Below are 71,394 nucleotides of genomic sequence, written 5' to 3'. Positions count from 1 at the left end.
CTGAGTGAGGACACAGTATTGATCCCCCGTCCTCCTGATCCCTGCAGGAACTTTCTGCCTTTAGGAAAGACTTCATGCTCACTGAACTAAACAGGCTTGTGGGTCTGGGGTCAGAAAGGACCTTGAGAGCAGAGTTGGACGGTGTAGTTTCTCAGGTGCTCCATTTGATGGAAGAGGAGTAGCCAGCAGCTCTGAATTTTTAGAACAAAGTTCTTCCTCATCAGCTCAGGACTGGGCAGTGGGGGTAAAAGATCTTTCCTCAGTCTGGTAGAACAGAACTAAAAGAAGTCCCACTGGCTTCTGCTTCTCCAACTCTTTGAGCCAGAGACAACCCATGAAATGCATCCTCCAGGGAATTGAATCCCTGGGCCCATTCCTTCCAGGACCCTTTGCTGGGACTGAGACACCCTATACCCTGGGTGGCTTCCAGTGTATGGGTCTATTGCTCATTCTATCATTAGTGCCTAGAAATATCTCTCTTGGGCTGAGTGACTTCCCCAAAGAGAGGTGTATCAGTCAGCTATTGCCACGATGATGCTGCAAAAACAAGCCACCCCTAAATTCACAGGTTACAAGAGCAAGCATTTGTTTTTCTTGCTTATGTGTCCATCTACAGGTTCTAGGTTTTGTTCCAAGCTTCTGTGGACTCAGATCTATTCCCCCTTTCTCCACATTCTTCTTGAAACATCAGCTAATGGGGACATGTTCTTCTCATAACAAATGGCAAGTACGCAAGAGGCCAAACCCAACTGCAAAAGCATGTTCAAAGCTTCTGCTCATATTGTGTCATGTCTGCTCACATTCCATTGGCCAAAACAAGTCACGAGGCCAAGCCCAAAGTCAATGGGACAGGAAAATATACTCTGCTCCCAGAGGGAGAGGAAAGTGATTGAATATTTGCTGAATAATCTTCCAGTCTATCACAGGGAGCTGAGGAAGGACTTCAACATATGAATTTGGGGGGAACACAATTCAACCCGTAACAACCTCTATAGTGGGAGGAGATGCAAGGTCACATGGCAAAGCATGTGGTCACAGGGAGGAGTAAAGAACTGAGGTCACTTTTGCCATCAACCACCACAAGTGGCAACCAATCTGGCTCTTTCCCTGAGCTAGAACAAGGACTGTCCAGACTGGACCACCCACTCCTGTGGCCTGGAACAAGGACCCCACGCTCCCAAGCCCGAGGTTTCCTCCTCTGTCATTGGGGCCCTTTTTTGTGAGAATCTAAAGAGATCCTGTGGTATATGTGCTTTGACGAGTAGAGGGAGCTATAAGGAGAGACTGTGGTTTTCTAAGCTAAATAGGGTGTCATTCGGGCATAAAGGCAAAAGGCAGGTATTTCCAAACATGGATGAACTTTCTTTTAAAAAAGTACCTCTGACAAAGCCCAGTCAATGTAAATACAATGAAAAAGTACAAATCTGAAATAAAAATGGGATATAACTAAAGTCACAAAAGAGAATACCGTGAATAGTTTTAGACCAGTAAATGTTTAAACCAATGTGAAAAGGTCAATTTTCTAAGAAAATATAAATTGCGAAAATTGTGTCTCCCCCCAAAAAGCAGAAATTCTTAACAGAACGTTAACCATAAAAGAAAACAGTCGTCAAAGATCTACTTACAAAAAAAAAACAAAAAAACACACTAAGTCCAGCCAGTTTTACAGGTAAATTCTTTAAATCTCCAGGAAACAGATAATTAACATTTTAAACATACTTTCCCAATGTATATAGTAAAAAGACATAAAGCTACCAAAATTGTTTTAAAAGCCCAAGAGGGAAAAGAAAAAAGCCCTGGAAAGCCCAAAGAAAAAAAATCTTAGGTCACTTATGAACATAGATGCAAAAGCCTAAATAAATATTTGCACATGAAATCCATCAACATATTAAAATAATATTTTTATTTTATTATGTTACTTATTTTATTTGATTATGTTATTTAATTTATTATATTATCATTTATCATAAATATCTCACGACCAATGTTGTAGATTGTAGATTGTATTATTGTCAAAACATTTGCTACCCTAACCTGCTGGGCGCTTTTCTGCAGGAGGATTAAATGCCTATTCATTGACATTAAGGTCTGCTACTGACTTGCTTTGAGCAATGAAACATGAATAGAAGTTTCTGAGCAAAAACTTTAAGATGGTGTAGTATCTCTTTTCCATCTACCATGAGATGCTCCATCAACCAGGGTCCTAGAATTAAGAAGACATGAAATCAATCCTCAGTGCTCATGTGACATGAGCAAGAAATAAACTTCTGTTGGAATTCAGTAAGATTTGGGGGTTGTTTGTTACCAGAGCAGAACTTAGCCAAGGCTGACTAATACAACAAGGTAAAGACTGTCCCAAAAAGACAAGGAAAACATTAGAAATTTTATCAATGTAATTAACACATTAACAGATAAAAGGAGAAAACCTCTTTGATAATCTCAATAGATGCCAAAAAAGCACTTGATACAATTCGATATTCATTCATAATAAAACACTTACAAACTAGACGCAGAAGGAAATATCTTCACCCTGATAAAAGGTGCCCACCAGAAACCTAGAGCTAATAGCATACTTATTAGAAACTTGAGAAGCACTCCCATCCAAGTCAGGAACAAGGTTATGGTCCCCATATCTCTCTGTTACTCAACATTGTACCAGGAGCTATTCTTAGTGCAGTAAGAAAAGGGGAAAAGAAACAGGTATATTAACAGTAAAGAAACATGACTATCAAAATTTGTAGGTAATATGATCTACTTAGAAAACCGACTGATAAATAACTCAAACTAATAAAAGAGTTTGTAACTTAACCAAGTGTAAGTCAATATTCAAAAAGTAGTAGCCTTCCTATTCCCCAGCAATGATCATTAGGTGACATTTCAGATCAGTAGGGAAAGTGTGGATCATCCAACCAGTTATATTGGGATAACAGCCAACAATAAGGAATAAGCATAAACCTGGATCTCCCCTCAGACCACAAGTTCACTAAATGTATAGAATAAAACTTTAAGAACTGTTAAAAAATGTAGAAAACTATCTTTATTAGTTGAGATACAAATGCATATTCTTAAATAAGTTACAAAAAGCACACATCAAAAAAGAAAAGATTAAGTTTGTTCATTTCTGAATTTAAAACTTCTATATGTCAAAAGACCCCATAAGCAAAGCAGCTGTCTGGGAGAAAACACTTGCAATTTATATCACACACAAAAAGACTATTATCCTCAATATATTTTTTAAAACCCCTACAAATCACTAAGAAAAAGACAACACAGAAATATGGGCTAAGGGAAAGAGCAGACAATCCTAAGGGGGAAAAAAGAAAACCAAATGGCTAAGAATCATAAGAAAAAATATCACTAGTTGGGAAACGCAAATTAAAACAAAAATGAGACACCCCGTTTCACCTACTTGGTGAGAAAGAAATATTGATTTTTTGTTACACTGAGTGATGGCAAAGTTGTATAAATATAGGTGCTCTCACACACTAGTGGTGGGAATGTAAACTATAAACCTCTTTTCAGGATAATCTGACAGTGTCTTACAAAACTGAAAATAACGATGCCTCATGATCCAGGACCTTCACACACATGCACACAGAAGCATTGTCTGTGGTTACTGCAGCATTGTTTATAATAATGAACAACCAGAAACAACAAAAGCCCATCTTTAGCAAAGTGGATACTTGAATGAAGTATGGTCATACAATGAAATGCTGTCTCTCAATTAAAAAGAATACACGAGATCCACAATTTAAACACTGAGAGTTCTCTTCTCGTTGTATGAACAAAAGCAGATTGAAAGAGAATACGTACAGGGCAGTTCTATTTATCTAAAAATACGTGTACACACAGAATACTATGTAATTTATATTTATATAGGATGTATGTAGAAATATTTTTTAATATTTAGGAGGACAAACACCAAACTCGTAGGGAGACAGGGAGGGATCAGAATTAAGGAAGGTGATCACAGGAAACTATAGCTTTATCTGTAAAGTCCTTTTTTTTTTTGCCAGGATATTTTTTTTTTTTTTTTTTTTTTTTTGTGAGGAGATCAGCCCTGAGCTAACATCCGCCAATCCTCCTCTTTTTTTGCTGAGGAAGACGGCCCTGGGCTAACATCTGTGCCCATCTTCCTCCACTTTATATGGGACGCCGCCACAGCATGGCTTACCAAGCAGTGCGTCGGTGCGCGCCCGGGATCCGAACCAGCGAACCCCGGGCCGCCGCAGCGGAGCGCGCGCACTTAACCGCTTGCGCCACCGGGCCGGCCCCTTTTGCCAGGATATTTTTACAACTACTTGTATCACTAAAAACTAATTTTTAAAAAAAAACTTAGAATTTTCCACCAATTATACTATTGCCTTCATCCACTTAATAAAGACTTCTTGCACCCCTATTATATACCTGGATGCCATGGGGATAAAAAGATGCAATCACTGTGAGCCACCCAAGATACCCGGTCACATTAGTAGCAGACAAGGCAAATATGATAAAGGCAGGAAAGAAGCAAAGTGAAGGGCTTTGGGAATTCAGAGGACAGAAAATTGCTTCTTGAGAGGATAGGGAGGGGTGGGTAGGGCAGTAAAATCACAAGAAAGCTTTGTTAAAGGGGGTTAGCTGGATGCTGAGTCTGAAAGCTTTGGCAACTTGAGAGAAATCCTGAGAGAAGCAAGCGAGAAATGACACCTTACTATAGGGGAACACAACTCTAAAGACAGCAGATTTCTCATCAGAAATTGTGGAGGCCAGAAGAAAGGCACAATACTGAAGTCCTAAGGAAAAGGAGTGCCAACCGGAAATCTAGATCCAGTGAAAATATCCTTCAGGAATCAATGGGATGGGAGAAGGCTAGAATGACCCACGTGGTAATGGATTAGAATTGGAGACTTCAGTAAGAACTCACACGTAATATAGATACAGATTGTTACACACAGAAATATTTGTAGACATGTATATGTACACAGGTTAGTATACACACAGCTCTGTCGGCTGAGAGGGCCTGGAAACAAGGACACTCCTGTGGCAACAAGCACAACAAGCACCCAGATCTTGGTGTCTAATACCATTCTCCATTAAAAGGAACCAGGGCTCCTTGGAGAAATGGCTGTTTCTAGAACTTGGGCGAGATATATACAAGATGAGCCTGGAGAATCTCGTAGTGCCAGAAAGTAAGGAAGTGCTCAAAAAAGAGAAAAAAAAAGAACCACATTGATGGGGGTATGTCAAAGGGACACAGGAACCAACTGAAAGAGCTCCCGATGGCCAGAGCTGGAACAATTGAACAACAAAATAAAGTAGTATTGGATAATCCAAAGTATAAAATAAATATCCATGAGTCCATTCTGCTACAAATAAATAACTGAATAAATTAATAAAGGGGGGAGCGGAGAGAAGGGACAATTCTCCTGTGCAGAAGAGTTCCAAATAAATTAATGTAGATACTCTAAAGAAAGGGAGCATAACTCCTTAAGTGTGGCTGCCCGGGGTGACTTCCTTCCAAAGAGGACAGTATGGAAAGGGGGGCAAAAGAGTAAGTTTACAGTGGAGAAACCTGACAAACACGCCCCCAGCCGCGTGATCAAGGTCAACATCAACAGTCATAAATCACGTTGACAGTGTGTAGTCTTGAGATGATGAGATGAAATGCACTTTTCCTCTGTGGTTTTCCTCCCAAAACCTATAACCCCAGTCTAGTCATGAGAAAAACATCAAATTCCAGTAGAGGGGCATCCTACAATATACCTGACTGTACTCCTCAAAACTGTTAATGTCATCAAAAACAAGGAGTGTGAGAAAATGTCACAACCAAGAGGAACCTAAGGAAATATGACAACTAAATGTAACGTGGTATCTGGATGGAATTCTGAAACAGAAAAAGGAAAAAACTAAGGAAATTTGAATAAACTATAGACTTTACTTAATAACATACCAATATTGATACATTAGCTGTCACAAATGTATCATATTAATGTAAAATGTTAATAATAGGAGAAATGGTGAGGGGGACTCTATATACTTACTTTTTCTCTAAGTCTAAAACTGTTCTAAAAAAAGTCTATTGATACAAAAAAAACTGATAGAACTGAAAGGATAAACAAATACACAATTACAGTTGGACATTTTGACACTATTTTCTCAACAACTGATAGAACTAGACAGAAAATCAGCAAGGATATAGAAGAAATTAACACCACCGGCCAACAAGATCTAATCAACATCTATAGACACTCCGCCCAGCAATAGCAGAATACACATCCTCTGCAAGCACCTTAGAGGTAGACCATATCCTGGGCCATAAAACTAACCTCAACAACTTTAAAAGAATTGAAATCATACAGTCCAGCTTCACTTGGGGAACATTTCTTATTGATTGATTTATCTAGTAAACTTATTTACGGAAGCATAATTAAATCTTTTTAGCATAAATGCTGGCACACAAAAGGAAATCACTAAAAGTCTGGTGGATGAACAAAAGAATGAATGAATGAATGAATGAACACAGAAGAAATTATCTCATCTTGGGAGCAAACAAGGCCTCTTTTTACTGTTAAGAATGAGAAATAAATGATACTTTATAATAAGTTACAATTTTATTTTATTCACTTATTCTACATTAATTTAAGGTACTTTGTGTGATTTACTGTTTGGGGTTGTTTTTTTTTTTTTCTTTTTCAATCAGTAAAGCTCACAGAGAATCCGGGACACACTGGTTCTCTGTGCAGCAAGAGGGCTGCAGCGAGAGGGCCAGCAGATGGCGCCAGAGGACGTAGTTCAGCCCATGAGGTTGTCCTTGCTTCCAGGGACCCTGGAGGTGGCGTGGCTCCTCCCCACCTCTCCTAGCCATGGTGAGAAGGGGAGCCAGCCCTTCCTGTGTCTCCCTCTGCAGCCTGAGGCTCCCCACCAACCATTAGGGTGAGGATAGTGAGGATGCAGAAACAGCAAGTGTATAAAATGCTAGTGTGAATCTTGACTGAAAGGGAAGCAAGGGAAGGTGGTAGCAAGAGGAGGTGGGTGATGGGAAAGACGCGAGCACATTGAAAGGTGGGTGGGAAGCATAGAGTAGGGCAAAGTGGAGAGGAAGGGAGGAGGCAAGGTCCCTGGTTTGGGACATGGGATGTACAAGTGGAGGGTCACACACTTTGTGTCAGGGGGAGGTCCAAACGGATGGCTATTCGCAACCCCCAGGAGGGTTGCCAGCCAGCAACGAGGGTGGGACTAGGGGTTGGCACCATTCAGCTTGGCCTTTTCATTCACTTGTTCATTCATTCTGCAAATATTTGATAACCTACTATTACACCAGGCACTATTTTGGACACCGTAACTTAAATTCTAGTGGGGGTGAGGATAGACAAATAAATATATATATAAAAACAAACACAAAAAATGACGCCAGGGAAAGAGAAGGACTACGAAGAAACAGGCAAGGGGAGGGAACAGAGGGTGCCGGGAGAGCTGTGAAAATGGGTGCTCAGGGAAGTCTTCCTGGAGGAGTAACAGCTGAGCAGAGATCTGAACGCACCGAGGGAAAGACTTGCAAGATCTGGGGCAGAGATTCCAGATAAAGGGGACAGCCAGGGCCAAGGGAAGGGGGTGGTGGCAGGAAGTGGCAGCCCGGGGACAGATCACACATGGCATTGGAAATCACCTCTTATGCTCAGTGTGATAGAAGTCATTGGAAACCAGGGAAGGGCATGACTGGATCTTATTTTAAAAGGATCACACTGCTGCTGGGTGGAGAACAGGCTAAAAGGGGCAGGCATGGAAGAAGGGACACCACGCAGGAGGCTACTGCAGCCTCCAGAGCAGAGGTAAGAGGAACAGTGGAGGAGGTACAAAGGGATCGGATCCAGGATGTGTCCTGTAGATGGAGCCAACAAGATTTGCTGATGGCACATCTGATGATCAGATACGGGCTGTGAAAGAGAAAGGAGTCGATGATGACTCAGGTGTTTGCCCTGAGCCAAATGGTGGTACCACCTACTCAAATCAAGTAGATTAGATCTGGGAAGGAGCAGATCGAGAGTTCTGCTTTGGACATGTTAAGTCTGTGGAAAGATCCTGTAGGCAGTGTGGTGGTGTTTGCTTTGCTTTGCCTTTGCTGTGTTTTCACCAGCAGGTGTGGCTCTGTGTTTTTCTCTTGGTGACCCAGACACAACTGTGGAGAAAACAGACAATTGATCCACAATTGGAATGATGTTGGATTGGCTTTAACAGAACAAATGGCAAGAGAGTTAAGGATAGGGCCAGCCCCATGGCATAGTGGTTAAGTGCCCGCGCTCCGCTGCTGGCTGCCCGGGTTCGGATCCCGAGTGCGCACTGATGCACCACTTGTCAGGCCATGCTGTGGTGGTGTCTCATATAAAGTGGAGGAACATGGGCAGGTATATCAGCCCAGGCACAGTCTTCCTCAGCAAAAAGAGGAGGATTGGCGTGGATGTTAGCTCAGGGCTGATCTTCCTCACACACACACAAAAAAAGATTAAAAAAAAAGAGAGTTAGGGATATTGGAAAGAGACCGAGTGAAATGATAATTGAAAACCCCATTCCTGGAACCAATTTTAATTAGTCAGGACCAATCACAGATGATAAAAACCTAATGCCAACCAGCTAAGCAAAAGGGGAACCAGTGGCTCATGTAGCACTGAAGTGGCTCACAAATGGGAAGGAAGAGCTATAACACATGGTCTTGGTCACGGCCTTGAACTGGGCGTGAACAGACGACTGTGTGACCCTGTGTGCCCCACATATGAGAGGGGGAAAGTGACAGATCCAAGAGAAAAAGTAGTAATGGGCCCTGCAGTGAAATGGCGGGAACACCCAATCCCACAGATCAAAATCGCTCAAACTCGGAGCTCACTGAAATAAAGTACGTCTGACATTTTGCATCCCAAACAGAGACCCAGTTTTGAACACTTCTGCAAAATCAGTGGTCAACAACCACCGCTAGGATCATGGAGACGAGAACAGCTTTACATCCATCATCTCCAGCTAAAATGCATGAAGCAGGGCTGTGACCAACCCTTTCCTTTCTTATATTAGATACCTAAGATGAGCGGAAATGCCCTGGATGCCACCTTAGGGGGGCCACAACCCCTCCTGTGTGTTGAGATTTGATTACCCTACACAAATCGGGAGCAGCCTCTACAAACAGCCCAGCCAGTCATTATGAGAACATGCCACGTCGTGGAACTCTACCATTACGTGCGGCAGACCATTCATTAGACAGGCAGCTCTCTAGAACTGAACCAGCAGCCCACCTCACTCTGTACCTCGGGCTACCCTTGGGCTCATCCCGACAGGCCCAAGTAAATGCAGGGTGACTCAAACCAGAGGTGCTTCACTCCTACATTTGTTTGTGGGTGGGCAGACGTTCTAAGCGGCCCCCATGAAGTGGAGCTAGCATACCGCTCACCTGGCCCAGCAACAACGGTGGAAAGAAACAGCACCCAACGAGGACCCCAGGCCCCTTGAAGGAACATTTCTGAGGCTTCCACAAAGTTACAACTGAACAGCTTGCTTGTAGATTCCCTGATGCCCACAGCACAAGAAACCATGCAGCCAGTTCTACGTGGAATCCAGGGCCAGGAAAGAAGTTTCCTCTCGAGTGACCTTCTATGGGTGATAGAACTGTGCAGCAGGCATTGGCGTGGGTGTTGGCCTGAGTGTGCCACATTTGCCACCCCTGATAGAGTCCTCTGGGTTTCAATCAATGTCAAGGCTGCTTCAGAAACCTGGTCACAGCAAGACACTCATGCTGGGTCCCTGCTCCATCCAGTCTCTCCTTGCTTCTGAATGGCTCTTGCTTTTCTTTATCTGCCTCGAATCTGTTTTGGGAGCTGCAATCATACATGCTGTCCACATTATGCAATTATCTGATGTAGAGGCAGCACACTGGAGGGCTGACTGCTTTGGCAAACTCTTCAGGGCCACCCCTCAGGCACCTGTTCCCACCTGTGTGTCCCCATGGCTCCCCCCACCTCCCTCCCAGGGTTGCTCCCTTCCCCTTGAGATGGCAACCTCTCCAAGCTGCATGGCCTTGCCCAACCCCACACAAGTCCTTCTGGGAACCTTGATTTCCTCGGCTGTAAAACAATCCCCACCTCCCTTATGCGGCTGCAGATGCCCAGATGAAGGACACAGGCAAGGAGTCTGCTAAACGGTGACATCCTATGTAAACACAAGGCCAGGCCTTATCACTGGGCAGCCAGAGGGGCATAAGTAGCTCCTTCCTCCCTTTATCTGCTCTCAGGATGCGTCATCTCTGCTGCAAGGAGGAAGTTCGCTGGGCCAACACAACGGTATGTTTTGGGATGGGAGGGTGGGGGGAAGGGCATCCTCAGACTCTTAAACTTCTTAAATTGAGTTATATCATACATACAGAAAAGTACATAAATCTTCAGTGTATAACCCAATGCATTTTTACCAACATATATACCCATGCAACCACCCCCCAGATCAAGATATGGAACATTTCTATAACCCAGAAAGTACCCCTTACTCCCTCCCAGGCACTACCCCATCCCTTCATTTCTAACACCATAGATTAGTTTTACAGGTTCTTGAACATCATATAAAAGAAATCAGACAGTATATAGCCTTGTGCCTGGCTTCTTTCATTCAACATGTTTTTGAGGTTAATCAACGTTGTTGCAAATGTCAGCTCATTTTATTCTATCGGTACGTAGTATTCCATTGTATGAATGTACTACAGTTTGTCCATTCTACTATTGACGGCCAGCTGGGCTGTTTCTAGTTTTTAGCTATTACGAACTATGTTGCTACTGGTACATATTTTTGGTAGGCATACACACTTATTTCCCTTGGGTGTGTACCCAGGAGTGGAAATGCTGGCGGGCACACAGCCAGCTTCAGTAGAATCTGCCACACGGTCTCCCAGTGTGGCCGTCCCCATTTCTACTCTCTCCAGCAATAGCTTCAGAATGTTTTGGGGTTTGTTTTTTGTTTTTTGGGTTTTTTTGATGGCATCAGCCTCTTCTTTTCATCGCAATAATGAGCCTGCACTGTGCAGTCAGACCTCGGTTCAAGTCTCAGCGGCACCACCGACCTGAGTGACCTTGGGTGTGTTACTTAACTCGCAGAGGTTCTGTTTCCCCCCAGGGATAAATCGCCCTCCTCAGCCTGAGTTGGCAGCCACGTCAAATCAAGAGACCAGACCATATGCTCAGCATTCACAAGTGACAATCTGTCTGGCAGGTGGTCAGCACCACAGGAATATTCTCTCCCTCCATCTTGCCCACATCTAAAGCTCCCCATCATTGCAATCACCGAATAATAGGCCTTTTCACCCTCGTGGAGTCCTTTAAAATTCCTACCTGTGATCCTGAGAATCTGCTTATTACCTTCTTCCCCCATACTTATTGTCGGGCGCTTCTGTCCATCCCACCACAGTTAGTGGCGAAAATCCAGGACGTGGGGAGGGACCATGCTGGATCAGCGCCTCCTGAGGTGAAGTTAGATGCTGCCTGCAAAGTCACTCGGGGCCAGGAAGGAGACACTCCTTGACCAAAGCAGGGTCCGAATGTACATTATCTGTATAAGTATTGTTATGGAAAGATCTCCAAGAATCATTATGTTAACTAAAACAAGCAAAATGCAGGACAGGATGAATACTTTATCATTTTTGTATACAAAGAAGAGAGAAGGGTATATATTTATATTGACATATCTAGAAATGGATACACAAGACACTAATAACATGGGGCTGTGGGGAGCACCAAGGACACAGGGGGTAGGCATGGGAGGAGATGTTTCATTGTCTCCTTTCATGGCTCTTGAGCTTGAACCACATCAATAGATCCTCTATTCAAAAAAATTTTGGGCTGACCCCGTGGCCTAGTGGTTGAGTTTGGCACACTCCACTTCAGTAGCCCAAGTTCACGGGTTTGGATCCTGGGCACAGACCTGTACCATTCGTCAGCCACGCTGTGGCAGCAATCCACATGTAAGGTAGAGGAAGATTGGCACAGATGTTAGCTCAGGGATAATCTTCCTCAGAAAAAAAAATTTTTTTTCATATATATAATTATAATTTATGTGTCAGGTGACTATGAATCTCTGACAAAATCCATGAAGATATCTGGTGGATCAACCCTGGCAAAGCAAGGATGCCTGTTAGATATGTGCATGGGGGTGGGTGTGTGTGTAGGGGTGTGTGTAGGTGGGTGCAGGTAGGCATGTGTATAGGTATGTCGACCTTGGACATCTCCATCATAACCGGAGGTGATGGGGAGAGGATGTGGAGTCATACCAAGGGCAGTGCCCTAAATTTCCAAGAAAGGGACCCAACCTAAGCTCATACAGAGTTAGACCAGGGGGGCCCACCTGGCTTTTCACAACTTCCTCCACCACCCAACCCCTCAACTCTGTAGAATTCAAACTCTATCACTAGAAATCTGGAGTAAGAAAATGACTAAATGTTTATCAAGGTTCTATGCATGTGCATAGATGTAGTTGTGTGTAGGTATAAGGGTGTGGGGTGGTGTATGTGTGTGGAGTGAGTGTATGTAGGTATGTATGTGTATGCAGGTGAGTGTATGTAAGGGATATGTATGTATGTGTGTGTGTTTACTCAGCAAAAAGAGCAGAAAAGAGTGTCCCCCAATAAGTGGTAGGTTCCTGGAACATAGCAGGTGGGTGACACTTAGGGATATTCCCCTGCCCAAAAAATGGCCAGACTATCCACTTTTCCAGAAGTCAACAGTAGCCATCCTAATGGCCAGACCCAGGGCCCCGTGGCCAGGTGACACTAATAATTAACACATCTGAGCTTAGCATGGAGCCACAACAGGTGTCCCCTCCCATGGAACTCACCTTCACTCCATGTGGCCATGTCACCCAATCAGGCTCTGAGAAGTCCAGCAAAGGGCCAGCAGGCAGACTCATGCCTGTCCTGAAGGAGCTAGGGCTGAGCAGTGAGGGGCCCTCATCCCCAAGGAGCCTTGCTGGCAGGAAGGCAAACAACCACAAACAGATTGGGGTGAGGGGATCCCCCTTCCAGTAAAGGCAGGCACTTTTCCTTCTGAGGGCACAGCCAGGCCACGGCTCCCCTCACCATCCCCTCCACTCAAAGGGAGTGTGATTTAAAAAAACACACACACACACAAGAGGCTGAGGAAAATGGAAGAGAGGAGCTGAGGAGCTTGGGAAGGGCAAGCCTCTTTTATTATCCCAAAATGCAAAGTGTTGAAGGCACTTACAATAACAAGGCGGGAGAGGAGGGGAGGCACGAGGAGGTCAGAGGTCAGAGCACAGAGGTAAATCAACAGGCCCCACCCTGGTCACCACCCGGCATGGAGAAAAAGAAAAGCTACAGGGCCAGGTCTGAAGCCAGTCAGGGTGTCTAGCTCTACAAAAGATACAAATCCACTCTACAGAGGATTAGGAAATTAGGAGCACATGGCAGCAAGGGGCAGGGCTGGCAGTCACGAGTTAGTGGTTCTTTAAGGAACACACTCGGCAGTGAGGAGGCCCTCAGGTTCCCTGCTGGAAGAGGTCTCGGTACATCTCGATGAGACGGGCAGCCTCACGCTGGCCAGAGAGCAGAGCACCGTGGGTGGTGGAGTAGTATTTGCGGTGGGTGGCCTCACCTGAGAACAGCACCTGCATGGGCTGGGTGGGGAGACAGGGAAGTGAGGGTGGAGGAGCAAGAAAGGCCAAGAGGCTACATGTCTGCCCCCAGAACCCCCCATCCATACTACAAGTCAGAGAGGAAGGAGCAGACATCTGAGATGCAGGTATTGCTGCTTCCAGAGGATGAGGAGTTGCCTATCCCACCAGGCCACGTTCCCCTGCTTCTTTCCCAAACATCCAGTCCTCAGTTCTTTCCACTCTGGGGCTTTTAGGAGTCCTAGCTCTGCAGTCTCAGAGGCTCACTGTGCCTCTTACTAGTGAACTCAGAGAAAGTGGTTTAACCTTCCTTGGCCTTGATTTTCTCATCTGCAAAATGGGTTTATACCGCCTTCTTCTTAGGGTGGTTGTAAGGATTTAGAGAAATAACCTATATAAAGCACTTAGAACCTGGAAGAACATAAGCACTCAATAAAGTTAGGTGGTAATTTAACAAACCTTTATGGAGCCCCTGTTAGGGTCCAGGGACTGTTCTGGGCACTTGGAAGATAAAAGGTGACCAGGCTGCTGCTTTGAGGAGCTTCCTTGCTGGTGGGGAAGCCAGACACGAAACCCGATTACTAAACAGTGTCAAACATGATGTGATGGGTGTTTGGGCAAGGCACTGAGAGCCCAGAAAAGAGGCCTACCATCGGGGGGGGGGGGGGGGGCGGGTCGCATAAAGCTTCCCAGAGAACAGGACCTTTGGATGGCTTCTCAAAAGATGCTGGGTAAATAAACAAGCAAAGGACATTTCAGGAAGAAGGAAAAGTGGGGGTGAAAAACACCAAAGCAGGCCTTGTTTAGGAGACAATGAGAATTTTGGTACAGCCAGGGCTCAACCTCCAGAAAGCAGGCTGTCTAGAGGGAGTCCAGGCAAAGTACAAGTGCACACATTCCAAGCTTGAGTCTGGACTTTATCCTAGTGCATCTCAACCCGAATGTTCAAAGGCACCAGCTGGGGACCTTGGTAGAATGTAGTTTTGAACTCAGCAGGTCTGGGGTGGGCTGAGTCTACATTTCCAACACGCTCCCACAGGATGCTGAGGCTGCTGGTGCACAGACCACCCACTTTGAGTAGTGAGGCAGTAACCCTCCAACAAGGAGCCTGCAGAGGTGGTTAAGCTGAAAGGGGGGCACGTCCTGTGGCAGAGGGCAAGCTGCCTACTCCCACATCCATTCTCCTCTTTCTCCTCATAACAAAGCCCTGATTTTTAACTGGGTCCATTGCCATCCAGAATAAAAATGACGTGTCCCAGCCTCTCCAGCAGCTGGTGTAGTAATGTGACTAAGTTCTGGCCAATCAGCTTCAAGTGCACTGTTGCTTAGAGACACTGATTCAGCCTCAGTGGTCCTCCTCCTTCAAGCCCAAAATGCAGACGTTAGAGCAACAGCCTCTGCAGCCGTCTTGGACCACAAGATGGCCTTGAAATTGGGAGCCAGGTGCTAATTATACCAGGTCCTGACACCTACTTCTGATTTCCTTTTGTGTGATAGAAGCAAACTTCTGTCTTAAACGTTTAAGTCAGTTATTTTTGTTTTGTTTTGCTTTTCTTTACATGCACTAGTCCTAACTGATGCAGGTGACACGAGAAGGTTTGCTTTTCAGGAGGATGGTTATGGCAGCAGTGAGGGCCTTTTCCTCTCTCCCCTTGAGCACGGCCAGGGCAGGCGCAACACACGTTGGTTCACTGAAATCTTCTTCACCAATCATACCACAGAATTGCTTTAAATATACTTCCGTTGGGGTTTTAACATTTATTGTATGTGTACATTTGGTGGGGGGACCTCAAAAGCCACTTTATAGATGCAGAAATATATACAGTCATGCATTGCTTAACAATGGAGATAGGTTATGAGAAATGCATCAATAGGCGATTTTGTCGTGCGAACGTCAGAGAGTATACTTAGACAAACCTAGATGGTATAGCCTACCACACATCTAGACTTTATGGTACTAATCTTATGGGACCACCATCATGTATGCGGTCCATTGTTCACCGAAACGTCATTATGCAGCACGTGACTGTATAGTTATTTCTCTCAGATTTATTATTTCCTCTCTGAGTGTGCAGTTGATATAATTTGGGGGCAGGGTCATTATTTTCAATTTTGTTTTCTAAACCATATTGTGGAAACTTACTTCCATTGAATTGGTGCTGTCCAATAAAACTTTCTACAATGACAGAAATGTTCTATAGCTACACAATCTAATATGGTAGCCACTAGCCACCTGTGGCTATTGAACTTGAAATGTGGCTAGTGCAACTAAGGAACCAAATTTTTAATTTATTCATTTAAATTTTAATTAACTTAATTTAACGTGGCTAATAGCTACCATATTGGACAGCACAGCATTAAATGACTCCGTTTCTATAACCTCAAGAAAGCAGTTAGCATCTCAATTTGATTCCATCTTTTCTTCCAGATGTTAAGTGCACATTTCCTTGTTTTCTCTTTCATTATAGGAGCTATTCCATCCCTGTCTCACCTTGGCACCCCTTAGTGAACACAACCCTCCCCCTCCGCCCCCGGGACCAAACACACATGGAGAACACCCACACACACCCCTCCCCACCCTGCACACGCCTCACATACCAGCACACCCCCACTCACCGCCGCCTTGGAACTCTCCGTGTACGGCAGGGGCTTCGCCAGCTTCTCCACGTCTGCCCCACTCGAGCCCACCTGCGTGTATGAATAGGAGCCACGGAAGTAGGGGTCACTGCCCCAGGCTGAGCGCAGGATTCGCCGAGGCTTTGGAATGTTGGGGTTCCCTGTTAGGGAGTCAGAAGAGGCAAGGGGAGGGAGGATAAGAAATGGCCACGCACAGGAGATACCCCCAAGCAGACCACTCCCACTCCACCTCCAGGGCTCCAAGAAGACCAGGCTGCTACAGGTAGGCATGGAGGATGGAGGAGGAGAGGGAGGCTGTGGTTCAAGCTGGGCACCCCTCAATGCCTCCTTGTGACCCCCAGCAAAACATCTCATCTCTCTGAGCCTTAATTTCCCTATCCAAAAAAAAAACACTCCAGATAATCATGTTTCCCCTTCCAACATCAGGAGTCTTGTGAGGCTCTTCTGGGACAGAGGATGAAAGATGATGTTCATTCAGCTAAAGAATCAGACAGTAAAACACAAATCCATCTCTTAGCAAGACAACATGAGTAGGAAACGGGCAATCTGAGGTTTCCTGGTGATACCAAAGTTTTTTTTACCATTCAGCCCTTAAAGAGAGGAAACACAGTACCTACGGTTTGGAGCGTTTTAATTCCAAACGGAGGACAGCCCACAATTTAGGAACCCGAGGCTGAGATGTGGTGTCCGGCAGCAGCTCTCCCAGTGGGCGGGCCACCTCAGTTCACAGTCTGGGGAGGGGAGAGCTACCACACGGTTCAGGGGGTGCAGAGGGCCTAGCAGAGGATGGCTGAGGGAGACAGGCCCATGGAAGCAGGCAGTGGTGGCACAGGGACGCACCTGTGAACTGCCGCAGCATCTCCGTGCAGATCTCGGCCACTGCCTCGTCGTCACACTTCTCCATGACGAGGGCCTCCTCCCCACAGATCCAGCCACTCAGTACGTGGCCGTAGCGCTCGGGTGGGTAGAGGACATCAAAGCCGCAGATCTTGCGGTACCAGAGCTCGGGAGGGTATGTGAGGGTGCGGCTCTCTGCCTCGTCCTCCCATACAAACTGTAAGCTGTTGCACTCAGGGCCCCAGAAAGGCTCCTCAAATTCCAGAAAGATCTTGTCGGTGGTGCCAATGCCCAGGCGGTGGATGGCAGCCACCTTCTCCACGGGCAGGCCTGGCCGGAAGAAGCTGGCGTGCTGCCTCTTGAGCACGCCCAGCGACACGGTCACGATCACGTGGTCCGCCGGGATCACCTCACAATCCTCACACTCCACTACGACCGGCCACTGCTCATCCTCATCCCGCCCACCCCCCAGGGGTTCCTCTCCACCCTGGCCACCCTCCCCGGTGTTGTGATTATGGTCACCCTCACCCCGGGGCTCAATCTCAGGGCCCCGGGGGCGGGCCGAGGCCTGGTCCCAGTGCACACAACGGACGGGTTTCCCCAGCTGGATGATGTGGGCAGGGATGCCCTCAGCCAGCAGCTCCACAACCCGCATGAAGCCCGAGGGGATGATGTGGTGGGCGCCAGGGATCTCGGTCCACTCCCCAAAGGCGCTCAGGGACACCTCGTCTATGCTGTGCGAGCTACTCTCACAGCTCTCCACCTGTGGGAAGAGCCAGAGAGGAGCCAGGTGACCACCAGGGCTGGGCTGGAGTTGGGGCAGGACCGCAGAGCAGCACCGCCCTCCTTGGACCCAGATTCCCCAGAATCAGTCTTCTTCACTCTGGCACCCGTACTTAACAAAGCTCTAAGACAGCAAAGATACCTTCAGGTACTGCTGGATCATGGCGAGCTTCAGGCGCTTGGTGGCCTCCGGGTCGTCAGGGTCATCCCTGATGCGGTTGCGCACCTCCTCCCGGGTGAACACCCCCACGCTGTTCTGACTCTCAGCATTGACTGGTTTACCATGCCGGAAGAACTCCTGGGTCAAGTTATAGACCTGCCAGAGAGACCCCAGAAGACTGAAAACATAGTCCCTCATCCCACCTCCATCTCAAACAGAAGGGCCCCAACTCGAACGTTGCCACCTCCCAGGTGTTTCCGGATGTGCTGAGCCCATCCCCTGGTGGGCTCACGGCACATCTCCCCTGGTGAATCAATGTGGCACTGAGGCTGCACCCACAGAGTCGTAGTTCGGGAATAGCCAGCTTCCTCACCTCCAGACACCACCCTCTGGGTGTGTGAGGGAGGTGGGATGGGCTCCAGAGGCTCTTGAGCTGAACCCTTGCTTAGAACAAAGTGAAACATTTGGTGCCCGTACTGTCTGTGGGAAAGGAATCACCCCTCACAGGCTCTACACGGCTAAGCGTACTGCCCGCTGGGGAACCCAGGTCTGCACACATTTACCTTTTCTAAGAAGCAAAAACACAAACCCTTTTCCGGCCACTCCTGCCCAAGCATGTCTGGTTCACCCTCTCCCCAGAGGACAGTCTGGGGCTGTGGCCTGGCCAGCGTTCTGGGGAGAGGGAGCAGAAGAGGCTCTGAAATCTGATCTCCCAGGAGACCCGCCCCTGCCCTGCTCAGGTCCACACAAAGTGCCCCCTTTACTGCAGGACTTAGATGCATTTAAGGAAGATGGCCATGTTGGGCAGGGCGTGGGGAGGGGAGGGAGGCCCCAGTGTGCCAAGGAATGGAAATACACTTCACAGGCATATTATGGCAAGAACTCTAACCCATACCTCATCAACAGAGAGCAGTGAACAGCCCCCTTGGAGAGGGTTTCAACTGCCTCCCCAGCCTGCCTTGTATATAACTCCCAGGTAAGCAGTCCTGGGTCTGGCATGGGATCCCAAAGGGCAGGGTCTGAGCCCCAACATTCACTCTACAAACATTTACTGGGCTCTGTCCAGACACAGGCTGCAACGGTGAGCCAGATGGACACAGCGCCGAGCCCCTGCCCTCACTCGAGCTGGGGAGACATTCCATAACTCGTCTGTTTCTACTTGATGTGCTGTGACAGGAAAGAACCCTGGGGTTGTAAGATTAACCTGGACAACCTTGAACAGTCAGGATATAGCCAGGTTCACAGTGGGAGGGAGAGGAAAAGTATTTCAGGCAGAAGGAACAGTATATTTAAAGATTTTAAAGACGGAACAGTATACTTAAAGGGAGAGAGAGAACATAAGACGCATTCAAAGTGGCTCAGTTGCTGAAGCGGGCAGCGAGGAGAGAGAAAGTTGCAAGAGATGACAGGAAAGGCAGGCAGGGGCCGGGGCATGAAGAACTAAGAGTCATGTCAAGGACTCTGGACTTTACCAAGATCCTGGCTCACTGAAGGGTTGTGAGCATGATCACACGCCCACTCTCCCTCCCAGCACACCGGCAATGTGGGCTCCTTGGCCAAACATCTGTGGCTGGTGCTGATTAACGGTGTTTCCCTTCCTCAAGTGAGCTTGAATTTGGTCGGCACACATTCATGGGACTGACATCTGCCCTGTCACCCATCCCTGGTACAGGCCCTGGGGCTGCAGAGTAGAGGAAGGAAGGCAGCATTGCCCACCTCCCCAACATTCCACTCAAGGGAAAGGCCTCCACAGGAGACAGAAACATGAATTAAACATGTCTCTGAAGTATAAAATATAAACAAGAAAATGAGTTAAACTGTTCGTTTTTCTTCCCGACAGTCACAAGATGCTGGGTGTTTGGCCTTAACTGGAGTCCTCAGCAAATTCCTCACTCAGTACCACTGCCAAGGAGTCAGGCTTTCAACTCGCCTCCTCCTCCCCGGGTTTTTTCCTTTGGTGATAAGCAACATGGTAGCCAATCCTTAGTTTATGTTGACTAAAGGCCAAAATGCCCAGCTGAGGAGTAACAAATTTAGTCCATCTACATGATTCCTCGTGTCAACCACCGACTACAACAGCCTTAACTGAACATGGGTTTGTCATATGGGTACAGTCACCTGTCCTGGGTTAAATGATATCTTCCCAGTGTGACCCAAGGGAAATGGGATAGGCCTGTAACATCTAATACTACTCACCCCAATTCTCATTAAGTGTTTTTCATTGGGATCTCATTTAATCCTCATGACACTATGAAGTAGGTATAACTATGTTCATTTTACAGGTGTGGAAAGTACAGCTCAGAAAGGCTCAATAACTTGCTCAGATTATACAGCTAATAAATGGTAGAACTAGTATTTGAATCAAGGTAGTCTTGCTCCAGAGACTAAGCTCGATATGATACAACTGCAGAAACTCATTTATTTGTTAACAAATATAATACATTCAAATGAGTAGCCCCTCAAAGTCACCACCTTTGGAGGGAGGCTACATATTTATTATGAAGCCACCCTCAGGCAGGGCTTTACGTGCTTAGAGCACACCTCTTCAGAATGGCCTCCAGCATTGGTGAAAAGCCACACAAGCAAATTTATCTCTAGATCTCGTGGTTAACACCTCTTGCTCCTGATCCAAAGCATCACCACCCAGAGTGATAACCCACCTCATCCATCCTACTTTCCATGACTTACACTCTTCGCTTTCAAAAATCAAACCCAGAGCAGAAGTTGATAATGATCTACTTTTAAGGACATTTAAAAGAACAAGTAAGTCATGGACCCTGAAAGTCATTCTCAAGAGGCATCCACGCTTGAAGCACTCACAATACCCTGGGAATCAGGGTGTGATTGGTTCCCAGTAGATCAGGAAGGTCTACTTTGAAGAATACTAATTCTTATCTGCTTATTAATAAGTGCAAAGACTCTTTGCACATGAATGAGAACACAAAATACCATGGGATTGCACACAACATTCCTTGTGAGTGCACACACGTAAGACGCTGAGTGTGCCTGCCCTCCATTGAGCAGGTACTACCCCAAAGCAAGGGTCACTGCTCCATTCCCATGCCCAAGAGACAGAAAATGTACAACAGGTGCTAGTTGACTGATTTACTGACCTGGAGTGAAGGATCATTATACTATAAATGACAAGCTATCAGAAGGCAGGACCTACATATTAACTTGCTTGTTCACTGCATTTCACAGAACCAATGAAAGATACCAAAAATATTAACATTTTTTTAAAAACCTGAATGAGACAAGGAAGGATGTGTGCCATTGCCACTGCTATCCAACACTGTACTGGAGATACTAGCCAGTGCAATAATGCAAGAAAAATAAATAAACAGTCTTAGGCTGTGCCGTCCAATACAGTAGCCACTAGACACCTGTAGCAACTTAAAATTAAATTAAATGCTTAGTTCCTCAGTTTTATGAGCTACATTTCAAGAGCTCAAGAGCCACATGTGGCTAGTGACTACCATGCTGGACAGTGCAAGGCTAAAACATCTCCATCACTGTGAAAAGTTCAATTGGACAACACTGGTCTAAAGATGAGAAAGCAAAAAATAAAATTCTCATTTTTTATATGATGATATACAGAAAATTCCAAAATATTATTAGAATACAAATTAATATATTAATAGATACAGTATTTGAATTAAAATAATAATTTAGCAAGGTAGCTAAAACCAATATATAAAAATCAGATATAGTTCTATATACTGGGAACAATTAGAAAATAAAGTTTTTAAAAATTACCATTTACAAGAGTATCCAGAAGCAACAACAACGACAATCACCAAGTACCTAGTAATAAATCTAATAAAAGATATTTAAGGCCTTTCTGGAGAAAGATTTTATCATGTGTATCAATAATCTCTTACCTAGTACTTCTCCACTCCTCATCTTCATTCTATCCTCAGATTGTCCTGATTTTCCAAACGCAGGGCCCAGAGAGTGTGCAAAGACATGACCAGGATTGTAGACAAGCCCAGCAGGTCGCCCGACTCCCCCTACACTGCCAGGGCGTTCCCTGCCCACCACACCCTTGTGCCCAGCTGCCCTGCTAACACCTCACCTCGTTGTATAAATCGCTGAATTCCTCAACCACGTCCTTGGGGATCCTGCGACCACGGTTGGTGAGGTAGCAGGCCACGCCATTCTTGGAGTAGCGGCTGATGCGGCCCACACTGCGCTCCCCATCAGTTGTCTCTTCCAGGAGGCCATTGGCTTCTGCTAGATGATAGATGGGATTCCCATGGGAGCCATGGATCCAGGTGGCTCCCAGTTCAAAAGTGGCGTGTCCTGATGGTGACAACAAGAGGCCCTTAGAGGGGCAGGGACTTCTTCAGAGAGGGCCAGAACACCACCTCACCCTCCTTCCTCCAAGAGGATCCTTCAGTTTCCAACCACAGGGCAGGAAGGGGATTAGGGCCCCCTCTGGCAACCAACGAAAGTCATCAGTGAAAAGTTCCCACTAGAAACACACGTGGCACAAAATGGATTCCACCTTATAGCTGAGATAACTGCCACCCTGAATGACTCTGTGATTTGCCCCAGAGTCACCTCACTGGACTAATTAGAAGGCTCTCTTTTTCCATCCCCCCTTTTTCCAGGCTAACACTCGACACCAGACTCTCCTTCCTCATTGATGCCTCCCCCTCAGGAGGAATTCTGTGGCACCCGAGGGTACAGTGGTCCCAGTGATGGGAGCGAGGCCACCTGAAAACCCAGTGAGGAGACCCAGGAAAAGGCCCTGCCCTCCGGATCCAAAGTCCCCATCCAGCCTTACTCCAGTTCCTCAACATCCCCAGTGGCCCAGAGTCTAAGCCCCTCTCCCAGACAGAGGAAAGAGGGCAAATATTCCAGTCTGGAAACTCCTCCGCAAGGCAGTCTAAAACAGACTTCTGGATAAAACTAAGCTTTCTCATCCTATGGCACAGGTGGCAGAACCCTAAGAGTCTGACTGGGGCAGGGGGCAACTCCTGGGCCCAAGTTGGACAGGGCTGGGGGCCGCTTCTACCACCCCATCCATAACCAAGATGCTCTGGAGCAAGCTGCCTCCATGCCTGGACCTCAGTTTCCTCTTCTGACGCTGCAGGGACTGTGATGCATTTGTATCTTTCCCTGCCTAGCTCCCAGGGAAGTTGAAACAATGAAAGGAGAATAGAGAGGAACATTTTTTAGTGTTGTGTTTTGTTTTTGGAGGCCTGATTCAAGATACCACGTGTGGTAAGTTTTTTGCCAAGATGGTCACAATAATTCCTACTATCCTTATACACATGGCCCTTTGCAACGTGACTTCACCACTCCCATCAAGAGGTGGAATCTATTTCCCCACCCCTTGAATCCAGGCTGGCCTTGTGACTTGCTTTGATTAAAAGAATGACATTTGTGGCTTCAGACATTCAGAGCCTAGGCCTCAAGAGATCTCGTGGCTTCCACTCTCACCCTCTTAGAATGCGACCACCATGGAGAGAAACCCAGGCTTATGCTGCTGGAGACAGGGGGCCCAGCCAAAAAGCCAGTGCCAACCACAGACACATGGGTGAGGCTATCTTAGACAAACCAGCCCCAGTCAAGCCACCAGATGACTTGGGGCTGCATGGGGGATCATAGGCAAGACCAGCAAAAGAACCCACCTAGCTGAGGCCTGCCCAAACTTCTGACAGAATATGAGCAAATAAAATGGTGTTGTTTCAAGCCATGACATTTTGCGGTGGTTTGTTAGAGAGCAATAGCTATCTGATACACTGTAAGAGACAACAATGCCGCCTCACCCCAGGAACTGGGCATTCCTCCTTTTCGCGCCTTCCATTTACTAGGCTGCTTCTAATTAAACCACCAGTTACTAAAAATAGCCCTGTATGCATGTATGTGCCAAACACAGAGCAAGAGCAAACACAGTCAACCTCACGCCACAGCCAGCGAGACAGAATTTCCTGGTGTCTCTGGAAGAAGAGGCAGAAATGTGTAGGGCCCTTTGTTCAGGAAAAGTTGGTAGATTGCAGGGCATGAAAAGCTGAAAACCCAGTGCCCTCCCTCCAGTGGGCTCCTGGTGGGCACTGGGGGCACTTATTACTAATCTTCCTTTTTAGAGCCTCAGGCTTGGGGCTCCCCAAAGTGTCTTGCCTGGTTTGAGCTCCCAACAGGAGCAGAAGGGGGCCAGCACCCTGGGAAGGTCCACTTCCCAAGGCACATCAGGGAGCTACAAGTCATAATCACTGATCTGTGACATCCAGGCATGGGGCACCCTTCCTGGCTCCAGACACTCAGCAAAAGCAGGAACGAGGTGAGCAGCTCAAGGCCAGCAGCAAGGTCAGTGCCCCACCTCCATCCCCGAGGCTCTGCAAGAAGGTGGGGAGGCCCAGAGCCGGCCCCAGTCTGAGGATGCTTCCTGCCCTCTGCCACATCCCCACGTCACCTCTGTCATCCTTGCTACACCCCTGCATCCTAAGGGCACCAGGCACCATCTCCATGTTCACCCTACAGTGTCCTTGGAGCCTCTGGCCCTCGACCCCTGCTCTTACCACCAAGAGTCAGAGCTACCATCTCACACCACAGCAGGCCCATCTACAGCCCGGGCTTTCCCCGCTGAGTGTCTGACCTTGGGTCCAGAGGCCAGGGCTATCCCCTCTCCTGGCAGGGTTGGCCTGGTCTCCCTCACATACATCATTCCACGTGTATTGCCCCCTCCTTCTTCTCACTATCTACCCAACTCTCACCATCACCTGAGGCCCAACCAAGCTCCCTCCTCCCAGGAAGGCTTCCTGCCTGATGTGCATCCCCTCAGCCTCCCACAGCCCCATCTCTTCCGCCTCGCTGCCTTGTGCCATCATTCCACTGCATGGCATGTCAACTGCCAGCTACCACTGAGACTGGGCCACTTGTCCTCCAGTCTTCTGCTTCTATGTCAGACCCCGAGTGTCTTAACAAACTCGAGAACCACGAATGGAGCCACCCCTTCCCTAAGGCCCAGTCAGCCAATCAGGTGTCAAGCAAAGAGGACTTCCCTGCTGGCTGTCCCCAGGTTTATGAGTGCCTTGGAAGGCACTTTCATCCTCACTGCCAACACATACTCTTGTGTGTGCCAGGGGAAGATGGACGCAACCTCACGTACACCTTCCAGGAAATGCTCTCGGGGAAGACTCCTAATGTGATCAAATGTCTGAAAGAAGAGAGAAGGTCCCCATGTGTCCTCAACCTCTGCTTGGTCTAAGCCTGACCACCTACTTCTCTGAGACAGTTTCTCCATCCAGCAAAAGTGGGCACACAGAATCTGCTTGGCCTAGCTGCCCCGAGTGGGAACAGATACAGACACAAAATCCTCTGGAGGGTCAATGCAACCCACATACTCCAGGCCACCGTGTATGGTCCCACTGGGCTATTATCATGGTCCCTACCTGCTTAACCTCTCATTGGTCAGACCCCCTAGCTGGGAAGCCCTGACCACCAGCTGCATTTCAGGCAATTCCCCACCCTCTAAGACCCCTAGCAAAATCTGCCCACACCTGGGGTAAGTCCCTTACCTGGCTGCTTTCTTCAGAGTCCTCATTACTCTGCAACCCGGACAGACTCTCTTCCTAGATAATCCTAAGACCTACCCATCAGCCACAAGGAGGCCCAGAATCCCCTTCCATCTCTGCTGCCCCAAGCTCCTAGTGTCCCAGGCTAACTCTCAGTCATGACATACTAATTCACACTCAAAAGTTAATGACGAATAGAAGCTTACAGAATTCCCCGTCTTGTGAACTAGAAACTGGTCCACCCACTGCCAAGAGAGTTTGGTTCTAGGTGTCCCCTCCCTCTTAAACACTGTGAACCTGAGGTCATGTTCCAAAAATGGAGGCCAGAGCCCCACTCTGCCCACCTCAGAGGGCTGCTGAGAGGGACAAATAAAGCTTCTGGAAAATGCCTAGGCAGCATGCATGATGGAACACTTACCCCAGGGAAGAAGCTAAAATAATGAGATTGCAGGCAGGGCTAGGGCACTGAGGGACAAGAGGTGACCTTGGAGGTGGCTGGGCTAAGGAGCCACTCACCGAGTTTCACGCTCTGCACGCGGCCTCCGATGCGGCTGGAAGCCTCAAGCACAGTGACATCCGTGAAGCCCTGCTCCAGAAGCGCTTTGGCTGCAGCCAGGCCAGCCAAGCCGGCACCAATCACCACCACGCGAGGCTGTCCCCTTCTCCGTAGGCCACGACTGAGAGGGTCATCCGCACTGTCGCCACTGGATTCACAACTTTGCATACCGTCCGCACTCGCCTCCTAGGAACCTGCAGAGGGCGGGGGTATCAGAGCTCACCCACCCTGCCTTCACTTTCTACCTGCCCCAAGGGATGCTCCAAGGGCTCTGCCCTCAAAGGGGGACCTCAAGCCCTCTCCCTCCTCCCTGAGGACCTGGACAAGAGCCATCTCCAATGGATGTGACGGGGAAGGGAGGAAGAGACACAGGGAAGGAGAGAGGAAGAGAGGGATGCATGCTGAGCCCCCACCAGCAAGCAGGAAAGCTGGGAGCCCACCCTGAGCCCCTGAAATCCATCAATCTCATTCCAGACCTGCTAGGCAGAGCCTCTTCCCCAAGGCTGAGACAAGAGCTGGCCAGGAAGACAATGACCAAGAAGGCCCAAGTCAAGAGAAACTGACTGTCACTGCTGACCCTGGACCAACTCAGTCCAGCACAGCTGCTGTGGTTCAGCTCAGGCCAACCTGGGGATGCTCACACTGACCCCAGGATGCTTGCACAGACCTCAGGATGCTCACGCCAACCTCAGGATACTTGCACACACAGCGCTGGACCCTCTGCTCTCCCTCCCTTGCCTGGCTCTTCCTGGCACTCTCTTCCTTGCCCCTTCTCTTCTCCTCTGGCTTTCTGTTAGTCTTTCACAGCCTCAATGAGGTGGCAATTTGGTAGGCAGGACATAGTCCTGCCCTCCCCCAAGAAAGTGCCACGAGGCCTGTATTGGACAAGCCTCTGCTATTCCGGGTACATCTCTGGTTGTTTTCCCCAATCCACCCAGCCCCTCAGTCACCGCAAAGCAGCAAGGAGCCCGGGAAACAGTGGACCATGAGGACCCGTGGCACCAGAGGCCAGACATCAAATTGACAGTTATGCTAAGCCAGCTTGCTCAGAGACGCCAGGCTAGGGAGCTGATGGCTGGGAGGCCTAGAGGGTCCCTGAATCCAGCCCCAGGGCTGGGAGAGGCTACCCTTCTATTCCCAGAGTGACCACGACGGTTTGAAGGGGTCTGTGGGCCATTTTGGGGAGCCACTCAGTTCTGATCCTGTCCCTTTCCTTCCCTGACCCAAGCAACTGAGATCCCAGTTTCCTTTGCTGAAGTTTCAGTGGCAAAGGTTGCAGCCTCTAATAGTATCCAGGACCTAACAAGACGGGAGCAAATGTGGGTGGAAGGTGGCTGCTGGGCAGCGGACAGGGGCCACATAAAAAGCTATCACCTATACCTAATAAAGCTGAGCAAAAGCGCTCCCAAAACACAGCAAGCCCACTCCTAAGAAGACACCCAAGAGAAACAGGGCATATTCCATCAACTAGACATGCTGAAGAACGTTCATAGCAGCTTTATTCATAATAGCCAAAAAACCAGAAACAATCCAAAGGTCCATGGAAAGGAGAATGGATAAATATATTGTGCTATGTGTAGCATATTCATACAAGAGAATATTCTTCAGCAATAAACAGAACCAAACCCCTGATACTCTCAACAATATATCGAGCAAAAGAAGCCAGAGTCAAAAGAGCACATACTGTATGACCCCATTTATGTGAAGTTCACGAAGAGGTAAAATCAATCAGTGATAAGAGAAGAGAGACTGGGAGGGGGAGAGTGACTGTAAAGGGTCAGGAGGGAACTTTCTGGGGTGGGAGGAATATGTGTCTTGATCTAAATGGTGGTTTCACAGTGTACATATAAGGATCCACTGAGGTGGACCTTTAGGATTCGTGCCACTCCCTGTATGTATGTACGCATGGACGTATACCTCAGTAATCATTCAGATATTCATTCCTGGCTCCCTATAAAACAATGAAAGCTGGCACACTGACCTCCTTCTCCACACATCTCAAGGTCCCACCACTGAAGTTTCCATCCCACCTTGAACTGTGCCCTCTAACATCTTTTTATAGTAGGTTTGGTACAGGGATCTCTTCCTAAATATGCTCAGGCTCAGAGGTTGCTCCTCGTGCCTCCCCCACCCACTCCACCTGCCATTGCCACACCTGGGCGTGGACAGGAATGTCCCCTGACACCTGCCCCCAGCTCCCTCAACCCAGGCCCGCCCACCAGGTTCCCTAGGGCCGGTTCCCTAGAGGGCCAGGAGGTGGCGCCCGAGGCCCGGAGGGCCCCCCCAACCCCCCTTAATGTTCTGGCCGGCGGGCCTCCGGGGAGCATAAGGCTCAGGGCTGGCTCGAGTCCTTTCCTCACCTCCCCCTTTCCCCTCCCGCTCCCCCTCTGCCTTCCTCCCCTTTCCTCCCCCAGGTTCTCCTTCCGCTGAACTAAATTTAGAGGTGAGGGTGTGGCTGCCTGCACCGGCTGCCCCGGTGCTGGCCCGCGGGGAGGAAGTGTCCACGATGCTTCGCGGGCAGCAAGTCCGCTCTGCGTCAGGTCTGTAAACACACGGGGTGCTCCGAGCTGCCGCGGACGCCACCACTGCCAGGCACCCCGCGATGCGACGTGGCGCTGCTGCCCGCCCCGCTCCCACGCCTCAGCTCCCCAGGACTGGGGGCCCTTGCCTGCATGCTGGTCTCACCACCCCCAGCCCGAGGCCACCCCCTAAAACAGCCTTTTTTATACAATGAAGGGGTGGGATCGCTGCAGTGGTTCTCAGACCTTACTGGTGGACCGCCTTCTCAAAAAGCTCCTGTGGGGCCCACAATGTGACTGGGATAAAACTGGCGGTCCTGCTCCCTCCTGAATTCTCATCACACAACCCCCAGGCTCCGTGAAGCACCCCCTCTGAAAACCGGGGATCTAGATAAGCCCCTGCCTTGGGAAGCCACACAGGGAAGGAATGCTTGGGCAGCGGCACGTTCCCAGCCTTCATTTCCTTCTATCGAAGTGACCAGCTGGTCCTCACTCCGTTGTTGTGACAGTTAAATAAGGCCCTGTGTGGATGTCACAAGATTGTCAGCATTTTGAAGAGCCTCACGCGTGGAAATCATTTGTCCAATTCTGTAGCTAAATTATGAGCAGACTGTCTTTGGGATGGGGTTCAGGAAGGGGCTGTGGGAAGTACACCCGGGCGGGTAGCCTTTAAGATGAACACAGAAAGAACCCTGCGTTCCCAAGGTACCAGCGACCTTGAACTCAGACATCACACGTGGGGTGCCAGGGCGGAAGCAGGTAAGCAGGGGCCATGTCACCTGCAGCCCTGACCCTCACAGCTAATCCCACAGTCCTGTCCCTTTACAGGCCTTGCCCCAGATGGGCCTGTCAACCCCTGGGGTCCCCCAAGAAGCCAGAGAAGCCACACACACAGCCCACAGAGGGCAGAGAGATAAGGAGTCTGCCCTGTGGCCCCCCACATTGGCCCACGGAGCCACCATATCCTGGGGTCCAAACTGAAAAGGAGAAAGAAAAGCACCCACAGGAACACCTACTGTGTGCTAGGCCCTCAGCTAAATGCTGAACTGGACCTTCCAGCACTCTGTTATCTCCAGCCAGGGTGGACAGGAGGGGGGAGAAGCAACTTGTTTTCTGTTGGTTTGTGTCATCTTTGCCTTTCCAATACTTTTTTTTAATTTTATGAGAAAATGCCTTATTGAGGAAGAAGAATCACTTAATGGTCCTCAGTGCCTGCCTGCCCTTCTCGCGCCTTCGAGAAAGAAATAAATAAATAACATCCGCTCCTTGATCTGTATGCACAGGAGAAACAGAACACCCTGTACTTTTCGAGCAGATAAAGGAGAGAAGAAAAAAGTGCTGGCTCAGCCAGGCAGGGAGGAAGGGGCGGGGGAGGAGGGAGGTGCAGGGCAGCAGACACTTGCCTTCCCAATCCTGCTTCCATGGCAAAATGAGGGTGGGAGCCTGAAGCCTTTATGTCCCCAGGCGGCCAAGCCCGGTAGCTTCAAGAAATCAGGCCAGCCACAGCATGAGGGTCCCACCCCCATTCACGATGCCCCCCGCCTGCCCCCCTGCTCTGGCCTTCAGGCCACCACCTCCCCCTGCAGCCCAGAACCAACAGTGCCCTGACTGAACCCGCCTAAGAAGCCCAATCAGAAAGAAGGCGGCAGCTCGGGAAGGAGAGAAGAAAAGAAAGAAAGACCCTGTCCCATGGCAGGGTCACCAAAGAAGGATGGATGAAGACTAGGAGGCCACGCAACGGGAGTGCGCACTAGCAGCCAAGCATATGTCCACTGCCACATCCCCACTCGCCTCTGAACATCCTCACCAGTTTCATTTTGCTACCCTCAAATTTACCTTCCAAGAAGTGCCTTCTCATTGCCATATACTAGACACATGTTTTAGTGCTGGCCTCCAGCATCTGACCCTGCTGAGCCCCTCTTGGAAATGCCCAGAAGTGAGCTGAGGGCACCGCAAGTCTCCTTGTGCTTTCCCCACCACCGTTAAAACTGGGGAAGCGCCGAGCACTCCCAAGGCTGGAAGCTGAAGGCATCCTTCGTGGAAGACCTGCCCTTACCCATCAGGTCAAGCCATGTCAACCTCACAGCCCGAATCACTGTTGCCTCTACCCTCAGCTTCCCCAGGCGCCCGCCTGCCTCCTCCATCTGAACCACGCCCCTGGAGAATTGCTGGGCCTGCCTCAAGTCCTATCCCTTAAAGACAAGCTTGGCCAGACCTCTCATGAACCAGGGATAAAACCCAGCAATTCATGAGCACCTGCTGTGTACCAGCATGGGGAAGGCCTCAGCATGTCAGCCCTTGACCCTCTGGACCCAGATGACCTTTCTGGCTTCAGATTTCACTCACCCACCCCCCAAACATACACACATACCCCAACTTCACCAAAGTCTTGGGTATCCCCCACCTAGCCCACCTGAAGGCCTGTGGAGATGTCCTTCTTTCAGGCGTCAGAGAAGCTGGCTCTAGGTTCTCAACACACGCACACTCTTGTGCAGGCTGCAGTGGTTGTGCAGCTGTGTGCTTGAACCACCACAGGCCCGGCCTGCTCTACTGACACTTCCTGAACGTACCAGACACCTAGGAAATGCGAGTTCCCGGCACTGCCTCTGCTCTGCCGCTACCACCACCCCACCCTGCCTGTTCTCATCACACCCCAGGAGATCCTGTTGCCTCTTATTCAGGAGAGGCTGCAGCCCCACGATCACTGAGCAGGGCTGAGGTCACAGGCTAGGCTGGTGACCCTCTCTCCGAGCCCCGGTAGGGAATGGCACCAAGGGTCAGTGGCCCAGCTCGGTGCGGGCGCCCTGTCCTCCTTGGCATTGGGAGTCCACTTGAGTTCACCCAGCAGACAGGTCACTCCCCCCCCAACAGTGATCACTACAACAAAAATGATGCCACAAAGGGCCAGCTTCCCACATGCCCCAACCTTTCCGAAGTCGCCCCTCATAAGAGACAAAAAAAGTCTACCCATGGGGCCTGCCTGGTGGCGCAAGCGGTTAAATGCGCGCGCTCCACTGCCGCGACCCGGGGTTCGCTGGTTCGGATCCCAGGCGCGCACCGCCACACCGCTTGTCAAACCATGCTGTGGCAGCGTCCCATATAAAGTGGAGGAGGATGGGCATGGATGTTAGCCCAGGGCCAGTCTTCCTCAGCAAAAAGAGGAGGATTGACAGATGTTAGCTCAGGGCCGATCTTCCTCAGCAAGAAAAAAAAAAGTCTACCCATCTTTGGCTCCCCTCTGAACACAGGCTGCTCCCAAATGTGTCTGCCTCCCTGTCCTGTTCTCAAGGTCAGTCCAGGGTGAATGACCCATTTCCCAGAGAAGAAGAACATGAACCAAGCAATCAGCCCACCTGGCTTACCTCACCTCAACCCCTAGGGTCCAGACTCCACCAGCAGAAGCACTCCAGAATGGGCCCACCCCTTCCAACAAGCAGGTGTCTCCCCTCTGCTAAGCCACACATTTGCCCATGGGAGCCACGCTCAGGGCTCTGGGGGCCACCTGTGCCCTCCCCAACCAACCTTGGGAACTTAACAAGTCTCTCCTCCTAGTGCCCAAGGGCAACATCCCTGCCTCAGTTTCCCTGGAGGGACCCCTTTCTGCCTCAGGCTTCTAACAAGAGGGGAGGGAGAGGGAGGGCAGCTGGGGGGCCGCTCCAGGGGAATCTCTTTGGATTGCCTGGCAGGTCTGGGGAGGGATTTGGATTCTCGCGGGCCCCCCAGACAATGCAATTATTCTTCAAATGTGAAAAACGCCCAGAAATCCCAGACCAGCTGCTTTGCACAGTGGCCCAAACAAAGGGACTCTGTGTCTGCCCAAGAGGCTCCTCCCACCCCTCAACCCCAGGGAGGGGCTGGGCCCCAACTCCTCCCAGCCAGACCCTCACCAGCCCCCCTCATTCAGGCCAGCCAGCCAGGAAGAGAAAGAGGCGGGATTGCTGGGCCAGGCCAGGCCAGCCACAGTGAGAGAGTATGGGAGGTGAGAGCGGGTGAGCGTGGGGACAGGGCAGGGGCAGCCTGTGAGCCCAGGAGACACAGGGGAGCGGGGAGAACACTGACCTGGGAGCCCAGAGACCTGGGGTCAGGCCCAGCTCGGTCTCTCCCTTGCCAGGTGACCCTAGACCAGTGTCTTCCCTTCTCTGGGCCCCATATGGCCAACACCTCTGAACTCACCCCAAGGACACAGCATCTGTACCCTGCCTCCTGGACACACTCATCTAAGGCCCATCTGATGCTCGACTGCCTCCTTTGGTCTTCGAGCTTTCCCATCTGTAAAATGGAGAGAATAGAGCTACCTGGTGGGACTGCTGGGAGGATAAATGATAGCACATGTAAAGGTATGGCCACCTGCCAGGGCCACCACGGAGGGGGAGAAACAGGAAGATTCCCAATGAGACTAGTACAGAGATGGGAGCCCCCTCTCCCAGTGCCCACCCCCTCTCCCAGTGCCCACACCGTTTCACTTTAGAAGAATCCCAGCCTCAGCCTCGGCCCCAACCCAATATCAGACTGGACCATGACTCGGACATCAATCAGACTGCCCTACGGGCTGTGTTTGACTGACCCCCAACCCTGACTCAGCCTGACCATCAGACCCAGTTTTGGTGGGGAGGGGCAGGTACCAGAGACGGCAGCCATTAGCCAACCCCAAGTTCATAAAAGAGAAAAGGTGTGGGTCCCTCATTCCTCAGAGCCCTCCCACCAGCAACGTTCTCTAGCCCTCACAGAACAACGTAGGGAAGGGGCTCTGAGGGGCTCCATCTTCCTTCCTGGCACTTAGACTTCTCTAAGAGCACAATGTCTTTGTTACCCACATCTCTTCCCCACATCCAGATGTGTAAAGTCCCTAAAAGTCCAGCTTTAAAAGGCTTTGTAAGCCTTTTCAGAAGAGAAGTGGAGAGGCTGCACTGCATGGAGAGGCAGTCTTAGACTCGGCGTGTGGGGGACAGAGCCAAAGCAGGGCCCACACAGGCACTGGGGGGCAGGAGGGGAAGGCTTTCCTGGAGAGGTGAACACTCTGAACTGGCCTCTACCTCCCTTGACGCTCTGCAAGGTGGGACAGACCCCGGAGGATTGTTCCAGGACCCCAGCTTATAGCTGCCTGCAGGGAGAGACCCTGGAGACTACGGGCCCCAGCTCCAGGCTAGAAGCCTAGCTGGGGTTGGGGAAGGGGAAGAAAGCATGGAAGGAAGCCAGAGCAAGGCTAGGGTCTTTCTGATGGGCATAAAGCTCAGCTGGCAGCCTTGATGACTGTGCAGCTGGAGGGAGAAACAGAGGTTGAGGTGGGCCAGGCCAGAGCCTAGGACCGCATTCCTGCCCCCATACCCACACCCAAACAACTTTACCCCAAACTCCACCCTAGCGATCCCACCTTCAGCAAAAATAAGCGAGTGGATCACGCTCTGACAATAGATCGCGTCAGGTGACGGTCATGACTGCTGCTAAACAACTCCTATGAACCTTTCAAAACCCGGGCCACCTCCACCAGCTGAGCTTCCATCTCCAACTCCAGCTCCTCACACCCCGTGCCTGCCTTCCCATCTTTATGTGTGTCTGCGTGCAGATGTCCTGTCTGGCCGGGTAGGCAGTCACCTCTCCACAAACAGGGCCCACATTCTTCTCCTCAGATCCCAGATCTTCCACAAGCAGGCAAACCCCATGCCCCTTCAGCCCAGAGAGAGATCAGGGGTCTGACATGATGACTATGCTGCTCCTGGATGCTCCTGGAGAAGATGAAATGGCCCAGACAGCAGCCTCTGCCCCTAGCAAGTGTGACCTTGGAAGAGTCCATTAGCACTTGAGCCTCAGTTTCCCCATCTGTAAAATGGGAGTAATCACCCCTGCCCTGAGTGGGGCCAGCCCTGACCCCAGACCCTATTAGCCAGCTTCCTGTGTCCCCAGCAAAGTCCTAAAGGCACAGGTTTCACTGTGACTTCCTTTAGCAGCTCTTAGAATGAGACTCTAGGGCCTGGATTCCTCCCTCTTAACACCACCACCTGCCACCCCAAGTCTGAATCTCCTTCCAGGAAGTCATCAACCACAGAAGTTGGTGAGTCTCTTACACTTCTGTGATTGAACCACAGAACTAATCTATTGGCGACTTGTTGGTGCGAGACTGCCCTGGGTGTTGGCAGACCGTGGGCAGGGGAGGGCTGATGGGAAATGGTGCTCACAGTCACTCACTCCCCTGGGAGGAAGTTTTCCTAAAAGAGCTGAACCTGGAGAGAAAACCAGCCCCAAGACCAAGGTACCAGCCCTGTGCTGAGGCACCCAAGTCACCATGGCCCTTGGGGAATTCCAGGAAGAGACACCTCTCTCTCACACACACACAAACACACTTACTTGTGTTTAACTTGATGACTCAGCTTGACAAATAGTCCCCTCCTTTGGGGACACCTTATAGCACCATCGTTTTCCCATAGGCCCGAAGGTCAGATCACTTATTTTTAAACAGTTTGAATCTCTACCACATATTCGATGAGTGACCTGAGCCTCATCAGTAGAATGGGGATAAAGAGTTCTTGCCTTACAGGTTGAGGGAGACAATGCAACTGCTTAGCCCAGAGCCAGGCATGCAGCAGCAATGGTTCTTATATTTATTTTCCTATAGGCGCAAGTCTGCATGCTAGTGGAGGGGTGGGGGGGTCACCACAGCGGGGTCTGGGCCAGGACAGCAGACGTGGGTGGGGATAAGGGAAGTCCAGCCAGTAGAGAGGTCACAGACCCTCTTGCACGATGACTCCAGAGCAAGATCTCCAGGGCTCAGAGAGACCCACTCCACCCCCAGTGACACTGCTATGGTCTGATGACAGGGGAGGAATAGAGGATCAGGGAGAAGGGCCACCCCACCTACTGGGGGCACTTAGACCTACGAGGCAAGGTCTGTGAGGCTGTAAGTACAATGACAGGACCTTCTGTGGGTCACCAAGACCCTCAATGATCCTCGCCTCCTCGTACTAATGTCCTAGCGTAGGCCCCCACAAGCTGACCGGCATAACCCATAGGATATTGTAGAAATATGGAGTGTGACTTCTGAAACTAGTTCATGAAACACACTGTGGCTTCCGCCTTGCTCTCTTGGACTGCTTACTCTAGGGGAAGCCAGTCACCACGTCATGAGGACACTCAAGCAACCCCATGAAGAGACCCATGAGACGAGGAACTGAGTCCTACCAACAGGCTAACCATCTCACCCAGCATGTGAGTATACCACTCCGGAAGCAAATCTTCCAGCCCCAGTCGAGCCTTCAGACAACTGCAACCTCAGCCAACATCCTGACTGCAACCTCCTGAGAGACCTCGAGCCAGAAATACTCAATTGCTCCCAAATTCCTGACCCACAGAAACTGAGAATAATAAATGTTTATTGCTGCTTTAAGCTACAAGTTTTGGGCTTGTCTGTTACACAGCAATAGGCAACTAATACAGTCAGCAATTCTCTGTCCCTGTAGACCCTCCAGGGTAGAGACCCCCAGGTAAAGTCCATATTCTACTTAGGGTCCCTGCTCCCTCTTCCCTGAAATTCAGGGCTGGGGTCCCATGAGCAGAAAGCCTGGCCCAGGCCCTGCAGCTTGTAAGGCCCAGGAAACAGGAACTCCTGCCCAGCCAGTGCACAAACCCACCTGGAGACTTTTATGAAAGACCAACACCCAGCTCCCACATAGGTCATCCAAATCAGACTTTTGGGGTGGGGTCGCAGCATGAATATATTTTAAGAACCCAACATGATGCTAATGTATAGTCAAGGTTGAGAATCATTGCTCTAGAGCAGGCTCCAAATGCAGATTCCAGGCCAGCCCAGAATGTCCAGGGCCTGCCTACGCCTGAGAGGAGGAAGCAGAGAGCTCAGGCTGAGAGTCCGCCTCTATTCTCCCCTCCCCTGCTGCTGCCCAGCTCCCAGAGCACTCTGCATTCCATCTCAAGCCAGACAGGGCCAACCTCTGTCCATGGGGACTGCTCCCTTCAAGAGCACCCAGGGTGAAGATGGGGTCTGGCTCTGAATGATCTTGGGGAAGACTCTGTTTCCTCATCGGTAACATAGGAATTGCCATCACACCTGCTCTGCTCTCTAATGGGTCCTAGGCTCCCACCCGGAAGTCTTCAGAAAGATTTATATGTTTTGTCTCCCCCAAGACGCAGCCCTGCCTGGCACTGCGTTAGCCCCTGGGGAGAACACAGCAATGGATTCAACAGACCAGGCCACAGCTAGTTAACTCATAGGTACAACATGCCGCCATAAAGGTTGTGATGGTGAATGCGGGAGGGGATGGGGAGGGGCTCCTAATGGGCAGGGAAAGGGGTCAGAGAAGACTTCCAGGAGAGACGTGAGGAGTGAGCTCCAGGCAGGGGGACCTGCAGGTGCAAAGGCTCAGAGGCACTGCTTACAAGATCGGCTCTCAACACCACTTTTCCCTCCCTCCAGGACTCACCCCCTGAACCCAGGCCCCACATGGCCGCACTCACCTGACCTGAAGGCATGGAGGGCTTTCCTTGAGCTTCCCGAAGCCAGTCAGCCACATGTGTAAGCTTGCCCCTGGGGGTGCCCAGGAGAAAGGGCAGGATGGCCTGGCTCCCCAGAGGGCACAAACCCCACAAGCAGCATCCTCACCCTCCAGAGAAAGGGGGAGGGGATGAGCAGGATGGTCACACAGTCACTCACCAAACAGTACAGGCATTGCAGACCCAGCATACTGTGTGGGGTGAAGAGCAGTGAGAAGCCGGGCGGGCACAGGACACCCTGGGGTGGGGAGGAGGTGTCTGAGCCGCATCTTAAAGCATGGGGGGCACGTTCCAGCCCTAGGGTATGGCCGGTAGTGAGAGAAGGTATGAGAGAAAGTGAGGCCCAAGGGGAGAGTGGAAAATGGGGGTGAGAAGGAGTAGGGGACAGACTTTCCCACTCATTCAAAACTGTGTAGTCCACACAGCCATTAGGATGGCCACCATCAAAAATCAACAAATAACGGGTGTTGGCGAGGATGCAGAGAAACTGGGACCCTTGGTCACTGCTGGCGGAAATGTAAAGTAGTGCAACCGCTATGGAAAACAGTATGGTAGTTCCTCAAAGAATTAAATATAAAATTACCATATGATCCAGCCATTCCACTTCTGGGTATATACCTGAAATAACCGAAAGCAGGATGTCGAAGAGAGATTTGCGTACCCATGTTCATAGATGGATTATTCACAATAGCCAAAGGGTGGAAGCCACTTAAGTGTCTATCCACAGATGAATAAACAAACTGTGGTATACACATACAATGGAATATTACTCAGCCTTAAAAAGGAAGGAAATTGTGACACATGCTACAACATGGATGAACCTTGAGGACATTATGTTAAGTGAAGTAAGCCCATCACAAAAAGAGAAATACTGTATGATTCCATGTATATGAGGTACCTCGAGTAGTCAGATCCACAGAACAGAAAGTAGAAGGGTGGCTGCCAGAGGCTGGGGGAGGGGAAAATGAGGAGTTAGTGTTTAATGGGAACAGAGTTTCAGTTTGAGAGGATGAAAAGAAGTCCTGTGTCTGGGTGGCGGTGATGGTGGCACAATAATGTGAATGTCCTTGATGCCACTGAACTGAACACTTAAAAATAGTTACAATGATAAATTTTATGTTATATATATTTACAACAAGAACAATAACAACAAAAGTTTAGTGAGTGCTACTCTGTGCCGGGCACTCGGGGTTGAGCAAGAGCCAGAAGCCTCCCCCGGAGGAGCTGACAGGTCAGGAGTGACATGTGCCACAAGGAAAGGCAGGGTGAGGGGAGAGGCAGCTGCTCTGTGTGGCGAGGTCAGGGAAGCCTCTCTGACGAGGTGAAATGCAGGAGCGGATCAGAGGGTGAAAAGTGCTGTGGTGACCTCCTGGGACTTGCTGAAGGACAGGATGTGGGGGCGAGGGCCAGGGCGGGGTCAGGATGACTTGGGCAACTAGTCATAACATCACTGAGACAAACCCTGACAAATGCTATGTCACCTGGTCACCCCCTTTCTCCTTCACGACAAGCCTGTGAGGTAGGAAGGATGAGAAACTGAGGCCAAATAACTTGGTGCACGACCCACAGGTGGGACCAGGGCCCAGGTGGTCTGAGGCCCGAGCCCAGGTCTCTCCTCGGGGCTATCTCCAGAGCTGGGGACGCTTCTCCAGGCCACCGCCCACTGCAGGGCCAAGTGCACCCACGGACACAGGGCCCAGGGCCCCTCTCGAGCCCCACTTCCTCAGGCATCACCCGCAGCACGGCCCTGACAGCCCCTGACCTGGGTCAGCATCCCCGTACGGAGATCCACCCATCCTGCAGATGGGGCCTTTGAAGCCGAGGAGGTGTGAGCTGGCAGCTAAGGAGGTGGCTTCCCCGTGGGACCTCTCCTCTCTCCCTGCCAGGAGCCGCAGCCTCACAGTTCTGGGATGAGGGAGGACAGCCCAGTCAGCACTTTCCACTGACTCTTTCAAAACCACTGACAAGCACTGGGGCCTGTGAGACAAGCTCGCCAGGCGCAGTTCCCCCTTACCGGCCCCTCGTGACTCTGCACAAAGCCCATCTGTGCTTCGGCTCCAGCCCCCGGGAGGAGGGGGTCTGAGAGGATGCAGGCCCATCCTCTCTGAGCCACGGGGTCCCCACTCTGGCCAGCCCAAGCCCCATGCTCCCTGCCCATAGAGACACTGCCGCCCCGATAGCAGAGCTGAGCTGTCCAAGGCTTGCTGGGCCTGGGCAGCGTTTGTGGGGAGGGGGTTCCCTCCACTGTAAACTCTTTTAAGGCAAAGCTCCCTCTCCTATGGCCCCCACTCATCACAGTTTATCACTGTGGAAGGTGGCATGCATGATCTGAAAATGGAAAAGGAAAACATCTCCCCAAAATCCAGCCACAGATAAGCCACATAGCAAACCTCTATTTACTGAGCCCTTCGTGAGCCACGGCCCTTCCCAGTCTTTGCCTCATTTAATACTCCCCAACACCTGGGTGCCCATTTTACAGATGAGGCGGCAGACTCAGGTTCGCAGGGGGGGTGGAGGCCACCAGACAGTGAGGGGCAGCACAGGGCTTGACCACACTGAGCTCATGTCTTTCTGCCCAGTGCTTGTGCAGTTCTCAGGCCCCTACTCACCCCCGGGGCCGGCAGGCCTGAGGACTGCCCTTGGCCTGGCACTTCTCCTGCCTCACCCACACACACTGACACTGCACACATTGTGCCAGGCACTCAGGGCTGGTGAGAGGCGTCCTCAAGCCTGGCGGCTCACCCCAGCTGCACTGCCAAACCGGGGGCTGCCACCAGGAGGCAGGTGTTAGTGGAGTGGGCTGCAGGTCACCCTAGTCTCCCTGCCTCATGGGGGCTGGCTTAAGGCTTGCCAGGCACTCCACTAGGCCAGGCCACAGCCCTTTGCCCTTGGTTTTGTCCTCCATAAACAGGGACGGGGATGGTGGTCTACTTGCTTTTCCAGTGCAAAAGAAAATTCTAAGAGCAATTAGCTCACACTTCCCTCTAGACAGTCTCACTGGCCCAAGGTTTTCTCCTTCTGGTAACTTCAGGGAGGTTTAACTGTGCTCTCCTAATGAGTCCTAACACAGAATCCCCCATAAAGGGCCCTCTATAAAGTTCAACCGTGAAACAGGACCCCCTCCCCCAACACTGCCTCCCGCCCCAGCAAAAGCTGGAACCAGGTCTGAAAAGCCAATGGTGTTCATTTCAAAATGCACCCGTGGGCCCTGAGCCCATGATTTGACCCATAAAACACCTACGGAGTTAAGTCGCTGAGCTTGGACGATAAACATATTCTTCAAGTCTTTTTGTTGAGTTCAAAGACAGACTTAATAATGCACCAGCTTTCAAAATCAAGAAATGTCTGTTCTTATAATTCCATCATCATTGCTATCACTAGTTTTAACTGAGCACGTCAGAGGTGCAGTGCTAAGCATTTCATATTAGAGGTTCCACAACCTGCCGTTTGACATAAGGTGCTCCAAAATTCACTTAGTAAGATACTAAGGCTCAGGCTTTATGTTTTTTAAAACCAAGGAATAAGTCAGGTTCATCATCTTTTCTTGAGTTACTTTCTCAGATTAACTCAAAAGTTTTGCATTAATTGTGTATGATTTTTTAAATTAATTTTCCAAAATAAAAGGGATCTGTGTATGTAACATTTAAAGGCCTCATTTAAAAACCTCTCCTAAGAATGTTTGCCCATTGGTGGTCCTGAGTGTCTCTGCTTGAGTCATCTTAAAATCTAGCTGACTCAAGGTCTAGTTTTTTGCCAGTCCACAAGGAAGACCCATCAGCCCCTCCTCCCTGGGGTCAGGAGTTTGGGAAGCTGGGCTGGGCTGGCTTGAGGGGGGGTCTGGCGTGGATGGGGAGGCTGAACACGGGAACAGGCTCTGAGGGTGAGGTAAGGCAAGGGCATGGGACCAGATGTCCTAGGACCTGGGTTGGAGATCCAGTCACGCCATCTGCTGGCACTGCCAGTGTCTCCGTCTGTGAAATGGGGTAACAGCTTGTGCCTCGTGGGGCCGTGTGGGGAGGACGGGAACCATGGGTCTGCTGGGGCCTCGCACCAAGTTGGCAGAGGGTGGCTAGGTTCTTTGTTCTGTTTTCTAATAAATTACAACTCATTTCCAAGTGCTTCTTCTCCTGGTCTTAAATCACACCTTTCTTAACACCGTCCCCCAAGAAGCAGCTAGAGGACAGAGGGATCTGGACTGAGGGAGACAGAGGTTCAGCTACTCCACTCTCGCTGAACCCAAGTGCTTTTCTTCATCCTCTGTCCTCCAGCCCCTGATTTAGAAAGAGCAGGAAAAGCCCCGGGCTCCCGCCTGTTTGACGAAGCAAGAGCCGGGCACAGGAGGACAAGAGAGTGAAGCTGGGCTGGGTGAGCAGCTCCGGGCATCCTCTGCCAGGGCCTCCCTGACTCTGGCCGTCGTCACCACATCAGCCTGTCTGCCTGACACGGCCCATTACAGCAACTTCTCCTGGGCGGCTGTTTGAGATGCCACACCCCACGGCCCCCACCTAAGCTGCTGAACAAAGAGTCCTCACACCTCAGAGGAAATGAGGGGTGGCTAGGGGCAAGGCAGGGTGGCCGCACTGACCATAGCCCCCAGCTGAGGGGGAGGGGCCCTGGAACTCTCCCTCTCCCCTCCTGCACTTGCGACACCCCTTCCAGGAAGGCAACAGGATGAGATTCCTAACTTTTTGGAAAAATGACTCAGAGCTCTGCGAATCTGAGGATCAGGGTCATAGAAGCAACCTGACCCCTCCTCAGGCTTTGAGCTGTGAAGGGGCAGAGCTCCTCCATAGGAAGCCCAAGGTAGGAAGGGGGGTGTCCTGCACCCCACCCCACCATCACTGCACACCCCGCCACATTTCTCACTAAAATACAGCTCTGATCAAACCACTGCCCTGCTCCCAATGGCCTAACGAACGAAGGCGGCTCCCTGATACCCCCTCCCTGCCCTCAGCCCCTCTGTCTCCTGCCACCCCCACCACACCAGATCCTCTGACTCTCGCACCCAGGCTAAGCCCTCAGGGCCCAGAGTGGCCTGTGAAACCTCCTCGTTCTGCCCAAATCTCCCCACCGTGCCAGCCACTCCTCCAGGAAGCCAGTCCTGGCTACCCCCCTGCCCTTCCTTCTCCTCCACAGAAGGTCACTCCTCTGTTTTAATCAGGCCCCCACCCCAGGCCTCACCATGCTCTCTGCTGGCCTCATGTCCCTAACTATTGTCCCCTTCCCCGGATCCCTCCTGAAGACACTGCCTGCAGCCATGTCAATCACACTAAGAGCAGCCAATAGGTATCTGACGTCACAACGAACCTACAAGGGAAGTAATGTTATCCCCACGGTGCAAATGAGGAAACTGAGGCACAGAGAGGTTTAGCTTCTTGCCCAGAGGTCACAACTCCACTCTCTGAGATGCAAGGCTGGGAGAGAACATGTAGAGAGAGAAAGTAGCAGAGCAGTGGGGTGAGAGGCCCTTCCAGAATCCCAAAGATGTGGGCCTAGGTACCATCAGGTCCTAGGTCCTCCCAGGTCCCTTCCTCACCCACCCAGTGAAGCAGAGCTCTTGCCACGAGAACTCAGGGCTTGCTCTGGGCCCCAGGCCCCCCCAGGCCGCCCCTCCCTCTGCAGTGCCCTTTTCTTCCACTGACAGTCCAAATAGTACCCATCCCACCAAGTCCACCTGCTCTAGGAAGCTACCGTCCATCCTTCCCTCCCTGGCACTTCTGGGCCCACCTATCACCCATGTTTGTGGTTTTTCATGAAGCAGCATCCTTCCGCATCAGCCCTTCCCACCAGGTGTTTTCCTGGTCAGTGGAATATTATTAGGAAGTCTTCAAAAAAAACATATCCATGGTCAAATCAGTTTAGGAAACACCAAATGGTTTCTTTTCTGCAGGACTTGTCAGAGCCTTTAATTCTCTTAGCATGCTGAATCTCCCACAGGGTAGGGGAGTGAATTTGCCACTTTCTACCCTTATTTGTCCTCTGAACCCTTGAGGTTTCTCAGAACAGTCTTTGAGAAATGCCACCACCTCCCAGCCACTGAGAACAGCAGGGGGCACAAGAGCAGGGATCAAAGGGGGGTGTGACTGGCTCAGCCCTGGGGTCCTTTTAGGAGGCGTGCGGGACATTTGGGGAGCTCAGCCTGACAGCCCTTCTTGGCACTGCCCGGGGCCACGGTACCTTTGCCCTCAGTGTCTGCCCTTCTCACCTTCCTCTGGGTGAGGTGACTGCGCATCTGGAGGAACCAGCGCCCTCAGATACCACCCCCAGGCCATGTAGAGCCCGAAGCATCAGGGGCCTTGGGAGAACCCCCAAAGCAAGCCAGACAGTTCCTCCGTGCGAACTGCTCACCCTACTCCATCATCATGTGGCTTTTCAGATTACCAAACTTACAATGTATTAAGCTGCCATTCTGGGAAGACACAGTGTCCCACCTACCAAACCCGGTGACCCCCCCCATCCCGTTCCCCAGAGAGGGGACTGAATCCTTCAATCAACAGGAAACGGAGGCCTCAGAGGGGAGCAGACACTTGCCTGTGGTGGCCCAGCCAGGGGCAGAGCAGAGAGGAGCATCCAGGCCTTCCCACTTCCAGGTGTACCGGGGAGGAGACCCCCACCGTGGCTCACGTAACCATCGGCGGCAGCTACGAGGCCAGGGTAAGGGACACTGCCCAAGCTGGGGGCGGTGGCTCAGCAGCTGGGGAGACTCCGGGGGCTTTAGGAGAAGATGGCATGTCTGGGGCTGGAGTCAGCTGTTTCCCCAATCTCCTCGGCCCCACCCTGGCTGGAGGAAGAGTGCTCACCCCAGATTGGCTACCCAGAGGGCTGGGCTCAGCTGTGGGCAAAGATAAGATGCCTACATGCTGCCTGCATGTCACTCTACCCTGGGGCAGTCGCCTAAGACACCCTCTTGTGGTCTTGGGGGTTCCTCACAGTCAGACGCCCTAGAAATCAGGCCTGTTTCCCTGCCTGAGACCTAAGCCCCCAGAGGCCCCCCACCCTGCCTCACCTCCCAGCAGAGTAGCCCCTGCATCCTGCACGCTCTACACACTCGCCTCTGCCCTGCCCCCATCTCAGCCCCCAAACCTCCCTCAACACAGTCCACAGGAGCCGGGACAGTCCCCTTTACCTGTTCCAGGTCCCCCGTGACCTGTGCCCGTCCCTGCCCGTCTGGCCCCCAAGTCCCCGATCTCAACACTGGCTACACAAAGATGGCCCGTGGACCAGCAGCATTGCGCCACCCAGGAGCCTGGTAGAAACGCAGAGTCTCAGGCCCCAACCCAGACCTGCTGAATTAGAACCTGCATTTTAACAAGCTGTCCAGGTGATGCATGCGTATGTTAGAGTCTGAGAAGCACTTTTACAGATCACTGCTCTAACCAACTCATTGCACCCGTGGTCTAGCACCTTCGATGGCTCCCCTGGGGCCTACTAAATCAAGTCCAGACTCAGCAGCTTGGCAGTCGAGGCCTTCCCCAACCTGGCTTCAACCCACTTCTCCAGGCTTGGGGGTCCCACTCCACCTCAGGAATGCCATCCTCTCCTCTGTCGGCCAAAGCCACCTCGGACTTCAGGACCCTCTAAAAGCATCACCTCCTCCAGGAAGCTGGTCTGAATTGTACCTCATTATATCACACCTGGCATGCCTCACTTTTATTCCCTGGAGAGTGGGGATCCTGTCCTGTGTTCCCAGTGGCTCTGAGCATCAGGCTGGGACAGAGATGCCAGGTGCTGACTGCAGGCCCAGCATCCAGTTGTCAGGTAGTCTACTCTCAGCTCTAGCCTGCCAGCCTCAGGCTCTGCCACAGCCTTCACCTCAACTCAGCAGAAAAGGACTGGGGCAGCGTAGACAAACCTCCTGCACACTCCCTGCCAGAGAGGGAGCACTCCTAAGAACCACGGGCCTGGTGAGCTTCCAGCAGCAATGTGCTTACTCTGTGCCTCAGTTTCCCAAAATGCAGCAGAGAATGCCACCGACTCTGCCTCCCTCTTTCCCTGGGGGCTGGCAGGGTCTACCGAGATAGAGGAGCAGATCCTCTAAAGTCTGGGGCTCAGAATTTGGAGCAAAGAGACTCCATCCCTGTGTGGTCAGCAAATCCTTGCTCAGTCAGCCAGCCAGGCCCCTGGGAGGCCAAGTCACCTGCCCACAAGTGTCCTCAGGACCCAACAGAAAAGCCTCGCAGGACAGGGCTGCCATACCCTCCTCCCAGCTCCCTCTTTCCTGGCCCAGTTCCTCAGGGCTGGCATCCTATGGGGAGTCCTCTCTCCTTTACACTGGGTCTGCAAGAAGCCACTCAGGCACGTCACCTCAAGCAGTTCTTGGCGTCCACAACCTCTAGGGAGCAAAGAAAAAAGTCGCTCTATCCCATTTTACAGACAGACAAGAGGTAAGGACAGGGCCAACAGTAAAGTGGATTAAGCTCTTTTCAGTTCCCATTTCTCTGTTCCCCAGCTCTGCTCCCATGTTCAGCCCAGCCCTACTCAGACCCCCATTCAGGCTCCCAAGGCCAAGTCTGAAGCTCTACTTCACAACATTCTAGATGGAATCCAAAACAGGCCAGTTTATCTGCAGAGCCCTACCTGACCTCCCCAGAGGCAGATGAGGGCAATGGAGCAATGCAAAACCCAGAGGGGTGACAATCTAATGGTGGCAGGGAGCTGTTTTCATACCAGAAGTTGACCTCCCCAGCACCCCAAAATCACAGTGTGCATTATGCCCAACTACTTGGCCTGGGCCAGGAGCCCCTCCTGGAAGCAAAGGTGGGGCATGAAGCAGAGCAACCCAGCTGTCCATTCTGAGTAAGGACCCCTTCTCCCTTAGAGGATATGACTTCTTTCCTACCTCCCCAGCCCCCAAGGCCAGGCACCTCTGGGAGTCAGGAAAAAGCACTTGTTTGTTAAGGAGCTTTCAACTGGCGTGTATCTGAGAGGCATAAGAGAAGGGGCAGAGTAAAGTAGTTTAGAGCATGGATTCTGGAGCCAGGTTGCCTGTGTTCAAATCCTCACCCTGTAACTACTGAGTTGTATGACTGTGCCTCAGTTGTCCCATCTGTAAAACGGGAATAAGACCTACCTATAGAGCTGTTAAGAGGATTAAGAAGTTAATATTTGCAGAGTCCTTAGAACATTGCCTGGCACCCAGTGAGTGTACCAGGGTCCTGGCCCAGCCTCTTGGCCTCTGCCAGACTTCTCCTACCCAGGATACCCTCCTTGCTCCCACCTATCCCAGCTCAAGGTCCTTCCTAGGCACACCACCCCTAGATCTGGACCGCCAGCCCCTAGATCCAGCACTCGCCTCACAGTGTTACCTTGGGTCCATCACTGGTCCCCCTGTCCAGGGCCCAGCTCCCCTCCCTCCCACATCTGATGTCCCCTGGCTCTTGGCTCTCCATCCTGAGAGCACGAGCCACACAATTCAATTCTCAGCTGGCTCCTCTGTGCAAAGAAGAGAGCTGTGGGTGGAAAGACAAGGGTCTATACAGAGACCTCCAGCCCCGGCTCCTTCCTCCCCTTCAATTCTCTGCCCCCCAGGGCTCGGCACCCAGCAGTCACCACCCAAGGGCTGGCTTGAAATAAATCCCTGGCTGCCCAGGCCAAGTGCAATAGGGAGCTATTGAAGGTTTTAGAGGAATGAGATTATCTAATCAATGTTTTTCTAAATTGCTCCTGCTGCTCTGTTAAAATGGAGTAGAGAAGGACAATGCAGACCTGGGAAAGCAGGTAGCAGCTACTACAGCCTGGCCTGCGGCAATAGCCTAGGGCGGTAGCAGTGGGATCAGCATGAAGAAAAGACCTGAGATAGATTTTGCAGAGAGAACCGAAAGGACTTGCTGTTGGACTGAATGTGGGGAGGGAGGCAAAGGGAGGAGCTGATGCCACCTGGTTTCCCATCTTTAAAGGTGGGTGGGTTATGGGCCATTCACTGAGATGGGAAGGCCTGCAGAGGGTCACATTTGGGGAGTGCAGTCAGGGTTCTGTCTCGTCCACATGAAGCTTTTCATACCTATGGAACATCCAAGACACCAGAAATCATCAGATGGGTGGCTGGGATAGAGAGGTTGAGACTGGAGATAAAATTTGCTACTTAATATTACGAGAATGAACATGACGCACATTTAAGATCTGTGTGTTTGTAAATTAATGCTTGATTTTAAAAATCGTAGGGAAGAATGAGAGCTCGGAGGGTATGTAAATAGAGGGGAGCCGGAGGGGAGACGGGGGCTCAGGACAGAGCCCTGGGGTCCCCCAAAATTTAGAGTTGAGTGGAGGAGTTGTCCCCAAAGACGACTAAGGAAGGGCTAGCCAGGGAGGGAGGAAGACAACCAGGGGAAGCCAAGAAAGGATACTAGGTCTAGAAGGAGAAAATGATCAACAAGACCAAGAGGGGTCAAGGAAGACTTGCTTGTGGGGGCGTGGAAATCACTGGAGACCTTGACTGGGGCGTTTCAGTGAAGTGGTGGGACCCAAGCCAGGTCAAGTGGGCCAAAGAGCCAAAGGGCCATGCTCCAGAGGAGCAGGTACAGGCAGCTCCCTGGAGAAGTTTTGCTGTGAAGAGAAGTGGAGAAGTGGGTCTGTGTAGCTGGGGGAAAATGACGGAGGAAGGCAAAAAAGGGGCTATGAAGTGGGGGAGGAGGGTGCCAAAGCATGTGCTTATACTGTTATGAATGATCCAGGGGGAAAGAAGCCACTTCTAACACCAAGAGAGAGGAGAAGTAACTGAAGAATGGGGGACAGGGAGGGGTCCACCTTGGAGCCCAAGTGATGGCACGGGCCTGTGGCAGGAACTGGGATGCTTCGTCCCCCCAACTGAGGGAAAGGGGGCAAAGTTGTCAGAATGCAGATGTGGGGCATTCACTGCACACGCTTTCAGATGCACGCCTACCCATCCCTCGGTTCGTGCCACTTCAATGACTCCCAGGGCACCTGCCGTTTTGCTGCTTGCTCCAAACATGGACAAGTTGCCCCCCGCGGACTGGCACGGGATGCGCTACCATCAACAGGTTCTGCAAACAACCTGGGGGCACATTTCACCATACGTGCCAGCCACTGCGCTTATCTCATCAGGCTGTGCCCCTTCCCGCTGCAGCTCCGAGGGGGTCCACGGGACCCTCACTCTCTCTACTAGAGCCCCAGCCCCCTTCCCAGGGCAGTGGCCTCCCTCAGCCCCTCCCCCAAAGTGAGCATTCAGCACAACCTACCCCTTTCCGAGCCTGGTTCTCACCTGGCCTGGAGCAGCCAGTGAGGCCCCAGTTGGCCCTTCGGAGAGAGCTGCTCCCCACCCTGCCGGGGGCCCCCCGAAGAGACCACCCGGACGCCCGGAGGGACGGTAGCCCAGCCTCTCCCCAGGTCCCGGCAGTCACCCCAGAGCTTTCTCTTCTCTCCCCAGCGCCCACTCTCTGTCTGGACCGCCCGATTCGTCGCGGGGCGTCCGCGCCCGGCTTTGTCTGCGCCCACGGAGCGCGCCCGCCGGGCGCCCCGGGCGCTCCCCTGCGGCACGCAGCCCGCGGGGTCCGGCCTGCCCTCCGCCCCCGGCGCGCTCGCCCGGCACGCGCTGCCCCCGCCCGGGACCACCGCCGCCCGCCGGGACCAAGGCTTCCCCCGACGCGAGCGAGGGGGCGCGGCGCCCACCGCTCTCCGCGAGCCTCCGGGAACGCCGCGCACCCCAGCCCTCCGGCCCGAGCGCCGCATTGGCCGCCGGAGTCCCGGGCTGGCCGAGCCCTGGGGGCCGCTCCGGGCCCCTCGCCCTCCCGCGGCGGCCGCAGCCCCTGCCTGTGCCCGAGCGCGGGCTGGGGGTCGGGGAGCCGGGGCCCGGGGGCCGGAGCCCGAGGGAGGGCGCGCGGTACCTTTCCCTGCTGAGCCGGGGAAATGAGTCTGCGGCGAGCCGTGCTCCAGCCTCGGCCTCCTCCGCCTCCCCTCCTCCTCCAGCCGCCTGGCTTCCTCCTCCAGCCGCCGCCGGGACCGTAGGGGCCCGAGCCAGCCGCCTCGGCCTGTGTGGGGCCCCGCTCCGCCTCGCGTCCCCGGCCCACCCCGCCTGGTCCGCTCCGGCCCGGCCCCCGGCTCCGCCTCGGGGCGGGGACCCGCCGCGCTCCTCCCCGGGCCCGCCCCGCGGGGGGCCGAGAAGCTGGAGGTGGCCGAAGCCGGGGACCGCGGTGCCCCTGCCTCCGAACCCCGGCCCAGCGCTCCGCACCTGAGCCCCACACCCGCCGCCTGAAGCTGGGCGCCAAACGTCCCCACCCATCCCCGAAAGAAAAGTAGCTGGCTCAGCCCTGCCAACCCCGTGCTGGGCGTAACGTAGGGCTGAGGCTGCCTGCGAGGCGACGAGCAGAGCCAGGACGCCGGGCTCAGTTGACCCGCGGAGTCCAGAACCGTCTTTCGAAAGGTAGGGGCGCCCCTCTCTCCTCCTGGAGCTGTCTTCACTCCCGCAGACACTCCACCGGATCTCAGTTGGGGTCAGAGGGCTCGTCCCCAGGAGCCACCCCCAATCTCATTTTCTCCCCAACATCGCTGCCGCCACCCCCACCCCCACCCCCACCCCCTTCGCCTCAGAGACCTCTGCGCATCAATCTCAAACCCGCAACAGCAGGGGAGAGGGGGCACTCAAATCGCCACAGCCCGTCCCTTCGTGGCCCACGGCCGTGAGTGGAAGTGGCCTCTTTAAGAAAATATCCTTCGCTAGTACCCACTGCCTCATCCTCAAGTTAATAAAAATCGAAGCAAATATAAATGTGACGGTCACTTCTTTTTTTCTTAAGAAATAAATCAGAATTATTTGGAAATTATTTATTCGTTTTCTGTTTGAGATTCTGCAAGCACTGCTCGGATCCCCTGTACAGTTTTTCATTTGTTCTAGTTTCAGGTGTGAGGGGGGATGGGGAGTGGGGAGCGCTTGGTCTCTGACAATTTTATTCCGTTTAACCCTTTGAGCATCTCTACAGATGCTGACAGAGCCCCAGTCCAAGGGGTGCAAGCTTTCGGAGGAAGCCAGGCCCCTGCCCTGAACTGTCTTTCAGGCTGAGGAGGGTGCCCCACCTAACCTCGACCCCACAGGGGACTCACCAGGCTCCAGTGCAGAGCAGACTGCTGCATGGCCGGGAGGGCAGGGGTCCCTGCAGAAATGGGGCTTGATGCCTGCAGGAGGGACAGGCTTGGGTACAGGCTGCAGGGACATGGTGAATTTCAGGTGAGGTTTCTTATCAGCAGAAAAGGCCTTGTCATTGCGCAAGCTATTCCCTTCACCTAGAAGCCTTTCTCCCTGCTCCTAACAAACCTGTATGTCCCGCTGCAGTTAAATGTCAGGTTAAATGTTACCCCCTCCTCTGTGAACCCTTCCCTGTCACCAAGGACAGCACAATGTTTATGAGTGGGCTCTCAGGACTAGATTTCCTGGGTTTGAATTCTGCTTCCATGTGGCCTCTCTGTGCTTCAGTTCGCACGTCTGCAAAATGGGGTTAGTAACTAATACCTACTCCAAAGAGCTGTTGTGAGCATTACATAAGAATATTAATATGGACCTGATGGATTACAAATGATGGGAAACTACTCAAATTGGGTTGGTGCAAGCAACTAGGAAACTTATATGCTCACATAACGTAAGACTCCAATGGTGTGACTGATCGGGTACCGAGAGACTCAAAAACTATCATCAAGACTTAGTCTTCCTCTCCTCATCTTTCATCTCTGTTCCTTGCAGTGGCAAGATGGCTGCCAGCAGCTCTAGGCTCCATCCTCACAGCCCAAATCCTCACTCCTTTCAGCGGTCCCAGCAAAAAGCCAAGGTTACGTCAGGTTGGCTCTGACTGGGTCACATACCATTGTTTGGGCCTGAATCACATGCCTGACCCTGGAGTTGATCCCATCCAAACCACAGGGATGGAGAATGAGGAAGGGTGATGTCAGAGCACTGTTTACAATTAGAAGGTGAATGGACCCAGAGCTGTGCGCCACGCACGCAGGAAGTTCACAAAAAATATTGGCTGTTGTTGAGGACCTTCGTCATGTTTCAGGGGTGCCCAGTACCTTTTGAACATCTGTCTCTGTTTAGGGAAATTCCCGTGTCTTGAACCCTGCACCCCCTACTCCAAAACCAGAAACACTCTTTCCCAGTGTCCCTTGCAGCTGAGGAGCTGGCATCATCGAGGCCCTGCAACCAAATGCACCAGGGAAGATTTTCATGTGGAAAGGAGCAATGTGAGGAGACAGGTGTCACCCAGAACCCATTCAGGAGGATGGCAGCAAGGATGGTACTGGAGGCATCTGGCTTTAGAGACGACAGCGGCAGAGGTGCTGGAGTACTTGCCAAAGTAAGTTTCAGTTGTCTACTGCTACATAACAAACCACTCTCAAAACTTAGTGGCTTATGAGGCCGGGCCCATGGCTTAGCAGTTAAGTGCGCTTGCTCCGCTACTGGTGGCCAAGGTTAGCATCCCGGGCGCGCACCGACGCACCACTTCTCCTGCCATGCTGAGGCAGCGCCCCACATACAGCAACTAGAAGGATGTGCAACTATGACATACAACTATCTACTGGGGCTTTGGAGGAAAAAAGAGGAGGAGGATTGGCAATAGATGTTAGCCCCGGGCCGGTCTTCCTCAGCAAAAAGAAGATTGGCATGGATGTTAGCTCAGGGCTGATCTTCCTCACAAAAAAAAAAAAAAAAAAAACTTAGTGGCTTAAAACAACAACGATTTCTTATTTCTCACAACTCTGGGTTAACTGGACAGCTAGACAGTTCTGCTGCTGCATGTGATGCTGCCTAGGGGTCAGCTGGAAGCTTGGCTGAGGCTGGAACTAGGAAGCAATCGGGTCCTAGGCAAGCACCTTAAAAACAGCACCATCTTCTCGGCCTTGGTTCCTCCACACCTCTATTTTAATGTCCATCACCACCACCATCTGTCCCCCTCACAGGTCTGGCCTGATTCCTGCCCCTTTCTCCACTCATACCACCAACCCCTGGAAACCTTGTCAATCTCCAGCCTAACCCTGAGCAGTAGCCACTGCACAGGATATGGGGAAACCAAGAAAAACAAACTAAGCCGTGTGTCTCAAATCACATGAGTTAAGGAGGGAGGGCCAGTCAAGAGAGGTGGAGCAGAGAGGGGGTGTGGTAAAGGGTGACCCCTTCCTCAAGCCCTTTGCCTTCTCTGGTCCTAACTCTCTCCTCTAGAAATGAGAGCTCTGGGCAAGATGCCTTCTAACATCATCCTCTGCAGGCGTTGCCCTTCTACCTTCTGAGATCTCCCCGACCCTCCGAGGATCTGTGCACTCAGCTTCAGTCAGGAGACCTTTTCTGAGCCCTGAGTCCATGCCAAGCATGCTGGGCCATCGACATCAGCAGCAGAGGAGGCGACCTCAGCCCAGCTGACTGTCCCACAGTATCCCAGACATCAGAGCGGGACAGCCCAGGACCTCCTGGCTCTGGTGAGGCAGACTGACCTGGTCATGGCTGAGTGTGTGTGCTTGTGTGTGTCAGCATCCTGGTCCCCACCCCACCCTGGGGGGCTGTGGCGGACAGCCTCCCTGACCACAACCCACTGTGTCAGCGACAAGTAAACAGGATGAGTTGATTGCTGCCTCCATAAGCAGATGCCAGTCACCATCTAAACAGGAAAGAAACAACCCACGGGGAGGGGAGCCCTCACTACTCGCTGTGATGTAGGCGAGAGGAGGAGGAGACGAATAGAGAAAAACAGAGAGGGACAGAGACGGAGAGGCAGTGAAGGAGACAAAGAGAAAAGAAAGCCAGAGCCAGCAACTCAGACAGTACCGAAACCAAGGCAGTGGGCTGCTGTGTTTCCACCAGCTGCTCTGTGCCCCTACAGGTGCCCCTGCTTGCCAAGCTCCCCTGCCTGGAGCCAGCGTCCCCACATCAGGCCTCCTGCCCCTCCTCCAATGGAGGCCACCCCACCCACCTGCAGGCCCTGCTCAAGCTATAGCTTGTCCTAGAAATCCTCAAGCATAAACCACCCCCAGGGTTCCCTTCCTTTTGCACAGAAAACTTACAAAGTGTTTCTCCAGCCAGATATATTCCCAGAAGCCTCATCTTCTCTCCTTTTGGGCTGCTACTGAGTCTGTTAACATTGTAGGAGACATGATTTCTCCCATTTTCAAATAGGGACACTGAGCCCTTTATTGGTCCACCCAAGGCCACAAGCAAATGAGGAACAAATTTAGCCTCTTGCATCTTAGACTCAACTCCCATCCTCTTTCCCGGTCCACTTATTGCTGGTCTTTCTTGGCCTGCCTCCACAGGTCTTGGTGGCAATATGTCTTGATAGCAGCACCCAGGGCCAGTGACTCAGGTATGGGGAGGCTGGGGCTGCCAACTTCCTGGGAGGAGTACTTACCCATTAAACAGACCATCCTCTGAGTCACTGGGAGGACTGGGAGATCCTGGAGGTTGAAACAGTCTGACTCATCCTTGTCTTTATTTCAGCTGAGGAGGAAAAGACCTCACGCGTAGGAGAATGGCCAACCCATCATTGTTTCCCCACAGACTTGAAAACTGGAATTGAGCCATGTAGGAAAATGGAGCAGGTCCCAAGAAGGTCCTTGTGACAACCCTAGAAGACATGACCTGGGAGAGAAAGGAGAGTCCAGGGTCCTTTCCAAACACTGTGGGCAGGAGCGAAGGTCAAGATACATGAAACTCAATATTCAGATTCAGACTGAGAAAAATAAAAAGTACGTTTGAAGGATGTTGTTTACCTTGTGAAATAATCTTTCATTAGAAAGATCAGAGTTCATTTAAACAGCATTCCATTCTTGGCAGTTTCCAGGGTTTGCTTATAGATCTGTCACTAGTTAAAAGAGAAGACACCGAGGGAGTTCATAGCTCCGGGAACATCTGCCCCAGAGAATGGCCACCGTGCTCACCTACAAGTTGCAGATCAGCCCCAGTGCCTTTAGTTCCTTTACTCTAGTTCAGGGCTTCTCAAACTTTGAGAGTCACCTGGAGAGCTTATGAAAAACACAGATGGCTGGGCCCCACCCCCAAGTTTCTGATTCAATAGGTTTGGAATGGGGCCCAATTATTTGCATTTCTAACAAGCTCCCAGGTGATGCTCTTGCTGCTGGTCCATGAAGCTCACTTTGGGACTCACTGATGGAATTAGACACACCTGCCTGCGCTCTCTGCGCATGCCCCAGAGAACTCGGCTAGAGAGCGCTGCTGGGGAAAGTCACTCCATCTTATCACTGGTCTCCCTTTATGTCTGGGACCACAGGGCTCCACAGGGCACTCGGCATTGCCTGGTGGACACACTGCACGTCCTGTGGGTGTTGCCTTTCCCACTGTCTGCTATGACTTGCTCACACCTTCTCCTCTGTCCTCAAGCCTCCAACACCTCTTCGTGTGCCCAGCCCAGCTGGTGAGGAAACAGACGCCATCCTCTTCATTGCTTCACAATTCGTAGAGGAAACAGAAGCCGTCATCTTCCCACCACCAAATCTTCAGAACCGCCTGCCCGGGGCCCACTCTCTCTGCCCACCCTCTCAGAGATGGAGGAGGTGTCCTGCTCCCACCCAAGGCCATTCACACCACTCGTGTCCCCCCACCTTCAGTTCTCCCTTCTCTCCTATGTCTGCCCTCACTCCCTTTCTTATGGGAATAGTGGACCATTCCCACAAGCATACAAACATCTTCTAGCATCTCTCATCCTTTTTTTCTTTTTTAAAAGGGATATCCTAGACCTCCTTATCTGCCTCCATTCCTCACCTAACATTCACAGCAAAACTTCTTCAAAGTATTGTGGATAGTTCCCATCACCACATCCTCCCTTCCCTACTCACTGTAGTCTGCCTTCCTTCCTTAGCACGCTGCTGAAACCCCAACTCCCTCATTGCCAAATCCAGTGGTCCTCACTTTATTTGATCTCTCAGAAACATTCAAGATCGCTGACCGCTGCCTCTTGCTGGGAAGGCTTTCTTCTCTTGGCTGCTTTGGCCACGCTGTCCCCTGGTTTTCCTCCTACCTCACTGGATGCATCTTCTCTAAGTGTTGGAGGGCCCCAGTCTTGGAACTGACCACTTCGCCTTCCCTACAGTCTCTCTAGCTCCGTGGCTCCAATATGGTGTCTGCTAAATCCACATCCGCAGCCCATGATCACTCCCCTGCACTTGGATTTTTGTCCAACTCCGTTTGAGCATCTGAAACTCAACATGCCCAAAATAAAACTCTTGACTCCCCTGCCCAGCTTGTGTGTGTGTGTGTGTTAAAATATATCTAACATAAAATTTACCATTTTAACCATTTTTAAGTGTACAATTCAGTGACATTAAGTACGTTTACAGTGTTGCGTGGCCATCACCACTATGCATTTCCAGAACTTTCTCATCATCCCAAACTGAAACTCTATACCCATTCAATAAAAACATCCCCTTCCCCCCACCCTCCCACCCTCAGCCCCTGGTAACCACTATTCTTCTTTCTGTCTCTATGAATTTAACTATTGTGGGTATCTCATATTAGTGGAATCATGCAATGTTTGTCTTTTTGTGTCTGCCTGACCAACTTTTTCCTCCTTCAAGTTCCACCATCCCCCAATTGCCCAAAAATACTCTTTAGCAAATAAAATGAGTTTCTGAGCTGTTGTTCTTCCATTTTATTTTTTAAGGTATTTCTGGTTTGTTGTTTAAAAGTTTTAAATATAGAAACAAAAATAAAATAGCCAAGAAAGACATAACAACATGCTCCTACCTCTCAGATTTAATCATTGTTCACATTTTATGTCAGTTGCTTTGTTATTTTTAAATACAGGAAATAAAGCATTACAATTCAAATTGTTTTTTTCTTAATTTTTTTTTATTTATTTATTTTTTCCCCCCAAAGCCCCAGTAGATAGTTGTATGTCACAGATGCACATCCTTCTAGTTGCTGTACGTGGGACGCAGCCTCAGCATGGCCAGAGAAGAGGTGCGTCGGTGCACGCCCAGGATCCGAACCCAGGCTGCCAGCAGCAGAGCACGCGTACTTAACCGCTAAGCCACGGGGCGGGCCCTACAATTCAAATTGTAATCCCCTTTTAATTCCCACCACCAGAGGCAACAATAGATAAATTAAATATGCATCATCTAGCCAATTTTTATAGTGTACACTTATACTATATTTCATCTAATCTGAGATACTATCATTTGTAAATGCGCTATTATTTTAAGCCCCACTTAAAAAGAAAAACACTGCCCATTAGACTATGACACAATACTTTCTAATCTTAGATTTTATTTAATACTTATTGAAATAACTCCTTTAGACACTTATTTATATATATATTTTTTATCATATGATATGTCATCAGATCTAAAATGCCATTTATTTTAAGATGAATCCTGATTCAGATCTTAAAAAATGTGTCTTAGGATCAATGAATTATGGCTTATCACTCTTGTGCACACATAAAAAGGAAATTTCAAGCAAAGTAAAATTGCTTAAGTATTCCTAAAACTTCACATCTAAAGTTTGACTCTTCTGCATCATTTTTTAAGACTTTTTTTTTTTAAAAAGTCTTACATTTACAGAAAAAATTGAGCAAAATGTACAAAGAGTCCTTTTAGACCCCTTATCCTCCCTCCCAATTTTCCTAATTTTTAACATCTTCCATTATTGTGGTACATTTGTTACAACTGATGAGCCAATATTGATACACTATTATTCACTAAGACCCATACTTTACATTAGGGTTCACTCTTGGTGTTGTACATTCTATGGGTTTAACAAATGTATAATGACACGTATCCATCATTATAATATCACACAGAACAATAGTCTCACCGCCCTAAAAATTCCCCATGCTCCACCAATTCACCACTTTCTTCCCCCAAGCCCCTGACAACCACTGAGATTTTTACTGTCTCCATAGTTTTGCCTTTCCCAGAGTGTCATAGAGTTGAAATCATACAGTATGTAGCCTTTTCAGATTGGCTTCTTCCACTTAGACTTAAATGGTCAATTAGTCCTCAAATAATCTTGAAACGTCAAGGGATGCTGGTGTCTGGTCATACCACCAAGTCACTGTACTTTTTGGTGAGCTTATTCTACTTTTTAATAATTTTGCGTGTGTGTGTGTGTCTGTGTGTGTGTGAGGAAGATTGGCCCTAACCTAACATCTGTTGCCAATCCTCCTCTTTTTGCTTGAGGAAGATTGTCACTGAGCTAACATCTGTGCCAGTCTTCCTCCACTTTATATGTGGGACACCACCACAGCATGACTTGATGAGCCGTGCATAGGTCCGCTCTGTACCTGGGATCTGAACCCATGAACCCGGGGGCCACCAAAGTGGAGCGCATGAATTTAACCACTACTCCACCAGGCCAGCCCCAATAATTTTTAAAATTATTTTCCTTACTAGAATGCAAATGCCCTAAGGTGCTTTGAGGTTATCCTATATCCTTATACAAATAAGGAGAGGAAATTTGAGGTGGAGGAGAGAAAGATCGGATGTGTTCATCTAACCCAGTTTTTCTTGGTTAAGTATATGGAAAAGTCATTTGCTAAAAGGAGAGAGAGGGCTGAAGGAAATGGTTCTGGAAACTTGACACGACAACAACCAATGTTTTGGATGTGTGTATGTGTATAATGAACGGCATTTACTTCCGTGTCAAAGAGAGTGAGATTGTAAAATACCGAGGATGCCTGCATTTTTTTAAGGTATAAATTACATACAGTAATGATTACACTTTTGTGTACAGTCCTGCAACTTTTGAAAAACTCATACTATTGTGTTATCACCACTGTAATCAATATAGAAAACAGTTCCATTTCCCCAAAATATTCCCCCTTGTCCCTTGGTAGTCAACCTGTCCCCCTTACCCAGCCTCTGGAAGCCACTGATCTGTTTTCTGTCCCTACAGTTTTGCCTCTTCTGGAAAAAATGGAATCATACAACTTGTAGCCTTTTGAGTCTGGCTTCTTTCACTTAGCATAATGCATTTGAGATTCATCCATGTTGTTATGTATACTAGTAGTTCCTTCTTTTTTATTGCTGAGTAGTATTCCATTATATGGATTTACCACAGTTTATCCATTCACTAGTTGAGGGACATTTGGGTTGTTTCCTGTTTGGGAGATTATGAATAAAACTGGTATAAATATTTGCATACAGATTTATGTGGGAATGTAAGTGTTTATTTCACTTGGATAAATACCTAGAAGTTGGGTTGCTGGGTCATATGGTAGGTATGTAGTGACATCTCACTGTAGTTTTAATTTGTATTTCCATGATGACTAATGATGTTGAACATCTTTTCATGTGTTTTTTGGTCATCTGTTGATCTTCTTTTGTGAAGTGTCTGTTCAAATCCTTTGCCTGTTTTTATGGGGTTTTTTTCGTATCATTGAAATGACAGTTCTTTTTATAGTACAGTTTTAAAACAGGAAAGCCTTAAAATGATTCCCTCATCTATTTCCTTTAAGCTATATTTTTCTCTCTGTGGTTTCCATCACACATTTCAAAATAAAGGTAGTCATAGTCTTTCTGATGGCAGCAAATACTCTGACCTTGAAATTACTTTTTTCTCAACCCCCTAAAGCATTTGGTAGCAGTGGTTTTTTATTTTCCATTTCAGAAGCTCCTGAGAATTGGGCAAGAGGCAGAGCTATGAAAAGTGAGTGTGTCTAGTGCAGGGAGGTGAATACAATTAAAAAACACATCATGGGGGCCAGCGCAGTGGCGTAGTGGTTAAGTGCACATGCTCTACTTCAGTGGCCCAGGGTTCCCAGGTTTGGATCCTGGGCATGGACCTACGCACCACTTATCAAGCCATGCTGTGGTGGCATCCCACATATAAAGTAGAGGAAGATGGGCACGGATGTTAGCCCAGGGCCAGCATTCCTCAGCAAAAAGAGGAGGATTGGCAACAGGTGTTAGCTCAGGGCTAATCTTCCTCACCAAAAAAAAAACGCACATCAATGCATTTACTCTTTTTTTCTTTTTTGCTCTTCATCTATTTTTCACATCTCAGCCCTTTCCTCTGAGTTCATTTTCCTGCTTTCTAAAGTACTAAGTGAACAATCTTTACTGAAGTTCTGCTGGAGATAAACTCATAATTTAGATGTTCCGTTTTATGTTCATGCCATTATTTCACTTTTCTTAAAAGATGTTTTAGCTGGGTATAGAATTCTATAGATTTTTTTTTTTCCAAAACATTGAAAACATCACTCCATTTTCTTCTCACTTCCACTGCCATCTAACTAAAACTACTCTGTCTTTTTTCCCTCCCCTCTGGCTGCTCCTCAGATTTTTCTCTATCTTTGGTCCTCTGTAGTTTCACTATGACGCAACAAGGTACAGATTTCTTTTTATGCAGACTGTTTGGAATTGAGCTTATTGAACCTGTGGATTGGTATCTTTCAATAATTTCAGAAAATTTTTAGCTATAATCTCTCAAATATTGCCTCTGTCTCCATCTTGTCTCTCACTCTTCAACTTCTAGAACTTTGATTAAATATATATTAGAACTTCTCACAACTTCTCACTGTTCTTTTAGGGTCTGGCCCTCTTATCTGTATTTTCCTTCTTTTTGTCTCTTAAGTTTATTATCTCACTGTTCAAATAAATGCCCACAAAATACATCAAGACTAATGTACTGGATGGATTGGTTTGCCCATGTCCCCCGTATATCTATTCTAGATGCCTTTTCGCTAATCTTCCATTGGACCTGCCAGCATCCATCCATTATTTTATGCAACCACAATAACATCTTTGGGGAAAATATCATTCTCAGAAATAGCTTTCTAATTTAAAATTAGGTGACCCAGTTTACTTGGGACAGTCCCTGCTATCCTTACATAAGTAACCACAACTCCTTCTTTCACTCTAAGTATTCTGTTTTGGAAATTAAACTGTATGAACACCTTGTTCATATTAAATATCATGGCATCTTTTGGTTAGCAGCAGATACATATAGCATCAGTGATTTGCTTCTCTTGGTAACCTGTGCTTACAATATTAATTTCTTTTGTGCTTTTTGAATTGACAGTACAATTTTGAGATTTTTAAAGAATATATGATTTTGTCATCATTCCCTATTTGCCTAAACTCATAGTCTCCTTTTTTCCCCAATCGAATCATACCACTAGAAATTAAACAGCTGTTCAAAGTCAGCAAAAAGCTTCTGAGCAACTGATTTTCAGAGCTTTGGCAATAATTTTCACGTGACACATCAGTCAAACCAGCCTCTCTTTGTTTAGAAATGTCTTTCATCCAATTTGAGGGGTTTGGGAATTTCCCCTGCTTTTAGTTGCATTGCTTGGTGAGTGACAGGGAAGCTTTTCTGCCACAACACAGCTTCATCTACTTATGGGTGGCTTTATTTTATTTCATAAAATCCCTAGTTGTCGCCTTGCAAGAAACAATAGAATTACAGTAATTCCTTCAACATTGCATAAGTGTTTTTGCCCTACTGGTCTCTTTCCGTACATAGGATGTACATAACTTTTCATTTCCATGCTGAATCAATGTAACATTGATAGTAAATGTAAAATGGTTATTAACTTCCACACATGATGTGCCAACATGCACATGACTTGAATGAAATGGTGACGATATGAACAACTATGACCAAGTTCATCCATGCTCAGGCAATGACAACTTCATCATGACCTCCACCCGGCCAAAAGCAATCATAAGTATCCTCAATTGTGAAATGTATCCCAATAAAAGAAATGTGAAAATGTGAAAAAACAATGTGCATCTTAGAATTGATGAAATATAGTAAAGCAAAATTTGATAGCATTATGAGAAGAAATTGATAAATCCATCATCTTACAGTATATATATGTGTGTATATATATATATATATATACACACATATATATATTTGTGTGTGTGTGTGTGTGTGTGAGGGAGAACAGCCCTGAGCTAACATCCACGCCAATCCTCCTCTTTTTGCTGAGACATACTGGCCCTGGGCTAACATCTGTGCCTATCTTCCTCCACTTTATATGGGATGCTGCCACAGCATGGCCTGACAAGGGGTGCATTGGTGCACACCCGGGATCCGAACCTGGGCAGCCAGCACTTAACCGCTACGCCACGGGGCCGGCCCCATTACAGTATATTTTTAACAAATATCTTTCAATAACTGAGAAATAAAGTAAATTAAACATTTTAAGGAATATAGATTATTTGAACAATAGTATTAGTAAGCTCGTTCTAAAAGGCATATATAGAACTTTGTACCCAACAAGAGGAAAAAAAGCACCGTTCTTCTCAAGCACAAATATAATATTTACAAAAATTGACTGCATAATAGACCATACAGCAATTTTCAACCAAGGGCAAAGACTGGGTATCATAAACATTCTCTTAATGTATAGCAATTAACTTATAAATCTAACAAAAATATAACTAAAAAACCCACATTTATAAATTATTTTACACACATTTCTAAATCAGTTATAGATAAAATAAATTTCTATAAAATCATGAAATACTACAAATATAAAATAATAAAAATACTATATATTATTGCATGTGGTAGCTGCTGGTGGTGCCCCAATCATATCCCCTTTAACAGGTCAACGTGCTCATCTCCAGCTTCTATGAGTGTTGCCTGCTAGCAACTCATAGCTGCCCCTTCTCCAGAGAACTGCCCTCAGTTCACAGGAGCCATCTCACCTGGGAGATTATGCCCCCACTTGCCACTCCAACTGGCAGTCCATAGCCAATCATTGACAAAAGTCCAGCCCACTTGCCTCAAGGTTGGACCAGTTCCGTGGCCATTTATGCTCCAGAGTTCCCTGTGGATCAGGCCCAGGTAGACTCCAGCTGGAACCACATCTTGCTTAGCTTCTTCCTCTACCTTATCCAGCTTTCCTCAGCTCCCTTATCCTGATAAATTCTGTACACAAGAATCCCCATCTTAGGCTCTACTCCTAGGAAACATGACATAAGATTGATGTATAACCATAAATGATAATATTAGAAAAGAAGAAAGACTGAAAATTATTGAGCTGAGCAGCCAACATTTTACATAAGGAAAAGAATAATGGAATGAATCCAAAGAAAGCAGAAGAAATGAAATAATAAAATTTAAGAATTAAGCATCTACACAATATATAAGAAAGAAGGCGCAACTTAATATTAAAAATGAAAAAAGATGCATAACGATAGAAAAATCAGAAAGTTAAACTATAAACAACTCTAAAGTATGAACAACTTCTTGCTACTAAATTTAAAAACTCAGATGAAATGCGTAACTTCATGGAAGATATATCTAGCCAAAACTGACTCAAGAAGAAATAGAAAAGCTAAATAATTTTATAACCATCTCAGAAATTTAATCAAAAGTTTAAAAATTTACCCATTAAAAAATACATTCTGATGGTTTTATAGACAGTTTCTTCAAAGCATTCAAGGAACAGATCATTCCAATCTCATGCAAAATGTTCCAGAAAATAAGAAGAGAACCCGCCCCAATTCATTGTATGAGGTTCAAAAAACTTTGATACCCAAATCAAAAAACAACAAAATGAGAAAGAAATATCACAGAGCAATATCACTTTTAAACATAGATATAAAAATTCAAAACAAAATTCTACAAGCTATCTCAAGCAATGTATTTAAAGCAATAATACATCATACCCTAGTTGGATTTACCTCCAGAATTCAGAAATGGTTCAACATGAAAATGTATTAAATATTCACCTAATTCTTAAATTTTAAAAATATACAAGAGTATATCAAATAAAAATAATAATTTTTTCAAATTCACACCCATTATTAAATAAAAATTCTTAGGTCTCTAGAAACAGAATGGAAATTCCTAAACCTGGTAAAAGATATCCACTAAAATCTTTTTAAAAAATCATACTTAATGAAGAAATATTAAATTTTTACCCTTCAAATTCTAGAATAAGGCAAGGAAACCTACTGTCATTGTTTCTGTTCACCTTATACTGGGAGTCCCGGTCAGCCTCCTTCTAAAAGTTCCAGAAAACTAACTTCACATAGAAATAAGCAATAGAAAATTATCTAGGCCAAACCCCATACAACGTTATTATAAGAAAAAAGAGAATAAGGAGCAAAATAACATCTCCACAGACAACGAACATGAGCCAGAAAGACATGCCCACAAAAAGATTCAAAAATGTAACTACTATATCAAAACGAGCTAAAAGATAATGAGAAGATTGTATAAGATGTGAAATAGCAACATAGAACAGAAAAACTTATATATAAAGTGACAAGACTCAAGAAAGAATTTTAAATTAAAAAAAAGAATCATTTCAGAAATGTAGACTAAACTACAACGGACACAAGTAAACTTCCTTTTAAGGATACAACCACTTCCACTCGTTGTGCCCATTGGCCTGGATTCATGGCCACATTTGGCTGCAGAGGAGTCTGGGAAATGGGATCATAGCTGGACAATCAGGTGCTTAGCAAACACTTCTATTACTATAGAACAAAAGGAAAATAGAGAAGGTGAGGTACAATTTAGTAATCTTTCTAACAGTCCACCCCTTTGGCCATACAATCCCTCTGCCCATACGTAGAAAAACCCTTGCCCCTCCCCAGGGGAGATGACCCCAAAGTCCTATCCAATGAATGATCCCAGCTCAAAGTCCAGGAGCTATGGGAGATGTACAGCTTTCTCCATCAGGTCTAGAAAAACTTCTCCGAGGTCAGTGACCTCTAAAATAAAAGACAAGTTATCTGGTCCCCACTACATGTGGGGATGTGTCCAATGATGGAGTAGAAACAGGATAACAGCAACAAAAACTCTCATTTGAAAAATGGGGGAATGAGAATCTGCCCAGCAGTTGGCGGTCCCAGCTGTGATCAAGCCCCCCAGGTGGGTAGGCGTCACTGGCCTGACAGTGGAGTGAGTTCCTTGGTCAGCCTGTTTGGTTCTGCTCATCTCCTCTTTGGCAGTGGCATTGCCCAGTTGGCCAATTTAATTCTTCTCAATTTAAAATGGGCTCTGAAGCACATGCCTTCCCCAGGTTCTGCATGGCTTTCGAAGCTGGCTTCTGCCCGGTGCAGGTCTGGGGTTGCTTTAAGAATTACAGACCAGGCTTGGAGTTTCTTTAGCAATCCAGCCCCTTCAAACCCTTAGAACGCTTCAGTTGTCTTTAACCACACTCAATCTGATGTTTAAGTAACCTTACCCAAAGAACATTTTTTCTTTTCCTTTTTTTTTTTTTTACACTTGAAAACTCTTGACTTTTATTCATTAGCCTCTACACTGTGATATCTTCCCTTATTCAGATTAATGATAACTCCCTAAAGGCATATGAAATAATACACATGGATGTTCCAATGTGTGTGCTTTTTCCAACACCACCAAGCAAATCTTCAATTCTCCGTGGACATTGACTGGGTGTCCTACAATTCAACTTAATTCTGACACTATCTACCTGGACATAGCATCATAGCCCACAGGTTAAGGGCTCAGTGCCACAAGACTGCCCCCTCCCCAACTTCAGATGCCAATCACAAGTCCAAGTTGCTCAACTGGCTGTAAATTGGAGGTTCCCACAACCCCTTCCTTGAGTTTGATTAATTTGCCAGAGTGGCTCACAGAACTCAGAGACGCATTTTACTTACTAGATTACCAGTTTATTATAAAAGGATATAACTCAGGAACAGCCAGATGGAAGAGATGCATAGGGCAAGGTATGGGGAAAGGGTACAGAGCTTCCATGCCCTCTCCAGGTGCACCACCCTCCCAGCACCTTCACATGTTCACCAACCCAGAAGCTCTCCAAACCCCGTCCTTGTGGGTTTTTATGGAGGCTTCATTGTATAGGCATGATTGATTAAATCACTGGCCATTGGCTATTGAACTCAATCTCCAGCTCCTCTCTCTACCCTGAAGATCAGGGGGCATGGAACTGAAAGTTCCAATCCTCTAATTTCGTGATTGATTCCCCCGGCAAGCAGCCCTCATCATTTGGTACCTTCCAAAAGTCACCTCATTAACACAAACTCAGTGTGGTTGAAACAGGTTTATTACGACTATCAAGACATCTTTATTGCTCTTAGCACTTAGGAAATCCCAAGGGTTTTAGGAGCTTTGTGCCAGGAACCTGGGACAAAGACTAAATATATATTTCTTATGATAAATCAGAATATCACGGATGTGAAGGCAACAGCTATATTCTGATCTTTGCTGCTGGACAGATGCCCATTGTACAGTCAAGAACCCTTCCTCTAACTGCTTGAGAAAGCCTTGGAGTCCCAGTCTTATATCTTACTTAGGATGTCCTTTCAAAGCCACCCTTTATAGACATGTGGGTATCAGGGATGGTTCACCTCCAGGCTCCTTGTGCTGGGATCACCCCCTCAGGCCAGGTAGCCCTTTGGGGAAGGATCTAAACAACCCTCTTTGCCCCTTGTGTGTGGCCACATCTGGTACAAGAAGACTAGCCCCTTTAAGCCACCACCTCAAGGGCTGCAGTTACTTCCTAAATACAGTCACATTTCCATTTAGATCCCATACAGTCAGTTTGAGGCACAGTCTTCCACAAATCAAACTTCTTAGGTGAATCAGATGCCAGTCTACTCTGTCCTGCAAGCTCCAGGAACACATATCAAGCTTTCTAAGCGTGTCATCAAAGCCCCTCTCATTTGACCTTGATAAGGGGGAAGCACCCTTCTACCTCATCCCAAAGGAGATAGACCCATCATACAGTGCCTCTAAAAAAATTCTAATTTTCAGCTCTCTCTTTCTGCCTCACCAACCTCTTTTACGGGCCAGAGGAGGGAGAGTCATCTAAGGTTCCCAAAATTGGTTTCCAATACCTCTTTCTGCATCCTGCATAGATGGTCTAACAGGACTTCCTCCTTGTGCTGAGGTTGGGATGGTGCCACCTATTCTCTTAGGACCTCAGCTGAAATCAAGACACAGAGAGTCTGATCCTGCCATATGCATTAACATCCTGCCATATTCAAGGGTGACAAACAACCCAGCAGAAGCCTCCAAACCTCAGGGATATTTTTCAACTGGGAACATAAGGCTAAATTAAGTGCTTCCTCTGTGGGAGGGAATGTTTGGGGCGTAAGGGAGGGGGCATTTAATTCTAACTCTTTTTCATGAATGAAAAAATAAATAAATAAGAAGCATTCACCAGGAACATCCTCACCGCTCGGAAATTCTCAAGTCAGCTCCCAACACCACTTCCTGCTGCAGAAGGAAGGTGGGTTCCGTTCCAGATATTCTGGGCCCAGCCTTGGCTGGCTTCCCTGGATGGTGTGTTTATTTGGCAGTTGCCACATTCCTCCTCCACCCCCATGTCCCATCAGAGCTTTCCTCCTCCGTAGGTGGATACTGAAGGACAATGGAAAACAGGGAGGGGGGGGCCTCATTTCAAAGAGCTTTCTCTTCCTCCATCCATCCATCCCCCCCCCCTCAACTCCTTCCCGCTGCTCATGGAGCAAAGCCTTATTGGTATTGCCCTGTCTTGTGTTTTGCTAATCACTCAAGCCCCTGGAATCTTGCTTCTGCCCTTACCACTCCCCACTCCGTTGAAACTGTTCTTTGATGATAATGTCCTCAGGGGACCTTTGTACATCTTCATTGACTTACCCCCCTAGGATCATTTGACTCATTAACCGTTTCCTTCTTCCTTGGCAGTGTTCTCGGTTTCTTTGGCACCAGGTCCTGGCTTTCCTCTCATCTCAGGGAAGGCTTCATGGAGGAGGTGGGGCTTGCAGTAGGTTCTGAATCTGCGGATGATCTGGACAGGTGAAGCAGTCCAGGGAAACATCCTGTGGAGGGAAACAGCCTGGGGAGAGAGGGCTGACTGTGACTAAGCCAGACTGTAGGACATTCCACAAGAATCTGGCCTGGATTCTTAGGAGTTTTTACTCTTAGGAGATGTAATCGAAAGTGTTTAGAAGTGAAATATCCTATCTGCAATTTACTTACAGATTGTTTCAGAACATTTTCATTGTTTTCAGGATGTTTCAGGAAAAAAGTATATATTTTAATACATATATAAATAAAGCAAATACGAAAAAATATTTCCAATTTTGAATCTAGGTGGTGGGGTATTGTATATTGTACAGGTGTTTGTCGTACTGTTCTTTCATTTTTTTCTGTATGCCGAGAAGTTTCCATAACACAAAGTTGAGGAAATAAAAGCTTTCCATTGATAATAGCAGTGGAAGAGGAAGCTGGCACTCAAAGAATAGATGTGGGGTGTTTATTCTTATGGTTTCATTTTTAATTATTGTACACATAATTCATTTTGATTGTAGAAAGTTTCAAAAATGCATGTAAACACAAAGACACAAATAGAAATCACCCACAATCACAGCTCCCAGGGGGGAAAATGCTGTAAATCTTTTACTGTATTTCCATTTGGTCTTTTTAGATTTTTATTTAATTAGACTCCCCTTCCCCCTTACCCCACAGCCTCTGATATGTTTGGGGTCATAATTACCCAGGATTTGGGGGTTTGCTCCCCACTCAGAACCCCACACCCCTGAATTGCCAAAGCTGGGAGGTGGCCGGAGTTCTGACAGGTCATCCCACTGCCCTGTCCAGGGCCATCTTCCACGCTCCCAGTGGGCTCTAAGAGGGGGGCAATGACAGCGTGTCAGCCGTGAGGCCTGAGGCAGAAAATTGGGACTGAGGCAGAGATTGACACCTTCTCAGAGAGCGATGGGGCCTCTGGCCTCGGTTCCTATCTCTCTATAGTGGAACCGAAGGCCCACACTCACACGTGCAAACACACTTCCACGTACACAATATGCAAACATACCCCCCCCATGCACACAAACACGTCTCTACACACACATACGCACACACGCTTACCGTATGCTCTGATACGCCCAGACACTAATTGGGAAAGTCAATTCATGTCTTGCCTTCCTTTTTTTTTTTTTTTTTCCTATTGAGGACAAAAAGTAAACATTTTTCCCCTCTCCCTTCTAAGAAAGGGCAGTTAGGGGAGGAGAGTAGTTGATAACTTTTTTATATTTCCAGAGCTCCCCATGAAATTTATCCCTGTGGCGACTGGACCAAAGGTGGACGAGCTGATTCTTTGAGACCAAGAGGAAAATGGGCCCATCGCAGGGGTGGCCACCAGAACCTGCAATCCAGGGGCCTTCCCAGCTTCCCCAACTGCAGGAGGCCCTTCCGGCTGACTTCAAACCAGCCTGCAGAGGAGGGCAACCAGGCATAGCTGTCTTGGCGGGCAGGGCTTGGGAACTAGGTTTATTTTTATTTTTCCAAAGCAAGCCAAGTGACATTTTCTTTTCACACCAGGGTCTTGTGAGGTAATTCATACCTGTTGTACCAACAACAGCTCTGGGCATTTGGGATAAGCAGCAACTTGGAGCAATTAAAGTCTGGCCTTGACCTAATTCACAGAGGGACTCTGGAGAGTAATTCACACCTGAGTGTCCCACCTTGAGACAGGGGCCAGCCTGTTTTACCCCGTCCATCTGTCATTGGCTAAGGTCTACAGGGGGTGGGTGTGTACATAATCTCTTGGGCATTTCAGACGCAGTGATTCAGCCCAGGGCAGTGTTCAAGAGCAGGGCCAGCTGGAGGCCTTAGCAGCCAACGCTCATTTACAGGAGCTAGGGAATGGGGCATCTGTGGCTAAACGGGATCTCGGCAGGCGCCAGACCATCCCCTCCTGCACCGTTTGTAACAGCCACAGCTCCAAGCTGTTTCTAGAATAGCTCCAAGCGGTTCTCACACTTGGCCAGGCATCCCTTGGATGGTTCCTTCAAACACACACTGCTGGGCTCCACTCCCAGAGTTTCTGATTCTGCAGGTCTGGGGTGAGGCCTGAGAACACACATTTCTAACAAATTCCCAGGTCACACTCTTGCTGCTGGTCTGGGGTCCAAACATTGAGAACCACAGCTCCATGCATTTGGGACAGGCAATTCCCAGTGATTGAAGGCTGAGTTCTGAGAGCAGATGGGCTTTTCTGATAAAGTCTTCATTAACGTCACGTGCTCAACTCCTTGTGGCACAGTGATTTGGGTGAGGGGTTGGGGGAAGAACCCAGAGAAAGAGGGAAAGGCCAGGAGCGGAGAAGAAGGCTTAGCTGCTGCAGCACAAGGCTCTGACCCTGCTGGGAGCCTGAGTTTTCTGAATGAAGAACAGGGGCAGGAGAGCTCTGGCTCATTTCCCAGAGGCAAAAAGGCCTTAGGCTCTGAGAGCCAGGTTTGAGTCCCCCGTGCTCCTGGCCTCCACACCCCACCAGTGGCTCCAGGGAATCCTGCTCACACTCAGCCCCATGCACTGGCAAAGCAGGGCAAGGAGGTCTCCCCACGGCTACCATGAGAAGCCCAAGGCCCTGAGAGCAGAAGGGACATGTCCATTGACTCAGCTCGTTAAAAGCAGACCCAGGTTGGAGCCCAGGCCTCCGAGTGACTCTCACAGCAGGGAGAGGCCTCCTCTTGTGTGTGTAGTTTCGTCCTGATCCCTCTCACACTCAACAGCAGGCCAGTGGAGCAAAGTTGAAGGGCTCTCATCCCATCCAGGGCTTTTCCTTTGCAAGGTCTAGGAGAACTTTCTCTACACTCTCACATGGAACACTTCAGACACCAGACGTGTGGGGTTTTTCCCACAATGTAATTCATTTCTCCAGTGGACACTGACTGGGTGTCCTATAATTTAACTCAATTCTGATACTATCTATCTAGAGACAGCATCAGACCCCACAGGTTAAGACTGCCCCTCACTTCAGAATGTAAATTGGTGTAGCCACTGTGGAAAACAGTATGGAGGTTCCTCAAAAAATTAAAAATGGAACTACCATGTGATCCAGCAACCCCACTTCTGGGTATATATCCAAAGGAGATGAAAACAGGATCTCGAAGAGATATCTGCACCCCTATATTCATTGCAGCATTATTTACATTAGCCAAGATATAGAAACAACTATAAGTGTCTGTCAACAGATGAATGGATAAAGATAATGTGGTTTACACACACACACACACACACACACACACACACACACACACAATGGAATATTACTCAGCCATGACAAAGAAGGAAATCCTGCCATTTGCAACAACTTTTTGCAACAAATTGGATGAAACTTGAGGGAATTATGCTAAGCGAAATAAGTCAGACAGAGAAAGACAAATACTGTATGATCTCACTTATGAGTGGAATCTGAAAATGCTGAACTCAGAGAAACAGACAGTAGCACAGGTCTGGGGGGTGGGGGAAATGCGGAGATGTTGGTCAAAGGGTACAAATTCCCAGTTATAGGATGAATGAGTTCTGGGGATCTAATGTACAGCATGGTGACTACAGCTAATAATATTGTCTTATATACTTGAAAGTTGCTAAAAGAGTAAATCTTAAATGTTCTCATCACCAAAAAGAAATAGTAATTATGTGACGGAATGGAGGTGTGTTAGCTAACGCTATGGTGGTGATCATTTTGTAACATATAAGTGTATCAAATCAACACACTGTATACCTTAAACTTACAAAATGTTATATGTCCATTATAACTCAATAAAGCTGGGGGAAAAAAAGACCACTCCCCACCTCAGACGCCAATTGCAAGCCCAGGCCACCCACACTCCTGACCGGCTGGCTATAAACCAGGGGTTCCCAAGACTCCTTCCTCAGTCCTGATACTTTGCTAATGGCTCACAAACTCAGGGAAACATTTACTCACGTTTACCGGGCTATTATAAAGGATACAGATGACCAACCAGATGAAGAGGTCCATCTGGTTGGGAAGTGTCCCTCCATCCAGAGGCTATGTAGGGACCCCACCCTGAGTTACCTCATTAGCATAAACTCAAGTATGATAGAAAGACCTTGTTATGAATAATAAAAGACACTCTTATCACTTAGGAAATTACAAGGGTTTTAGGAGCTCTGTGCCAGGAACATGAACAAAGACCAAATATGTCTATTTCTTATCATGCACAAGGGAATGAATACTCTGCATAAACTGGCTTTAAGCAAAAAGGGAATTTATTGGTTCATATAACTGAAAGTTTCCCAGACTGCAAGCTTCAGAAATGGCTTAATCAGGGCTCAAACAATGTCTGTCTCTCAGCCCTGCCCTTTTCCAGGTTGGCTCCTATCCTGGATTTAAAAGAGGGCCCAGCCCGGTGGCATAGCAGCTAAGGTTAAGTGCGCGGGCGCGCGCTCCGCTTCGGGGGCCCGGGGTTCACAGGTTCAGATCTCTGGCGCACACTGACGCACCGCTTGTCAGGTCAAGCTGTGGCAGTGTCCCATATAAAGTAGAGGAAGACGGGCACGGATGTTAGCCCAGGGCCAGTCTTCCTCAGCAATAAAGAGGAGGATTGGCTACA

The 71,394-nt window shown here is 49.1% G+C and overlaps 1 protein-coding gene and 1 long non-coding RNA gene across 6 annotated transcripts; one reads left to right on the top strand and one right to left on the bottom strand.

Annotated features, from left to right (window-relative positions):
• Positions 1-13,135: 13,135 nt before the first annotated feature.
• Positions 13,136-49,147, bottom strand: SMOX (spermine oxidase). 4 transcript variants are annotated; one of them, XM_058563144.1, is made up of 8 exons: positions 48,984-49,147; positions 26,086-26,319; positions 22,122-22,348; positions 18,029-18,202; positions 17,107-17,866; positions 16,246-16,406; positions 14,089-14,178; positions 13,136-13,632 (listed from the first exon to the last, which is right to left on the bottom strand). In XM_058563144.1, the coding sequence occupies exons 2-8, from the start codon at positions 26,291-26,293 to the stop codon at positions 13,495-13,497; spliced, it is 1,758 nt and encodes a 585-aa protein (XP_058419127.1). In that variant the 5' UTR covers positions 26,294-26,319; positions 48,984-49,147; the 3' UTR covers positions 13,136-13,494. The 4 variants fall into 4 exon arrangements, with proteins under 4 accessions (XP_058419127.1, XP_058419123.1, XP_058419126.1 ...); XM_058563140.1 differs by lacking the exon at positions 14,089-14,178; XM_058563143.1 differs by lacking the exon at positions 14,089-14,178 and having other exon boundaries at positions 17,107-17,461.
• A 1,684-nt stretch (positions 49,148-50,831) lies between these two features.
• LOC131418154 (uncharacterized) lies at positions 50,832-53,834 on the top strand. Of its 2 annotated transcripts, none has more exons than XR_009222858.1 (3): positions 50,832-51,440; positions 52,350-52,557; positions 53,573-53,834. It is a non-coding gene; the product is annotated as an uncharacterized LOC131418154 (long non-coding RNA). The 2 variants fall into 2 exon arrangements; XR_009222859.1 differs by having other exon boundaries at positions 52,304-52,557.
• Positions 53,835-71,394: the final 17,560 nt, after the last annotated feature.

This window comes from Diceros bicornis, chromosome 19 (assembly GCF_020826845.1).
Source record: "Diceros bicornis minor isolate mBicDic1 chromosome 19, mDicBic1.mat.cur, whole genome shotgun sequence".
Lineage (NCBI taxonomy): Eukaryota > Metazoa > Chordata > Mammalia > Perissodactyla > Rhinocerotidae > Diceros > Diceros bicornis.
Note: the sequence above shows the minus strand (reverse complement) of the source record. Positions and strands in the feature narration are given on the sequence as shown.

Bases quoted from the DNA above. Each gene is read 5' to 3' on its own strand.
- SMOX (XM_058563144.1), bottom strand. From the start codon at position 26,293: ATGCAAAGTTGTGAATCCAGTGGCGACAGTGCGGATGACCCTCTCAGT. The intron at 18,203-22,121 runs GTGAGGTGTTAG...TCTCTCTGGCAG, and splicing joins TCAGCGATTTATACAACGAG to GTCTATAACTTGACCCAGGA. The intron at 16,407-17,106 runs GTGCGTCCCTGT...ACTCCCTAACAG, and splicing joins GATGCTGCGGCAGTTCACAG to GGAACCCCAACATTCCAAAG.